Source organism: Dendropsophus ebraccatus, unplaced genomic scaffold (assembly GCF_027789765.1).
Source record: "Dendropsophus ebraccatus isolate aDenEbr1 unplaced genomic scaffold, aDenEbr1.pat pat_scaffold_1044_ctg1, whole genome shotgun sequence".
Classification (NCBI taxonomy): Eukaryota; Metazoa; Chordata; class Amphibia; order Anura; family Hylidae; genus Dendropsophus; species Dendropsophus ebraccatus.
The window spans coordinates 1-59,277 of record NW_027208461.1 but is presented as its reverse complement, the minus strand read 5'-3'; the positions used below and the strand labels follow the sequence as shown (position 1 = coordinate 59,277).

Genomic DNA, 59,277 nt, shown 5'->3' with positions numbered 1-59,277 from the left:
TGTAGATGTTATGGAGGAGATGTAGATGTTATGGAGGAGATGTAGATGTTATGGAGGAGCTGTAGAGTAGATGTTATGGAGGAGATGTAGATGTTATGGAGGAGCTGTAGATGTAGATGTTATGGAGTAGCTGTAGATGTTATTGAGGACGCTGTAGATGTTATGGAGGAGCTGTAGATGTTATTGAGGAGCTGTAGATGTTATGGAGGAGATGTAGATGTTACGGAGGAGATGTAGATGTTATGGAGGAGATGTTGATGTAGATGTTATGGAGGAGCTGTAGATGTTATGGAGGAGCTGTAGATGTTATGGAGGCGCTGTAGATGTTATGGAGGAGATGTAGATGTTATGGAGGAGATGTAGATGTTATGGAGGAGCTGTAGATGTAGATGTTATGGAGGAGATGTAGATGTTATGGAGGAGCTGTAGATGTTATGGAGGAGATGTAGATGTTCTGGAGGAGATGTAGATGTTATGGAGGAGCTGTAGATGTTATGGAGGAGATGTAGATGTTATGGAGGAGATGTAGATGTAGATGTTATGGAGGAGCTGTAGATGTTATGGAGGAGATGTAGATGTTATGGAGGAGATGTAGCTGTAGATGTTATGGAGGAGAAGTAGATGTTATGGAGGAGATGTAGCTGTAGATGTTATGAAGGAGAAGTAGATGTTATGGAGGAGATGTAGATGTTATGGAGGAGATGTAGATGTAGATGTTATGGAGGAGCTGTAGATGTTATGGAGGAGATGTAGATGTTATGGAGGAGCTGTAGCTGTAGATGTTATGGAGGAGATGTAGATGTAGATGTTATGGAGGAGATGTAGATGTTATGGAGGAGATGTAGATTTTATGGAGGAGATGTAGATGTTATGGAGGAGCTCTAGATGTTATGGAGGAGATGTAGATGTAGAAATTATGGAGGAGATGTAGATGTTATGGAGGAGCTGTAGATGTAGATATTATGGAGGAGATGTAGATGTTATGGAGGAGCTGTAGATGTTATGGAGGAGTTGTAGATGTTATGGAGGAGATGTAGATGTTATGGAGGAGATGTAGATGTAGATGTTATGGAGGAGCTGTAGATGTTATGGAGGAGCTGTATATGTTATGGAGGAGATGTAGATGTTATGGAGGAGATGTAGATGTTATGAAGGAGATGTAGATGTAGATGTTATGGAGGAGATGTAGATGTTATGGAGGAGATGTAGATGTTATGGCGGAGATGTAGATGTTATGGAGGAGATGTAGATGTAGATGTTATGGAGGAGCTGTAGATGTTATGGAGGAGCTGTAGATGTTATGGAGGAGATGTAGATGTTATGGAGGAGATGTAGATGTAGATGTTATGGAGGAGATGTAGATGTTAGGGAGGAGCTGTAGATGTTATGGAGGAGATGTAGATGTTATGGAGGAGATGTAGATGTAGATATTATGGAGGAGCTCTAGATGGAGATGTAGATGTTATGGAGGAGATGTAGATGTTATGGAGGAGATGTAGATGTAGATGTTATGGAGAAGCTGTAGATGTTATGGAGGAGCTGTAGCTGTAGATGTTATGGAGGAGCTGTAGCTGTAGATGTTATGGAGGAGATGTAGATGTTATGGAGGAGCTGTAGATGTAGATGTTATGGAGGAGATGTAGATGTTATGGAGGAGCTGTAGATGTAGATGTTATGGAGGAGATGTAGATGTTATGGAGGAGATGTAGATGTTATGGAGGAGATGTAGATGTTATGGAGGAGCTGTAAATGTTATGGAGGAGCTGTAGATGTTATGGAGGAGATGTAGATGTAGATGTTATGGAGGAGATGTAGATGTTATGGAGGAGATGGAGATGTAGATGTTATGGAGGAGATGTAGATGTTATGGAGGAGATGTAGATGTAGATGTTATGGAGGAGATGTAGATGTTATGGAGGAGCTGTAGATGTTATGGAGGAGATGTAAATGTTATGAAGGAGATGTAGATGTTATGGAGGAGATGTAGATGGAGATGTTATGGAGGAGATGTAGATGTTGTGGAGGAGATGTAGATGTTGTAGAGGAGATGTAGATGCTATGGAGGAGATGTAGATGTACATGTTATGGAGGAGATGTAGCTGTAGATGTTATGGAGGAGCTGTAGATGTTATGGAGGAGCTGTAGATGTTATGGAGGAGATGTAGATGTAGATGTTATGCAGGAGCTGTAGATGTAGATGTTATGGAGGAGCTGTAGATGTTATGGAGGAGCTGTAGATGTTATGGAGGAGATGTAGATGTTATGGAGGAGCTGTAGATGTTATGGAGGAGATGTAGATGTTATGGAGGAGCTGTAGATGTTATGGAGGAGCTGTAGATGTTATGGAGGAGATGTAGATGTTATGGAGGAGATGTAGATGTAGATGTTATGGAGGAGCTGTAGATGTTATGGAGGAGATGTAGCTGTTATGGAGGAGCTTTAAATGTTATGTAGGAGCGGTAAATGTTATGGAGGAGATATAGATGTAGATGTTATGGAGGAGCTGTAGATGTAGATGTTATGGAGGAGATGTAGATGTAGATGTTATGGAGGAGATGTAGATGTTATGGAGGAGCTGTAAATGTTATAGAGGAGCTGTAGATGTTATGGAGGAGCTGTAGATGTTATGGAGGAGATGTAGATGTAGATGTTATGGAGGAGCTGTAGGTGTTATGGAGGAGATGTAGATGTTATGGAGGAGCTGTAGATGTTATGGAGGAGCTGTAGGTGTTATGGAGGAGCTGTAGATGTAGATGTTGTGGAGGAGATGTAGATGTTATGGAGGAGATGTAGATGTTGTGGAGGAGATGTAGATGTTATGGAGGAGATGTAGATGTTATGGAGGAGATGGAGATGTTATGGAGGGGATGTAGATGTTATGGAGGAGATGTAGATGTTATGTAGGAGATGTAGCTGTAGATGTTATGGAGGAGATGTAGATGTTATGGAGGAGCTGTAGATGTTATGTAGGAGATGTAGATGTTATGGAGGAGATGTACATGTAGATGTTATGGAGGAGATGTAGATGTTATGGAGGAGATGTAGATGTAGATGGTATGGAGGAGATGTAGATGTTATGGAGGAGATGTAGATGTTATGGGGGAGCTGTAAATGTTATGGAGGAGATGCAGCTGTAGATGTTATGGGGGAGCTGTAGGTGTAGATGTTATGGAGGAGCTGTAGATGTTATGTAGGAGATGTAGATGTTATGGAGGAGCTGTAGATGTTATGGAGGAGCTGTAGATGTTATGGAGGAGATGTAGATGTTATGTAGGAGATGTAGATGTTATGGAGGAGATGTAGATGTTGTGGAGGAGCTGTAGATGTTATGTAGGAGATGTAGATGTTATGGAGGAGCTGTAGATGTTATGGAGGAGCTGTAGATGTTATGGAGGAGATGTAGATGTTATGTAGGAGATGTAGATGTTATGGAGGAGATGTAGATGTTATGGAGGAGATGTAGATGGTATGGAGGAGATGTAGCTGTAGATGTTATGGGGGAGCTGTAGGTGTAGATGTTATGGAGGGGCTGTAGATGTTATGGAGGAGATGTAGATGTTATGGAGGAGATGTAGATGTTATGGAGGAGATGTAGATGTTATGGAGGAGATGTAGATGTAGATGTTATGGAGGATCTGTAGATGTTATGGAGGAGCTGTAGATGTTATGGAGGAGATGTAGATGTTATGGAGCAGCTGTAGATGTTATGGAGGAGATGTAGATGTTATGGAGGAGATGTAGATGTTATGGAGGAGATGTAGGTGTTATGGAGGAGATGTAAATGTTATGGAGGAGCTGTAAATGTTATGGAGGAGATGTAGATGTAGATGTTATGGAGGAGATGTAGATGTTATGGAGGAGCTGTAGATGTTATGGAGGAGATGTAGATGTTATGGAGGAGATGTAGACGTTATGGAGGAGATGTAGATGTTATGGAGGAGCTGTAGATGTTATGGAGGAGATGTAGATGTAGATATTATGGAGGAGCTGTAGATGTTATGGGGGAGCTGTAGGTGTAGATGTTATGGAGGGGCTGTAGATGTTATGGAGGAGATGTAGATGTTATGGAGGAGATGTAGATGTTATGGAGGAGATGTAGATGTAGATGTTATGGAGGAGATGTAGATGTTATGGAGGAGATGTAGATGTAGATGTTATGGAGGAGATGTAGATGTAGATGTTGTGAAGGAGCTGTAGATGTAGATGTTATGAAGGAGCTGTAGATGTTATGGAGGAGATGTAGATGTTATGGAGGAGATGTAGATGTTATGGAGGAGATGTAGATGTAGATGTTATGGAGGATCTGTAGATGTTATGGAGGAGCTGTAGATTTAGATGTTATGGAGGAGATGTAGATGTTATGGAGGAGCTGTAGATGTTATGGAGGAGCTGTAGATGTTATGGAGGAGATGTAGATGTTATGGAGGAGCTGTAGATGTTATGGAGGAGCTGTAGATGTTATGGAGGAGATGTAGATGTAGATGTTATGGAGGAGATGTAGATGTTATGGAGGAGCTGTAGATGTTATGGAGGAGCTGTAGATGTTATGGAGGAGATGTAGATGTTATGGAGGAGATGTAGATGTAGATGTTATGGAGGAGCTGTAGATGTAGATATTATGGAGGAGCTGTAAATGTTATGGAGGAGATGTAGATGTAGATATTATGGAGGAGCTGTAGATGTTATGGAGGAGATGTAGATGTAGATATTATGGAGGAGATGTAGATGTTATGGAGGAGATGTAGATGTTATGGAGGAGATGTAGATGTAGATGTTATGGAGGAGATGTAGATGTAGATGTTATGGAGGAGCTGTAGATGTTATGGAGGAGATGTAGATGTTATGGAGGAGCTGTAGATGTAGATGTTATGGAGGAGATGTAGATGTTATGGAGGAGCTGTAGATGTTATGGAGGAGATGTAGATGTTATGGAGGAGATGTAGATGTTATGGAGGAGATGTAGATGTTATGGAGGAGATGTAGATGTAGATGTTATGGAGGAGATGTATATGTTATGGAGGAGATGTAGATGTAGATGTTATGGAGGAGCTGTAGATGTAGATGTTATGGAGGAGATGTAGATGTTATGGAGGAGCTGTAGATGTAGATGTTATGGAGGAGATGTAGATGTTATGGAGGAGCTGTAGATGTAGATGTTATGGAGGAGATGTAGATGTTATGGAGGAGATTTAGATGTTATGGAGGAGATGTAGATGTTATGGAGGAGATGTAGATGTTATGGAGGAGATGTAGATGTAGATGTTATGGAGGAGCTGTAGATGTTATGGAGGAGATGTAGATGTTATGGAGGAGATGTAGATGTTATGGAGGAGATGTAGATGTTATGGAGGAGATGTAGATGTAGATATTATGGAGGAGCTGTAGATGTTATGGAGGAGCTGTAGATGTTATGGAGGAGATGTAGATGTAGATGTTATGGAGGAGATGTAGATGTTATGGAGGAGATGTAGGTGTAGATGTTATGGAGGAGATGTAGATGTAGATGTTATGGAGGAGATGTAGATGTTATGGAGGAGCTGTAGATGTTATGGAGGAGCTGTAGATGTTATGGAGGAGATGTAGATGTTATGGAGGAGATGTAGATGTTATGGAGGAGATGTAGATGTTATGGAGGAGATGTAGATGTAGATGTTATGGAGGAGATGTAGATGTTATGGAGGAGATGTAGATGTAGATGTTATGGAGGAGATGTAGATGTTATGGAGGAGATGTAGATGTTATGGAGGAGCTGTAGATGTAGATGTTATGGAGGAGATGTAGATGTTATGGAGGAGATGTAGATGTAGATGTTATGGAGGAGCTGTAGATGTAGATATTATGGAGGAGCTGTAGATGTTATGGAGGAGATGTAGATGTTATGGAGGAGATGTAGATGTAGATGTTATGGAGGAGATGTAGATGTTATGGAGGAGATGTAGATTTAGATGTTATGGAGGAGCTGTAGATGTTATGGAGGAGATGTAGATGTTATGGAGGAGATGTAGATGTTATGGAGGAGATGTAGATGTTATGGAGGAGATGTAGGTGTTATGGAGGAGATGTAGATGTTATGGAGGAGATGTAGATGTAGATGTTATGGAGGAGATGTAGATGTTATGGAGGAGATGTAGATGTTATGGAGGAGATGTAGATGTTATGGAGGAGCTGTAGATGTTATGGAGGAGATGTAGGTGTTATGGAGGAGATGTAGATGTTATGGAGGAGCTGTAGATGTAGATGTTATGGAGGAGATGTAGATGTTATGGAGGAGCTGTAGATGTAGATGTTATGGAGGAGATGTACATGTTATGGAGGAGCTGTAGATGTTATGGAGGAGCTGTAGATGTAGATGTTATGGAGGAGATGTAGATGGTATGGAGGAGCTGTAGATGTAGATGTTATGGAGGAGATGTAGATGTTATGGAGGAGATGTAGATGTTATGGAGGAGATGTAGATGTAGATGTTATGGAGGAGCTGTAGATGTAGATATTATGGAGGAGCTGTAGATGTTATGGAGGAGATGTAGATGTTATGGAGGAGATGTAGATGTAGATGTTATGGAGGAGATGTAGATTTAGATGTTATGGAGGAGCTGTAGATGTTATGGAGGAGATGTAGATGTTATGGAGGAGATGTAGATGTTATGGAGGAGATGTAGATGTTATGGAGGAGATGTAGGTGTTATGGAGGAGATGTAGATGTTATGGAGGAGATGTAGATGTAGATGTTATGGAGGAGATGTAGATGTTATAGAGGAGATGTAGATGTAGATGTTATGGAGGAGATGTAGATGTTATGGAGGAGATGTAGATGTTATGGAGGAGCTGTAGATGTAGATGTTATGGAGGAGATGTAGATGTTATGGAGGAGATGTAGATGTTATGGAGGAGCTGTAGATGTAGATGTTATGGAGGAGCTGTAGATGTTATGGAGGAGATGTAGATGTGATGGAGGAGATGTAGATGTTATGGAGGAGATGTAGATGTTATGGAGGAGCTCTAGATGTTATGGAGGAGATGTAGATGTTATGGAGGAGATGTAGATGTAGATGTTATGGAGGAGATGTAGATGTAGATGTTATGGAGGAGATGTAGATGTAGATGTTATGGAGGAGATGTAGATGTTATGGAGGAGATGTAGATGTAGATGTTATGGAGGAGATGTAGATGTAGATGTTATGGAGGAGATGTAGATGTTATGGAGGAGATGTAGATGTTATGGAGAAGCTGTAGATGTTATGGAGGAGATGTAGATGTTATGGAGGAGCTGTAGATGTTATGGAGAAGATGTAGATGTTATGGAGGAGATGTAGATGTTATGGAGGAGCTGTAGATGTAGATGTTATGGAGGAGCTGTAGATGTTATGGAGGAGATGTAGATGTTATGGAGGAGATGTAGATGTTATGGAGGAGCTGTAGATGTAGATGTTATGGAGGAGCTGTAGATGTAGATGTTATGGAGGAGCTGTAGATGTAGATGTAATGGAGGAGCTGTAGATGTTATGGAGGAGATGTAGATGTTATGGAGGAGCTGTAGATGTTATGGAGGAGCTGTAGATGTTATGGAGGAGATGTAGATGTTATGGAGGAGCTGTAGATGTAGATGTTATGGAGGAGATGTAGATGTTATGGAGGAGCTGTAGATGTAGATGTTATGGAGGAGATGTAGATGTAGATGTTATGGAGGAGATGTAGATGTAGATGTTATGGAGGAGCTGTAGATAATATGGAGGAGATGTGGATGTTATGGAGGAGATGTAGATGTAGATGTTATGGAGGAGATGTAGATGTTATGGAGGAGATGTAGATAATATGGAGGAGATGTGGATGTTATGGAGGAGATGTTGATGTAGATGTTATGGAGGAGATGTAGGTGTTATGGAGGAGCTGTAGATGTTATGGAGGAGATGTAGATGTTATGGAGGAGCTGTAGATGTTATGGAGGAGATGTAGATGTTATGGAGGAGATGTTGGTGTAGATGTTATGGAGGAGATGTAGATGTTATGGAGGAGCTGTAGATGTTATGGAGGAGATGTAGATGTTATGGAGGAGCTGTAGATGTTATGGAGGAGATGTAGATGTAGATGTTATGGAGGAGATGTAGATGTTATGGAGGAGCTGTAGATGTAGATGTTATGGAGGAGATGTAGATGTAGATGTTATTGAGGAGCTGTAGATGTAGATGTTATGGAGGAAATGTAGATGTTATGGAGGAGATGTAGATGTAGATGTTATGGAGGAGCTGTAGATAATATGGAGGAGATGTGGATGTTATGGAGGAGATGTAGATGTAGATGTTATGGAGGAGATGTAGATGTTATGGAGGAGATGTAGATGTTATGGAGGAGATGTAGATGTTATGGAGGAGATGTTGGTGTAGATGTTATGGAGGAGATGTAGATGTTATGGAGGAGATGTAGATGTAGATGTTATGGAGGAGATGTAGATGTTATGGAGGAGATGTAGATAATATGGAGGAGATGTTGATGTAGATGTTATGGAGGAGATGTAGGTGTTATGGAGGAGCTGTAGATGTTATGGAGGAGATGTAGATGTTATGGAGGAGCTGTAGATGTTATGGAGGAGATGTAGATGTTATGGAGGAGATGTTGGTGTAGATGTTATGGAGGAGATGTAGATGTTATGGAGGAGCTGTAGATGTTATGGAGGAGATGTAGATGTTATGGAGGAGATGTAGATGTTATGGAGGAGCTGTAGATGTTATGGAGGAGATGTAGATGTTATGATGTAGATGTAGATGTTATGGAGGAGCTTTGAATGACGTCACTGTAATGGAGGCGGTGCGGATGACGTCACTGTAATGGAGGCGGTGCGGATGACGTCACTGTAATGGAGGCGGTGCGGATGACGTCACTGTAATGGAGGAGGTGCGGATGACGTCACTGTAATGGAGGAGGTGCGGATGACGTCACTGTAATGGAGGAGGTGCGGATGACGTCACTGTAATGGAGGAGGTGCGGATGACGTCACTGTAATGGAGGAGGTGCGGATGACGTCACTGTAATGGAGGAGGTGCGGATGACGTCACTGTAATGGAGGCGGTGCGGATGACGTCACTGTAATGGAGGCGGTGCGGATGACGTCACTGTAGTAGAGGAGGTGCGGATGACGTCACAGTTCCGTGTAGCAGCGTCCTATAGAGACTGTTGATCCCGGCGATATTATTACCAGTGCAGTTTACTTCCAGAGCAGCAGGTGGCGCGTCACACACACATGTAATTCATTCTGCTTGGACTTTCTGTGCCCACTGCGCATGCGCTTTACACTTGTACACAAAAAATATTAATCCCAAAATGCATTGCGCTCAGCTTACCGGAAGTTGCGTCACGTCGTAGCGGAGGGCGGGGCTGTAAGTAGAAGTGACGGGGGATAATTAGTGTGTTTTCCCGTCCTGTGGATGGTAGGTGATATTACCCTCTGCATCTCTGTGTATGATGGAGGACTACAAGTCCCAGCGCTGTCTGTATGATGGAGGACTACAAGTCCCAGCGCTGTCTGTATGATGGAGGACTACAAGTCCCAGCGCTGTCTGTCTGTATGATGGAGGACTACAAGTCCCAGCGCTGTCTGTATGATGGAGGACTACAAGTCCCAGCGCTGTCTGTATGATGGAGGAGTACAAGTCCCAGCGCTGTCTGTATGATGGAGGACTACAAGTCCCAGCGCTGTCTGTATGATGGAGGACTACAAGTCCCAGCGCTGTCTGTATGATGGAGGACTACAAGTCCCAGCGCTGTCTGTATGATGGAGGAGTACAAGTCCCAGCGCTGTCTGTATGATGGAGGAGTACAAGTCCCAGCGCTGTCTGTATGATGGAGGACTACAAGTCCCAGCGCTGTCTGTCTGTATGATGGAGGACTACAAGTCCCAGCGCTGTGTCTGTATGATGGAGGACTACAAGTCCCAGCGCTGTCTGTCTGTTTGATGGAGGACTACAAGTCCCAGCGCTGTCTGTATGATGGAGGACTACAAGTCCCAGCGCTGTCTGTATGATGGAGGACTACAAGTCCCAGCGCAGTCTGTCTGTATGATGGAGGACTACAAGTCCCAGCGCTGTCTGTATGATGGAGGACTACAAGTCCCAGCGCTGTCTGTATGATGGAGGACTACAAGTCCCAGCGCTGTCTGTATGATGGAGGACTACAAGTCCCAGCGCTGTCTGTCTGTATGATGGAGGACTACAAGTCCCAGCGCTGTCTGTCTGTATGATGGAGGACTACAAGTCCCAGCGCTGTCTGTCTGTATGATGGAGGACTACAAGTCCCAGCGCTGTCTGTCTATTTGATGGAGGACTACAAGTCCCAGCGCTGTCTGTCTGTATGATGGAGGACTACAAGTCCCAGCGCTGTCTGTATGATGGAGGACTACAAGTCCCAGCGCTGTCTGTATGATGGAGGACTACAAGTCCCAGCGCTGTCTGTATGATGGAGGAGTACAAGTCCCAGCGCTGTCTGTATGATGGAGGACTACAAGTCCCAGCGCTGTCTGTCTGTATGATGGAGGACTACAAGTCCCAGCGCTGTGTCTGTATGATGGAGGACTACAAGTCCCAGCGCTGTCTGTATGATGGAGGACTACAAGTCCCAGCGCTGTCTGTCTGTTTGATGGAGGACTACAAGTCCCAGCGCTGTCTGTCTGTATGATGGAGGACTACAAGTCCCAGCGCTGTGTCTGTATGATGGAGGACTACAAGTCCCAGCGCTGTCTGTATGATGGAGGACTACAAGTCCCAGCGCTGTCTGTCTGTTTGATGGAGGACTACAAGTCCCAGCGCTGTCTGTCTGTATGATGGAGGACTACAAGTCCCAGCGCTGTCTGTATGATGGAGGACTACAAGTCCCAGCGCTGTCTGTATGATGGAGGACTACAAGTCCCAGCGCTGTCTGTCTGTATGATGGAGGACTACAAGTCCCAGCGCTGTGTCTGTATGATGGAGGACTACAAGTCCCAGCGCTGTCTGTATGATGGAGGACTACAAGTCCCAGCGCTGTCTGTCTGTATGATGGAGGACTACAAGTCGCCTCTCCCGCTCGCTCTGTATGATGACGCCTCTCCCGGTCGCTGTGTATGATGACTCCTCTCCCGCTCACTCTCGCTCTGTATGATGACGCCTCTCCCGGTCGCTGTGTATGATGACGCCTCTCCCGCTCGCTCTCGCTCTGTATGATGACGCCTCTCCCGCTCACTCTCGCTCTGTATGATGACACCTCTCCCACTCACTCTCGCTCTGTATGATGACACCTCTCCCGCTCACTCTGTATGATGACGCCTCTCCCGCTCGCTCTGTATGATGACACCTCTCCCGCTCTCTCTAGCTCTGTATGATGACGCCTCTCCCGATCGCTCTCGCTCTGTATGATGACGCCTCTCCCGGTTGCTCTGTATGATGACGCCTCTCCCGCTCTGTATGATGACGCGTCTCCCGGTCGCTGTGTATGATGACGCCTCTCCCGGTCGCTCTGTATAATGACGCCTCTCCCACTCACTCTCGCTCTGTATGATGACGCGTCTCCCGGTCGCTGTGTATGATGACGCCTCTCCCGCTCACTCTCGCTCTGTATGATGACCTCTCCCGCTCGCTCTGTATGATGACGCCTCTCCCGCTCACTCTCGCTCTGTATGATGACTCCTCTCCCGCTCACTCTCGCTCTGTATGATGACTCCTCTGCCGCTCACTCTCGCTCTGTATGATGACGCCTCTCCCGCTCACTCTCGCTCTGTATGATGACACCTCTCCCGCTCACTCTCGCTCTGTATGATGACGCCTCTCCCGCTCACTCTCGCTCTGTATGATGACGCCTCTCCCGCTCACTCTCGCTCTGTATGATGACACCTCTCCCGCTCACTCTCGCTCTGTATGATGACTCCTCTGCCGCTCACTCTCGCTCTGTATGATGACGCCTCTCCCGCTCGCTCTGTATGATGACGCCTCTCCCGCTCACTCTCGCTCTGTATGATGACACCTCTCCCACTCACTCTCGCTCTGTATGATGACACCTCTCCCACTCACTCTCGCTCTGTTTGATGACGCCTCTCCCGCTCACTCTCGCTCTGTATGATGACACCTCTCCCGCTCACTCTGTATGATGACGCCTCTCCCGCTCGCTCTGTATGATGACTCCTCTCCCGCTCACTCTCGCTCTGTATAATGACGCCTCTCCCGCTCTCTCTAGCTCTGTATGATGACGCCTCTCCCGATCGCTCTCGCTCTGTATGATGACGCCTCTCCCGGTTGCTCTGTATGATGACGCCTCTCCCGCTCTGTATGATGACGCGTCTCCCGGTCGCTGTGTATGATGACGCCTCTCCCGGTCGCTCTGTATAATGACGCCTCTCCCACTCACTCTCGCTCTGTATGATGACGCCTCTCCCGCTCGCTCTGTATGATGACGCCTCTCCTGCTCTGTATGATGACGCCTCTCCCGCTCGCTCTGTATGATGACGCGTCTCCCGGTCGCTGTGTATGATGACACCTCTCCCGCTCACTCTCGCTCTGTATGATGACACCTCTCCCGCTCACTCTGTATGATGACGCCTCTCCCGGTCGCTCTGTATAATGACGCCTCTCCCACTCACTCTCGCTCTGTATGATGACGCCTCTCCCGCTCGCTCTGTATGATGACGCCTCTCCCGCTCGCTCTGTATGATGACCTCTCCCGCTCGCTCTGTATGATGACGCCTCTCCCACTCACTCTCGCTCTGTATGATGACGCCTCTCCCACTCACTCTCGCTCTGTATGATGACGCCTCTCCCGCTCACTCTCGCTCTGTATGATGACTCCTCTCCCGCTCACTCTGTATGATGACGCCTCTCCCGCTCGCTCTGTATGATGACTCCTCTCCCGCTCACTCTCGCTCTGTATGATGACGCCTCTCCCGCTCACTCTCGCTCTGTATGATGACACCTCTCCCACTCACTCTCGCTCTGTATGATGACACCTCTCCCGCTCGCTCTGTATGATGACGCCTCTCCCGCTCGCTCTGTATGATGACTCCTCTCCCGCTCACTCTCGCTCTGTATGATGACACCTCTCCCGCTCACTCTGTATGATGACGCCTCTCCCGCTCGCTCTGTATGATGACTCCTCTCCCGCTCACTCTCGCTCTGTATGATGACGCCTCTCCCGCTCACTCTCGCTCTGTATGATGACACCTCTCCCGCTCACTCTCGCTCTGTATGATGACTCCTCTCCCGCTTGCTCTGTATGATGACGCCTCTCCCGCTCGCTCTGTATGATGACGCGTCTCCCGGTCGCTGTGTATGATGACACCTCTCCCGCTCACTCTTGCTCTGTATGATGACGCCTCTCCCGCTCGCTCTGTATGATGACGCCTTTCCCGCTCGCTCTCGCTCTGTATGATGACGCCTCTCCCGCTCGCTCTCGCTCTGTATGATGACCTCTCCCGCTCACTCTCGCTCTGTATGATGACGCCTCTCCCGCTCGCTCTCGCTCTGTATGATGACGCCTCTCCCGCTCGCTCTGTATGATGACGCCTCTCCCGCTCGCTCTCGCTCTGTATGATGACGCCTCTCCCGATCGCTCTCGCTCTGTATGATGACGCCTCTCCCGCTCGCTCTGTATGATGACGCCTCTCCCGATCGCTCTCGCTCTGTATGATGACGCCTCTCCCGCTCGCTCTGTATGATGACGCGTCTCCCGGTCGCTGTGTATGATGACGCCTTTCCCGCTCGCTCTCGCTCTGTATGATGACGCCTCTCCCGCTCGCTCTCGCTCTGTATGATGACGCCTCTCCCGCTCGCTCTCGCTCTGTATGATGACGCCTCTCCCGCTCGCTCTCGCTCTGTATGATGACGCCTCTCCCGATCGCTCTCGCTCTGTATGATGACGCCTCTCCTGCTCTGTATGATGACGCCTCTCCCGCTCGCTCTGTATAATGACGCCTCTCCCGCTCTCTCTAGCTCTGTATGATGACGCCTCTCCTGCTCTGTATGATGACGCCTCTCCCGCTCGCTCTGTATAATGACGCCTCTCCCGCTCTCTCTAGCTCTGTATGATGACGCCTCTCCCGATCGCTCTCGCTCTGTATGATGACGCCTCTCCCGATCGCTCTGTATAATGACGCCTCAGGGATCCCTGAGGAAGCCGCTTGGCGGCGGAACGCGTGGGGTGACTCTTGCCTATCTGACCCGTTTTCTATATTGTAGGACTACATATGGTGATCGTTTTTATTTCTCTGTCCAATACCTAAACCACAGTGTGTGTGATGTGACTTGCTACAGGGACTCGGACAGTTTTTGTTATATCCCAATATTATTCATATGGTCCGGGGTCAGTGTGGTTTTATAGATCTGGCTGGTACGCCGGCAGGTCTTATGTTGACATTTTAAGTGTTTTTAACCCCTTAAGGACCGGGCCTGAAATGGCCTTAATGACAGAGACAAATTTTATGAATATGACCAGTGTCACTTTAGTCATTAATAACTTCGGGATGCTTTTACCTATCCGGCTGATTCTGAGATTGTTTTCTCGTGACATATTGTACTTTACATTTCTGGTAAATTGGAGTCGATACTTATAACAAATCTTTATGAAAAAAACCCAAATAATGTGAAAAAATGTGAAAAAATGCATTTTTCCAACTTTGAAACTTCTTTGCGTATACAGAAAGTGGTTATACCACATAAATGATATATTAAATAGCATTAGCAACATGTCTACTTTATGTTGGTGGCATTTATTAAACTATCTTTCATTTTTTTTAGACAATAGGAAGCTTAAAACATTAGCAGCAAATTTCCAAATTTTCAGTAAAATTTCAAAATCAGATATTTTTAGGGACCTGTTCAGATTTAAAGTGTATTTGAGGGGCCTGTATGTTAGAAAGCCCCACAAAGCACCCCATTTCAGAAACTGCACCCCCCACACTCTGCAAAAGCACATCCAGAAAGTGTTTTAACCCTTTAGGGGAGTCACAGAAATAAAAGCTAAGTGTGTAAGGAATTTGAAAATTTTAATTTTCTGTGCAGAGATTTTATTGTAATCCAATATTTTTCATAATTATAAACCTATTACCAGAGAAATGCACCCCAATAATTATTGCCCCGTTTCTGCAGTTTATAGAAATACCCCATATGTGGCCCTATTGCGCTACTTGACGCAACCACAAGCCTCAGATATAAGGGAGCGCCTAGTGAATTTCAACGCCTCCGTTATATTTGGTCATTTCTGACTGTACCACTTCAGGTTGGCAGAGGCTCTGGGGTGCCAAAACCTAAAAAACACCCCTAAAGGGACACCATTTAGAAAACTGCACCCCTCAAGGAATGTAACAAGGGGTGCGGTGAGCATCTGGACCCCACAGGTGCTTCACAGATTTTCCGAACAATATGGCGTGAAAAAAGAAAAATTTATTTTTTACACTAAAACGTTGTTCTAGCCTTCAATTTTTCATTTTCTTAAAGGGATAAGAGGCAAAAAAAGACAAAAAATGTGTAGAGCAGTTTCTCCCGAGTACAGAAATACCCCACATGTGGACATAAAGTGCCAAGGGGGCGCAGGACGAGCCTCCAAAGGGAAGGAGCGCCAATTGGCTTTTGGAAGCTGAATTTCACTGAAAAGGATTTCAAGGGCCATGTCGCATTTACAGAGCCCTCGTGCTGCCAAGACACTGGAAACCCCCCACAAGTGACCCCATTCTGGAAACTACACCCCTCAAGGAATCTAACAAGGGGTGCAGTGAGCATATGGACCCCACTGGTGATGGGCACAAATGTGGAACAATGTGACGTGAAAGGGAAAAATTTAATTTTTTCACTTTCATGGCACAAATGTGCCCGTCATCAAGGGGTCCATATCCTCACTGCACCCCTTGTTAGATTCCCTGAGGGGTGCAGTTTCCAGAATGGGGTCACTTGTGGGGGGTTTCCAGTGTTTTGGCAGCACGAGGGCTCTGTAAATGCGACATGGCGTTCATCAACCATTCTAGCCAAATCCAACCTCCAAAATCCGAATGGCGCTCCTTCCCTTTGGAGGCTTGCCCTGCGCCCACATGGCGCTTTATGTCCACATGTGGGGTATGTACGGACTCGGGGGAAATTGCTCTACACATATTGTGTGTTTTTTTCTCTTTTAACCCCTTGTGAAAATGATAAATTCAAGGCTAAACCAACATTATAGTGTAAAAAATGTAATATTTCATTTTCACGCCACATTGTTCCACATTTCTGCCCGTCACCAGTGGGGTCCATATGCTCACTACACCCCTTGTTACATTCCTTGAGGGGTGCAGTTTCCATAATGGGGTCACTTGTGGGGGGTTTCAACTGTCTTGGCAACACAGGGGCCTTTTGAATGCAACATGGCCCCTCGAAATCCATTCCATCCAAATCCAGCCTTCAAAAACCAAATGGCGCTTCTTCCCTTCGGAGGCTTTCCCTGCACCCGCATGGCGCTTTATGTCCACATGTGGGGTATTTCCGTACTCAGGGGAAATTGCTCTACACATTAAATGTTTTTTTTATCTTTTAACCCCTTGTGAAAATGAAAAAACATGACAAGATTAATGATTTAGAGTAAAAATTTTACAAAAATTACACTAAATGTTGGTCTAGCCTTGATTTTTTTCCATTTCCACAAGGGGTAAAAAAGAAAATGAACACAAAACGTGTAGGGTAAATACCCCTACACGAAAATACCCCACATGTGGGCATAATGTGCCATATGGGCACAGGGCAAGTCACCAAAGGGACAGAGCGCCATTTAGAGGCTGGAATGGAGGATGGAGGCCATGTCGCAATTACAAAGCTCCTGTGCTGCCAGGACAGTAGAAACCCCCGACAAGTGACCCCATTCTGGAAACTACACCCCAAAAGGAATCTAACAAGGGGTGCAGTGAGGATATGGACCCCACTGGTGACGGGCACTTACGTAGAACATGTGCCGAGAAAATAAAAAATACAATTTTTTTTCATTTTCACGTCCCAAATGTGGCCGTCACCAGGGGGCCATATCCCCGCTGCCCCCCTTCTTAGATTCCTTATGGGGTGTAGTTTCCAGAATGGGGTCACTTGTGGGGGGTTTCTACTGTCCTGGCCGCACAGAGGCTTTGTAATTGCATCATGGCATCCTCTAATGGGAATGGCGGCCATACCTACTTAGCTGGGGAAAAGGGACAATTCTAATTTATTTGGGGGTATTAGGCCAATTATTAGTTTATAAGGTTGAAAATGACAGGTGTCCATCAAACTCAACCTGTGTTGATCCAGAGGAAGGCAAAAAAAAACCCTCGTAAGGCAGACGACAGTAGCCTCATCACAGGGGAAAATTCCTTCCCGACTCCATAATGGCGATCAGAATAATCCTTGGATCAACGTGACCCCTGAAATAGGAATAAGGGACAGAATTTAGATAATGTAGAACCCCAGTGACGTGTGGTGCGCCTTGGAGCGATCCAGTATGCAGAGGCCGGGGGGATCAGGACAGGTGTCACACTGGAAAATGTTGTCCTTCCTGATCCCCCTGTTACCCCACACTCTGCACTTCTTCTGGGGTCTCCCTTTCTCCAGTGTGGGGGACGTCACCTGGAAAATGTTGTCCTGGTGCGATACGGGGTCCTTCATATCCAGAAGTGCTGGGTCCGCTCCATGGCTGCTAAATATTAGGGCTCTATTACTGCTTCTGATATTTACGGATCGTGCCGCAAGCTACAGGGCAGCGAGGGACCGGAAGAGGGGGTGCTGGTATAAAAGTTATCCCCGTACAGGTGGTGACCTTTATCCAGCAGTGGGAAGATCAGTTCCCGGACGATCTCCCCACTAACTCCGAGGATGGGGGGGGAGGGGGCATCTGGGGGCTGCATTCGGGTGTCCCTTCCTACATACACTCTAAGGGTACATGCACACTGCGGAATCGCGACAGATAACCCTTCGTGCATTCCGCAGTTGGCACCCGCCGGCGGACTGATGCAGGCGCACGTCTCCACCCGTGTCATAGACTCCATTCTATGCACGGGCGGATTCCGCTCTCCGTCCAACGTGTTCATTCTTTGGATGGACGATGGAATCCGCCCGTGCATAGAATGGAGTCTATGACACGGGTGGAGACGCGCGCCCGCATCAGTCCGCCGGCGGGTGCCAGCTGCGGAATGCACGAAGAGTTATCCTTTGCCATTCCGCAGTGTGCACGTACCCTGGATCTGTAAGTGTACCCTGAGGTACTGTCACAGAGTTTGTAGAATTTCACACCATACCGTCATCTCTTATTGGGACGGTACTGGCGGAAAAGACGTGTCTGGGGGGCAGCGTACGCTACGCTACCCCCAGATACGTCACTGGATGATGAGGATGAATGGAGGAAAGAAGGATCCCCCCCATTCATCCTCACTGGCTGTTTCGGTGTCGGAGGCAATAATAACGTATCCCTCTGACGCCGAAAACACCCTGGGGGCCATTTGTATACGGGGACTAGTATATGGGGTATGTAGTGGTGTAGTGTCAAACTTTATTCAATGTAGTGTGGTGTAATGTAGTGTTTTTTACGTGTTTTTTTTACAGTGAGTATAAAAAAAAAACCTACGCCAACAAAGGAGTTGCTGATAAATGCCGCACTTATGTGCGGAACTTATCAGCAGACCGTGGCAGTAGAATATAGAAAAAAAAACACCCTACGCCAAAAAGGAGGAGTTGCTGATTAGCAGCGCACTTTCGTGCGATGCTGATCAACACTCAGCGGCGATAGGGTGCGGAAAATAGAAAAAAAAAATTAAAAAAAAAAAAAAATTTCTACATTCTGAACATCCCTGTAGCTGCTGATAAGTGTATTACACATATCAGCCGCTAGAGGGCAGCAGAGCGCAAAATACGGAAAGAGCCGACGCTGGAGCCGAAAATAGCCGAGAGAAGCCGAACGTGACGTCACGGAAGAAGCCGAAGACCCGAACGAAGACGAGGATGCCGCGAACCCGGAAGACGCCGATCAGGAGCCCGGGACAGGTGAGTAATGTACAAATACCTGCTCTGGACCCCTCGGCTACCTAGCTGAGGGGTCCAGGGCAGGTATTTACTATTTTGTGGGACTCTGATCGCCGTGCCACCGGCCCGATCGCCGTGAACGGCCGGCCGTTCACGGCGATCGGGCCGGTGGCACGGCGATCACCATTACTTTTTACAGTCATCGGACAGCACCGACCGCCATTTTTTTCCGGGTCATCGGGTCGCCGATGACCCGGAAAGGTTCCGATCGCCGCTATTGGCTGATCTGAATTGATCAGCCTATAGCGGCGATCGTAAGCACGGGGGGTGTTAACCACCCCCCGTGCCGAGAAGCTATGATGGCCTGCTATGATTTATAGCAGGCCATCTTCCCCGACCGCTGTGTGTGAACACGCAGCGATCGGGGAAACATCGGGCGTAAATTTACGCCCTGATGCGCCAAGTACCAGGGCGCGAGGGCGTAAGTTTACGCCCGATGTCGTTAAGGGGTTAATGTAGGGTAATGTTTGGGGTTTGTCTCCCTTATTGCTTTACTCCTGCATAGTCTTTTTGTTATGATATTTTCTATAATGTTATAAATAAAGTATTTTTTGTGATGTGCTACCTCTTTGTGCATATGCTTTTTTCTTCTTGGGGAGCTAGCTCTGTATGATGACGCCTCTCCCGCTCCCTCTGTATGATGACCTCTTCCGCTTTGTATGATGACGCCTCTCCCGCTCGTTCGCTCTGTATGATGATGCCTCTCCCTCTGTATGATGACCTCTCCCGCTCGATCTCTATGTTGACTCCTCTCGCTCTCGTTCTGTATGATGACCCCTCTCCCGCTCGCTCTGTATGATGACGCCTCTCCCGCTTGCTCTCGCCCTGTATGATGACCTCTTCCGCTTTGTATGATGACCCCTCTCCTGCTCGCTCTCGCTCTGTATGATGACCCCTCCCGCTCGCTCTCGCTCTGTATGATGACGCCTCTGCCGCTCGCTCTCGCTCTGTATGACGCCTCTCCCGCTTGCTCCCACTCTGTATGATGACCTCTTCCGCTTTGTATGATGACGCCTCTCCCGCTCGTTCGCTCTGTAAGATGACGCCTCTGCCGCTCGCTCTGTATGATGACTCCGCTCGCTCTGTATGATGATGCCGCTCCCGCTCGCTCTGTATGATGACGCCTCTCCCGCTCGCTCTGTGATAACGCCTCTCCCGCTTGCTCCCACTCTGTATGATGACGCCTCTCCTGCTCTGTATGATGACCTCTCCCGCTCGCTCTGTATGATGACGCCTCTCCCGCTCGCTCTGTGATAACGCCTCTCCCGCTTGCTCCCACTCTGTATGATGACGCCTCTCCTGCTCTGTATGATGACCTCTCCCGCTCGCTCTGTATGATAACGCCTCTCCCGCTTGCTCTCGCTCTGTATGATGACACCTCTCCCGCTCGCTCTGGCTCTGTATGATGACCTCTCCCGCTCGCTCTGTATGATAACGCCTCTCCCACTTGCTCTCTACAGATGCCCCCTCAGGCTCGTTGACCGGGACGTAGCTACCATGGATAACCGCTTTGCCACGGCGCTGGTGATTGGCAGCGTCCTGTCCCTGCTGTCGGTGATTTACCTGTCGGCAGCGGTGGGCACCGTCTCCTGGTATCACTACTTTACCTCCCCTGTTCTCGCCAATGTCAGTGAGACCGCCGCTAGTGAGTTTGTAAATGAACTGGAGAAGGCGAATGAGAAGGCGTATGCGGACGCACTGTACCACTGTAACGGCAGCTTGGGGCTGTGGCAGCAATGCATCACCACGCAGCACTACAACACCGATGGTGAGTACCTGGAGGGGCGCTCACATACAGGGACCCCCAGGGGTAACAGACGTGCTGGAGCCTCTCCGTACACCTGAGGGGTGTCTTGTAGGTGTAATGGGCGGGGATTGTAGGTGCTCAGTCAGTGTGGTAGGTGGGGTTTGTCTGTGTAGGGGGTGGGGATTGTACTATACAGGGCAAGGACTGTCGGGTGGTAGGTGGAGCACAGATCCTGTAGGTGTAGTGGGTGGGTCCTGTAGGTGTAGTGGGCGGGTCCTGTAAGGGCAGGACTGTAGGTGTAGTGGGCCGGTCCTGTAGGGGCAGGACTGTAGGTGTAGTGGGCCGGTCCTGTAGGGGCAGGACTGTAGATGCAGTGGGCCGGTCCTGTAGGGGCAGGACTGTAGGTGCAGTGGGCCGGTCCTGTAGGGGCAGGACTGTAGGTGTAGTGGGCCGGTCCTGTAGGGGCAGGACTGTAGGTGTAGTGGGCCGGTCCTGTAGGGGCAGGACTGTAGGTGTAGTGGGCCGGTCCTGTAGGGGCAGGACTGTAGGTGTAGTGGGCCGGTCCTGTAGGGGCAGGACTGTAGGTGTAGTGGGCCGGTCCTGTAGGGGCAGGACTGTAGGTGTAGTGGGCCGGTCCTGTAGGGGCAGGACTGTAAGTGTAGTGGGCGGGTCCTGTAGGTGTAGTGGGCAGGTTCTGTAGCCACATGGAAGTATGGGAGCTGTAGTTTGGCGCTTACGGTTTCTCTCGTCTCACAGAACCCTCCCCCGGCTTCCACTGCGTTTCGCTGTCGTTTTCGGATCAGTTCTTAGAAAAATATTCACAGCCAGGAAACCACAACAATGGCATTGACCTGCTGCGCACATGTAAGTAACCCGGCAACTGCCATAATACATGGACTGCTCCATCCCCAGTAATGGGGACTCCCACATAGGGCAGAGCCACGCTGTGCTGATCTGAGGGGGGTGGGAAGCCTGGTAGGCCCTGATGGAGGGGGATGGGGAGCTTGGTGGGCCCCGATGGAAGGGGATTGGGGAGCCCGGTGGGCGGGGATTGGGGAGCCCGGTGGGCCCCCGATGGAAGGGGATTGGGGAGCCCATTGGGCTGGGATTGGGGAGCCCGTTGGGCTGGGATTGGGGAGCCTGGTGGGCCCCGGTGGAAGGGGATTGGGGAGTCCGGTGGGCCCCGGTGGAAGGGGATTGGGGAGCCCGGTGGGCGGGGATTGGGGAGCCCGGTGGGCCCCCGATGGAAGGGGATTGGGGAGCCCGTTGGGCTGGGATTGGGGAGCCTGGTGGGCCCCGGTGGAAGGGGATTGGGGAGTCCGGTGGGCCCCGGTGGAAGGGGATTGGGGAGTCCGGTGGGTCCCAGTAGTCGGATGGATTGGCCTTGTGTGACCCGTCTCTGCATGTGTTTTCAGATCTTTGGCGCTGTCAGTTCCTGCTCCCGTTGGTGGCCCTTGGACTGATATTTTTCGGAGCAGTGGTGGGTCTGGCAGGCTGTGTGTGCCGCAGTCTGTATCCAGCACTGGGGACTGGGGCTCTACATCTCCTGGCAGGTATGTAGTTATCAGTGTGGCCCCTCTGTATGGTCTCCTCTGTGGGGGTCTCACTGCCTCTCTTCTCTCCTCGCAGGTGTCTGCACATTGGGAGCCGTCCTGTGTTTCGCCAGCGGGGTGTACTTGTTGCAGCGGAGTCTGCCCCCACCTGCAGGGGTCCGGGGGGAGTATGGCTGGTCCTTCTGCTTGGCTTGTGTCTCCTCCCCTCTTCAGATCATGGCGGGGGCCCTGTTTCTTTGGGCGTCTCGCGCCAGTCGGAAGGAGTATTCGTTAATGAAGGCATATCGCGTGGCGTGAAGGGAACAGCAGGGGGCGGACTGCTCACACTGACCTGCAGGGGGGTGGACTGCTCACACTGGCCTGCAGGGGGTAGAGGGCCAGGATTCAATGCAGGTCATACGAGTCCTCTCAATCTTTTACTGAATTTTTTTTTTTTATCTTAGTTTTTATTAGAAACCCCCCACTAACCCTTTTGGATCTTCTTGGTTTGATATCATTCTCCACCTAATTTTTACCAGGAATTACACCTCCGCCTACTGCAGGGACCACTGAGGTCAGCAGGGTCACACAGCCTTCAGTGACCCACCTTCACACAGCAATCAATCCAAAGACGCACTGTGTAGCCGGCGGTCCTGGTGGGCTGCGTCTCATCATTGCTTATGTCATGTAGTTTGTACCTGTGTAGTCGTCAGTCCTGGTCGGCTGCGTCTCATCACTACTTATGTCATGTAGTTTGGATGTGTAGCCAGTGGTCCTGGTGGGCTGCGTCTCATCATCATTTATGTCATGTAGCTAGCGGTTCTGGTGGGTTGCATCTCATCATCATTTATGTCATGTAGCTGAGATCTGTGTAGCCAGCGGTCCTGGTTGGCTCCGTCTTATCATTTGTCATGTAGCTAGCGGTTCTAATGGGCTGCATCTCATCATCGCTTATGTTATGTATTTTACCTCTGTGTACCTCATGCTGAAGGGGGTGGAGCTTTTATCTGTAGTGTTGTCATGCTCTGCCCCTCAGAACCTTTGCTAGGTATTCTGGACTGTTCCTCCTGCTGTTACATGCTGGGTGTTGTAGTTCTGCAGCAGGTGGGGATTGGTAAGTCTCGAGTAGAACCAGTGACGGTATAATATGGGAGATAAGGAGGTGGTGGCGTCCAGGCTGGGGGATTTTTTCTGCCTCACGGGATTCTGAACATTTCTATCTGTCCTGATGACATTACTAAGCCACAGTGACCTCACACAGCTGCTGTTATCCATTATGACATCACGTAGCAGGTCCCTCATGATCAGTTCTCCATTGTATGACATCACACAGCAGGAACACCAGGTTACTATATACTTCCTGTGTCCGTAGACCCCGGAGTTTATTTCCCGATTATTTAGGTGGTCGGCTAGCTTTCCCAGACGCTTCCTAAGCAGTCGCTCCTGGATCCCGTCACAGCAGGGGTTGCGGCAGCCATATTGGTTGACACTCTTTGGGGATTCCTGGGGCTGCCTCACATCAGGGACTTGTTTTTAATGTTTTATGTTGGTTTTACCTTGTGTATGAGGATGGGCTCCAGTGACGGCAGCACCCACTGCATCCCGGGGCTGACCAGTGTATGTATTCTCTCACATAGAAAGAAGCTGTAATACCAGGCACCATGCAGAGGGGGCAGTGTTCACCTCAGTCATCAGTGGGGGTGCAGAGTCCCTGTAGCACATGACTGTAACCAGACGGAGGTGTGCTGTGAAGAAGCTGCAGTTCTGACTATATACCATCTATTACATCGGAGGTCACATTGTAAGGGAATCCTATAAAGCAGCTGTGCAACTAGTCAATAGAAAGGGACCTGTTGCTTTGTGTCTCCATGGTGACAGCTTGCAGAAGGGAACATGACTGCCTGGTCTGACTACACAGGGACTGTTTGTTGTCTGTCACCACGGCGACACAACGCTCTGCACTGAAGCTGTTGACACTAAACTTTTTTTATTTATTTTAGTTGCATTTTATTTTTTTATGCTTTGGAGCTATGGGACAATAGACCAGTCAGACGTATAAACCATTTAGTCGTGACACGTCCGGGTGACTAAAGTGAGTGGAGGTGCGTGGCTATGACACTTACCACAGCTTCACTTCATGATCACACTGACCTCTCGGTCATCTCCAGCCTCTGCATCATCCGGGTTTCTGCAGCCCACTAGGTCCGTGTCTGACAACGTTGTCATCACGTCAGTCTGTCCATGTGCAGAAGCAATAGCCGGCCCCTCTGTTAGTTCCTGTCTGTATATAGTGTATGCCGGTGGCTGCCATGCCAGCAGTGTTCTCGTGTTCCCGTCTTTACACTCCGGACTACTGTGATAAACGCCTTTAGTATTCAGCAGTAATAGAACATTTATTATACCCACTGTGTATTTATATTTATTGGTACAGAATAAAAGAGTCTGTAAATGTGTGGCCTCCTTATTGTGAGCCGAGGATCGGCCACCCGGCCCTCCCGAGTCACTTGTTGGCCTTCAGGAAAGGTTCATGTAGAGCATCAAACAGTCTCTTGGCCTGCAAGAAAACAAATCGGTGTCATGAAGGATCCCGGGACTACGGACAATGAGCCGGCCGCTGCAGAACTACAACTCCCCGCATGAGGCTCCGCCGCTGCAGAACTACAACTCCCTGCATGAGGCTCCGCCGCTGCAGAACTACAACTTCCCGCATGAGGCTCCGCTGCTGCAGAACTACAACTCCCAGCATGAGACTCCGCCGCTGCAGAACCACAACTCCCCGAATAAGGCTCCGCCGCTGCAGAACTACAACTCCCTGCATGAGGCTCTACTGCTCACCTTTTGGGGTCCGAGTCCAGGACATAGAGACAGATCTTCTCGAGAGGCGTTTGCAAGATCAGCGAGTGTCTGCGGGGGAGAAAATCAATCCATACTGTAGACGTGGTGAACAACAAAGTGACAGGACGAGAGATCAGACAACCAAAGCTCCAGGTGGAAAGTCACTCTGTAGCATTGGAGCATTTGGAAAGTAGAACTTTTTGTCTAGACAGAATGGATTAGCGATACCTGAGCTTTGCTGATCTGCAGATCTGTCAACTTCTGTATGATCAGTATGAAAGGTTATGCTAGTTTGTGTGTGTGTGTGTGTGTGTATATATATATAATATATACACATACATACACTATATCTCTACACTATAGCTGTGTACAGTGGCTTTTGGAAGCATACTGTATACACCATGTTAGTGTGAATTGTCTGCGATGTGTCGGCACAAAAACGTCAAAGAAGTGAGAAGAAAAAATATTTATTTTTTTAAAAAAAAAAGGAAAATAACTTTTTACATCTTGCTCCCATATAAGAAAATATAAAGTGACCTCTGTGCTCCCCCGGTGTCCCCTGCCATCTGTAGCCGCCGTTACTTCTGAGACCAGCTAATTTCGGGAGTGACAGCCTGCTCAGCCAATCACTGACTGAGGCCGGACAGCGGCGTGGCCAGTAACAGGCGGACACTTCCAGAGTGAGCTAGTCTGGGAAGTAACGGCGGCTACAGATGGCACGGGACACCGGGGGAGCACAAAGGTCACTTAATAATGTTTTCTTATATGGCAGCAAGCTGTAAGAAATGTGCAAGCGCCACGTAACCCCTTTAAGCCAGCAGCATCACTAACCAAACACCACAGAGATCTCCAAACAAGTCCAAGGGTTAGTTTATGAAAAAAATATCCATATCTCTACTAAACCCCTGGACCCCATCACATCTATGATGAAAGAACATGGCACCACAACAACCCTGCCAGGAGAGGGCACCAACAAAACTCACACCGGCCAGGAGAGGGTGCAACCACAACAACCCTACCAGGAGAGGGCACCAACAAAACTCACACCGGCCAGGAGAGGGTGCAACCACAACAACCCTACCAGGAGAGGGCACCAACAAAAGTCACACCGGCCAGGAGAGGGCGCCACCAAAACTCTCCGGGCAAGAAGGAAACTAATAAGTGAGGTAGCACAAACAACAAAGGTAACCCTGGAGGATCTGTATATACCACCACAATAACCTGTGTACTCCATACTCTCTATGGAGTGTCCAGCCTATATCGGTTTTTATGACATCCTCACTTTCCCTCCTTCCCCCAGACTATATATCCTTAAAGTGTCACTGTCATTTAATTTTTTTTTTTTTTTGCAGAAATCAATAGTACAGGCGATTTTTAGAAACTTTGTAATTGGGTTTATTAGCCGAAAAATGCATTTTTATCATGAAAAAGCAGTGTGAAGCTCTTCCCCCTGTTTTCATGGTTTTCTAAGGAGAGGGGAGAGATGAGGCATCAAAACAGGACAACAAAGAGTTAATTTACAGCTACATCCTATCTATCTCCTCTGAAGTCAGCACTGAGCTTTGAATACCGGCTACAGCTCCCACTGTGTAATCCTTTGTTCTCTGCTGGTGACTAATCTCCCCCCTCCCCTTTCCATAGGTTACACAGGGCTCGATGTAAAAGAGTCGAGATTTCCTGATAATGAGCAGTGGATGAGAGGGGGGGGCCTAGGAAAAGGCTTTTTTAATGCAGATAATGGCAGATTTGCCTAATAAACCCAATTCCAAAGTTTATTAAAATCGCCTGGACTATTGATTCCTGCAAAAAAATTAAAAAAACGATAGTGACGCTTTAAGTCTTTCCTGGTTTTATGCTTTTGTAGTGCCCGGCCTATGCTACAGATGCCAGGTATGCCTCCTATAGGATGATATATATCCTCCTTTCTGTCAGCTACCCCCCAGTCTCTGTATACCTATAGGATGATATGTCTCCTTCTGTATAATATGTGTGTGTGTGTGTGTATATATATATATATATATATATCCTTTCTTACAGCTACCCCCCCCCCCTCTGTATACTTCTTATAGGATGATATGTCTCCCTCTGTATATAATATATATATACACTCACCGGCCACTTTATTAGGTACACCTGTCCAACTGCACGTTACCACTTAATTTCTAATCAGCCAATCACATGGCGGCAACTCAGTGCATTTAGGCATGTAGACATGGTCAAGACAATCTCCTGCAGTTCAAACCGAGCATCAGTATGGGGAAGAAAGGTGATTTGAGTGCCTTTGAACGTGGCATGGTTGTTGGTGCCAGAAGGGCTGGTCTGAGTATTTCAGAAACTGCTGATCTACTGGGATTTTCACGCACAACCATCTCTAGGGTTTACAGAGAATGGTCCGAAAAAGAAAAACCATCCAGTGAGCGGCAGTTCTGTGGGCGGAAATGCCTTGTTGATGCCAGAGGTCAGAGGAGAATGGGCAGACTGGTTCCAGCTGATAGAAAGGCAACAGTGACTCAAATAGCCAACTGTTACATCCAAGGTAGGCAGAAGAGCATCTCTGAACGCACAGTACGGCCAACTCTGAGGCAGATGGGCTACAGCAGCAGAAGACCACACCGGGTGCCACTCCGCTCAGCTAAGAACAGGAAACTGAGGCTACAATTTGCACAAGCTCATCGAAATTGGACAGTAGAAGATTGGAAAAACGTTGCCTGGTCTGATGAGTCTCGATTTCTGCTGCGACATTCGGATGGTAGGGTCAGAATTTGGCGTCAACAACATGAAAGCATGGATCCATCCTGCCTTGTATCAACGGTTCAGGCTGGTGGTGGTGGTGTCATGGTGTGGGGAATATTTTCTTGGCACTCTTTGGGCCCCTTGGTACCAATTGAGCATCGTTGCAACGCCACAGCCTACCTGAGTATTGTTGCTGACCATGTCCATCCCTTTATGACCACAATGGACCCAACATCTGATGGCTACTTTCAGCAGGATAATGCGCCATGTCATAAAGCTAGAATCATCTCACTGGTTTCTTGAACATGACAATGAGGTCACTGTACTCCAATGGCCTCCACAGTCACCAGATCTCAATCCAATAGAGCATCTTTGGGATGTGGTGGAACGGGAGATTGGCATCATGGATGTGCAGCCGACAAATCTGCGGCAACTGTGTGATGTCATCATGTCACTATGGACCAAAATCTCTGAGGAAGCTTCCAGCACCTTGTTGTATCTATGCCACCAAGAATTGGGGCAGTTCTGAGGGCAAAAGGGGGTCCAACCCGTTACTAGCATGGTGTACCTAATAAAGTAACCGGTGAGTGTATATATATAATTTTATATCCTCCTCTCTGTCAGCTACCCCCCGCCCTAGTCTCTGTATACCTCCTATAGAATGATAGGTTTCCTTCTGTATAATGTTATATATATATACTGATTGCCATATGGTCCGTCACCCGTCACTGATTTCCATATGGTCCGTCACTCGTCACTGATTGCCATATGATCCGTCACTGATTGCCATATGGTCCGTCACCCGTCAGTGATTGCCATATCACCCGTCACAGATTGCTATATGGTCCGTCACCTGTCACTGATTGCCATATGGTCTGTCATCCGTTACTGATTACCTTATGATCCGTCACTGATTGCCATATGGTCCGTCACTGATTGCCATATAATTCAGGAGTCGGCGACCTACTTTTTAGATCAACAAGATGGAATCGTAAAAGAATACTGACCCCGAATGTAGTGAGCAGAGTGCCGCTGTCTGTTTTGTTGACGGACTTTACGGTGGTGAGACAGTCAGTGATCTGTAATAAACAAGAGATAAAGGTGTGAGCATGATCCATGGGTAGAGACACAGCGTAAGACCCCTGGACCAACTCTCCACTCACCCTGGACATGAAGTCGCCCTCCGTCCGCTCTTTGAGGGCATCGGCCGGCTTCTGTTCGTAGCATTTATAGGTTTCTAAGTATCGCGCTGCTTCCTCTGGACTAGAAGAGATGCTGAGTTACCAGACTATACACTACACCCACACACAGGGGGCGCTCTGTAGTGTGATCTACCCTAATAACACAGACTATGAGGCACTCACCTCCAGCTCAGGATCAGCGTGCAGTCAGACAGGATACAGATCTTCGCCAGCTCCTTCAATGTACAATGAGGGTCTTTCTGCAAAGTGTATGTGTAAGAAAGTGAATGAGAATGAAGCAACGTGCCCCATCCTGTGAGTGATGCTCAATCCTCACACTCACCACGTCCACCAGCACCAGCAGGACGCGCAGCGCGTAGCACTGGCCCAGAGAGCGCAACCGCGTGTGTATATACTCCGGGTTTAGGTTGTGATATCGCAGACTAAAGAGAGAAGATAGTTAGAAACTGCAGAGTACAGATACAGTCTACATATAGGGGGCGCCATGGTGCAATCTGATCTGTGGAAGCTAAGGGCATCTATAGAAAGCTAAAGCTGCCTGCAGTGGTGAAAAGAGGTACTGCAAGTGATGGAAGGCTCCAGGATGACCTCACATGCTCCAGACGTGGCCCTGAGGTGGTAATAGGGTGACTCACCTGAGGAATAGGGCACAGCACGTCTCCCCCAGAAGGTAATCCGGCACTATTTCTCCAAACTCCCACGGGATATTCCGAATATGCTTAAGAAGTGGGTTCCCCCTCTGCAGTGAGATTAGAAGAGTACAACATGAGAGGGGCTCAAAAACCTTCACCAAATGCCCAGGAGACCCCACAGGGGAACAGGGGAGTAGGCAGGGATAAAGACAGCACCATACATCTTGCAGTGGTTGTATTGGTTCTTTGATGCTCTATCCTATTCCAGTGTATGAAATGAGTTGCAATACCAGATGCAACCATTACAAAGTGGCTGGCACTGTGACAACAAAGGAGGTGCAGCGCCCTGATGGACACTTCAGTCACCTGATCAGTGCAGGTGCTGGGATTCGGACCCCATGAGTCTGATATCAGTCAACAGTCCTATAAATAGGCCATCGATATCAAAGCCCCCGTGACCCTTTAATTTACATAAATCTGCATGAATCTGTAAACATGAGCTCCATCTAGTGGTGGCTGCATAAATCCACAATTCTGCCATTTATGTTCTGAAGGGAAGCAGAGGGTTTGGGGCTCTGTATCAGAAGCCTTAGCTTGGACTCTATGATGATACACCCTGTCACACAATAATATATGCACCCAGAAGAAATCGAGCCACAATCCTTAAACTCTGCATGAATGGAGTCTGCTTAGAGATATGCAAATTTCGACGCCGATGAGACAAGGTTAAGCTTTCTATGAGATGTGCAGCTGGCAGAGTGTAAAAGTGTGAGTGCTCACACCGTGGGGCTAGTCAAACCAATCTGTAGACTTTGATGGACGGTATTGTGACTAGAGACGCCTCTGAGACGTAACTGGCAGGACCTGCAGGGAAGGCAACTGCAGCCGTCCCAGAATACAGGGGAATTATCTGCCCAATTGCATAGATTAAGGCCTGATCTTCAGCAGGGGTCATAGGTCACTTCACTGATTTGATGCCACGCAGTGTTTCAGCTTGTATAGCTGCCAGAGGTGGCCTTACTACTTACTGACCTGTAACCTTTCTCATGCTGTAAATTCTTAACAGAACGATCTTTTGTTCTGAATTTGCTTATCTCTTCATACTCTACATACAGGTTACGTTTCGTGATGATAGCTCGCTTCCTTCTGGGTCCATATAATGACATTCACTGGAGTGATTGATCCAGCGTGTATGGAGTAACCACCCACCATTGACAGCCGCTGTTACCTGTCTGGGGCTGACCACAATGCAGCTCCTCCCACCTCCGGGTTTCAGGGCAGAGGCTGTTCCTGTGGATAAGCTGGTCTCAGTCCTGGGAGCTTCCTTTAGATCCAGGGGCGAGTTCCTGCTGTAAAGTTTGGATTCCGGACCCGATTCTCTCCTCTCATGGTGGACGCCCAGCACCGGTTCTCTCCTCTCATGGTGGACGCCCGGCTCCGGTTCTCTCCTTTCACACTGGACGCTTAGCTCTGGTTCTCTCCTCTCACGCTGGAAGCCCGGCTTCGTTTCTCTCTTATCGTGCTGGATGCCTAGCTCCGGCCATTTCTCACCCAGAGGTTTCCGTTCAGGCATCTTGGACTCTTTCTGAAAGATGTAATCAGCGTAACTTCCAGCGGACACCACACGGGAGGGCTGCACTGCCGGTGGGGCCTGAAACAGGGAGCGCACCTGCATGGAAAACACAGTGGAGATCCCGAGTGACAACAGACACCGCCATGGATTCCAACTCCTTAAAATCCATCTCTTCCCCAATGCTTCCCACTAATCCCAAAAGGAGACCTAGCACTATGGGTGTGACCACGGTGACCATGCTGCAGGATGTGGAGCACTATGGCTGACTGTGGGGGCCGCCTACCTGGCTACAGCTTTATGGGCAGATACGTCAGGGGGGTTCGCACCTAGAATCTATCTATACCCCATGTGCTGTGATCTCACCGATGCAGCCTGTGGCTCCTGGGACGGGATGATGAAGCGTCTGCCCTCCTCTTCCCCTGGTTTCAGCTCTTCTCTCGTGGTCTCCATCTTGTGCTTAATAACTGACGGTCAGGACCTAGAAAGGTGACAGTGCTGGATGAGTATGGGGGGGAGCACGGGGACCAGGACGGTCTACGAGACCCCTGCACAATCAGACAATCTACTGAAAGAACTGACAGGGGGCTGTGACCAGACCCCCAAATATTCCGCCCCATATTCTGTCTATAAAAGTTGTTGCTGATGTTACTGATATGTACATCAGTTGTCTGTGATTTTGGGCTGGGTTCACACTACGTATATTTCAGTCAGTATTGTGGTCCTCATATTGCAACCAAAACCAGGAGTAGATTGAAAACACAGAAAGGCTCTGTTCACACAATGTTGTAATTGAGTGGATGGCCGCCATTTAATGGCAAATATTTGCTGTTCTTTTAAAACAACGGCCGTTATATTGAAATAATGGCAGTTATTTACTGTTATATGGCCGCCATCCACTCAATTTCACCATTGTGTGATCATAGCCTTTCTGTGTTTTTAATCCACTCCTGGTTTTGGTTGCAATATGAGGACCACAATACTGACTGAAATATACGTAGTGTGAACCCAGCCTTAAGTTGTAAGCAGAACTGTAGCTGCTAAATCTCTAATTTGGAACCATCCTATCCTGGGAAGTGTCTGGCTTCATAAAGTCAGGCAAATTAAAAGATAACCTTATCAGTTGGTGCCCGAAACAGGGACCTGACCACTTGCAATTAGAACACAGAGAGACGGGACGTGGTGAATTATCTGTCATCGGACCCACACATATATATGGCCAGGTAAAAAAAACTTTCTGTGCCCCAGAGTAGCGGGTCTATCTAGACCTGTCCTCCTGTGTTCTCTATATGTTTGCAATGTCGGGTCTAATTTGTTAGACAAAGAACTCTGTAACCCAGGATAGGACAAGGTTAAAGTGTTGCATTGCCATCACAAACTGTTGTGCGATTGGGGAGTGTGAGGTATTTAGTTTAGGACTTTACTTCCTACTACTAGTGTTAACATAGTCTTTTTTGGAATTTGTATGTTTCTTATATGTTGTGTGATTGAGATAAGCTGTTGCTAGATTTATGCTGAATTAAGGAAAGGGATTGCCGAACATGATCACTTCTACGTCCTTTCGGGGAGGCTGTGATTATTGCTTAACCCTTGTACTACAGCATAACATAGAGAACAGTTGAATGTTGCGAACTGGAGAAGCGTCGGTCACATAAGATCCCGTGAGTGGAACGTGTGTGCTTCTCCCTTGAATCCCCAGTGGACAGGAGCGAGTAGTGTGTCTGAGGGGAATAATGGGATCTATTGGAAAGTAAAAGTATTTGGAAATAAGGCACGGTAAAAGTGTCCTAGTCATCACAAGAAGGTATAGACTGCACAGACAGTAGGTACATAAAATCTCTGTATGAGAGGGTTCCTGAACCTGAGAATAATCTGTCTGGAGGAAAATAGTACTTGTATTAGTTTTACTCCCTGCTTGTTCACTGTCAGTTGGGTACAAAGCATATACGAGACGGTTCAGTGGACCCGTGGCTGATTCTTGGCTCCTAGGAGGACAGCAAAGAGGGAAGGCGTCCCGCCGCAAGCAGGAGCCTATTATAAGACCTAGATAGGTCTGGAGACTCCCCAGTAAGCTACCTAGGGCTGGGTGAAAATGGGAAAGGCGTTCGCTAAAAGAGGAACCCATCATCATTAAGGAAGAATTATGGGAAATTAAATAGGCAAGATATGGTTAGCGATGGGCATGAAAAGATGCTGTACAAGATCTAAAACAGATCTTGAGGAAATTTGATATGAAACCTCTGGCTCTCTGACCAATACCTGGGAAACTCTTCACACTCCTGTGCACACTTATTATGCCTTGTGGGTAGGTAACCAGACCTACATATAACAGACGCGGGGCAAATGGGTCCTTGGAATTTCCGGGAACCTTAGGGTCAATCTAATTACTATTCCTAGTTGGGTAGAAGACGCTTGGGGTCCATTTATATAGAAAGATTATCTGACAGATTATCTGCCAAAGATTTGAAGCCAAAGCCAGGAATGGATTTGAAGAGGAGAAATCTCAGGCTTTCCTTTATGACCTGATCTATGTTTATAGTCTGTTTCTGGCTTTGGCTTCAAATCTTTGGCAGATAATCTGTCAGATAATCTTTCTGTGTAAATGGACCCTTAGACAACTAAGGGGGAATCTAAGAGGGGAGGGTGTGGAGTAGACGGAGGAGAGATGAGAGCCAGGGGGGCAGACAGAAGCAGAGTAGTAGAGCTCATTACTAGATATAGTAAAGAGGGAGCTAAAGAGGTTAATGAATATGCTGGAAGAGTTTCAGCAGCATACAATGATTTGGCTCATGAGGTATATAATCAGCCTCACAAAAGTTTTTTGTTATTTGTTTTCTATTTTTGTACAAGGTCTAAACTGGTTTGCATCCTTTAGATTAAAGGATCTAAACTGGTTTGCATTTGTTCAGATCACACGCAAGTAGAGTTAGAAAAAATTATATATATCAAAGCTATTATATAATTGTCTCAAAACACAGGCTTTGTTATGTCTGAATCAGTTGTTTAACTTATTTTGTTTTACTTCTAGTCCGGTGGCCATCTTAGCATTTCTGCCCTTCCCATGTGCCCATACTAATTAGTGTCATTGAGGAGGCGGGCACAGGACTCTCCAATAGAGATTAACAACCCAATGGTATGAGAGCCTGGAGTAACATATTATTACTGTAACTAGTGATGAGCGAGTATGCTCGTCCGAGCTTGGTACTCGTTCGAGTATTAAGGTACTCGAAGGAACTCAATGCTCGAAAGAGCATCTCGCGATACTCGAGAAAATGGCATCATCCTTTTCCTGCAAGTTTGGGCGCAATTTCTCAGCCAATGCAGGAGACTCTTTGGTACACCGTGCGATGACGTGGGACCCATACATGTCCATAGCAGCGATTGGTTGGCCAGATCAGATGACCCGGGCATATAAGAATCTGGGCCAGCGGTGGTCGCCTCACATGGATGCTGAAAGAGATTAGGGACAGAGCTGCTGATTGTCAGGGAGGGAATAAGTGTTCCTGTAGGCAGGGATACTAGACAAAGAACCCAACAGCCCTTGTAAGGGCTTAAAATTTTTATTTTGTTTGGATTACTCCAGGCTGCTGTCTGGGACCTGCAGTGCAGCTACCACTATCTTAGCTGACACTGTGGTGATCGGCTGCTGGCAGAAACGGGACAGCAGGTGGTGCATACAGAAAGAAGTCCTCAGTACTATTATTTTTTTTGTGGCTGGTGCTGCTGCTGTTGTACATTGTGTTGCTGTGGTTTATACTACAGCTGCATAGACCCTCAATGCTCATTGTCCTGATTAAGAGGTGGCACCACTTACACAGAGACTCTATACGACAACTTCCAAAAACTAGTCTGACCAGTATCTTTTGTCATCTGCAGCCAGTCTGCAGAGTTGCTTTCTTCTTTAGTGCAGCCATATCCAACCTCACTGCTCATTGTCCTGTGTAAGGGACATCCATACATGCTGCCCCTGCAGTTTCCTGTCCATTTCCGTGGTGTTTCCATCATTTTCTGAGGTTGACAGGTTTTCGCGCAACCTTCCCTGGGCCGAGCTTGGGTCCCCTGCAAAAATGCTCGAGTTTCCCATCAACTTCAATGGGGTTAGTTACTCAAAACGAGCACCCGAGCATAGGGAAATATTTGTCTCGAGTAACGAGCATTTTAGTACTCGCTAATCACTAACTGTAACATAAACATTTCTGTATAAAAAGTTTTTATTTGAGATGTCTATCCCAACATATTGTAAGAAAATTCTCTTTATGTATGTGTCACTGTCTGGTATTTTCATTACACAAGATTTTCTAAGAAGTTTTTGTTCTTATAATCTGTAATTTACTAATTTAAGGTTACCTGAGAGATGAGACTGTGGGGGCTACAGCGGCTGCCTACTTTGCGATTGGGCATTTTGCCAAAGCTTACTCCTAAGAGAGCAGCACTGATTGCTTGTGTGACTTCAAGGATAAATAATATTACAAACTACAAATAAGGCTGAAGCTGCTGACACTTAAAAAAAAAAAAAAAAAAATTCTATATATGTTTTACATTACATTTTCAAGCTGTCTTTTATTTGATTTATAGCAAAAGAAGGTTAATATGATACTAACCAGAGATAAAGTAATATAATAAAATAACATGTTATTTTTTTTTTTAACAGTTTTGTGAGGATTATAGAAAACTAGTATAATGCACTAAGCCAAACTCGGGCCCAATCATGACTTTATACTGTTTTATCCCTAGTAAAGCCAAAGCCATATCCATGGCTCCAGTCTGCACTCTTTATGCCCCCCAATATTACTTTTGTTAGGTGCACTCTATATTGAATCCAGCCTCTCTGTGGCCTCTTGATGTACATTCAAATGGGGGATAGAGGTGAATAGAAATGGGAGCAGACCATTTTTTTTTTTTTAAGACACTGTACAAACTTTTTTATTTTTGATGACTAAAGATGTTTATTGTGTTTTTGTTACTTATTGTGCACAAGGCAAAAAGACAGAAATGGCTGCACATCGCACCCATGGCTGACACGAAAGCTTATTCAGCTACATTTAAAACCAACATCAGAAGTTAGTATATAATTTGGCCAAACCATATTGCCTCATGTACCACGTGCAGGTCTTCTGATACACATGAGTCCCTAACCAAAAAACATCACTGTGTCGGTCAGCGACCACAATCCCCGCAAAGCGTGCGCAAGCAGAGAAGGGGGGCCACGGAATGGCCCTGCAACCCCATTGTCACAGGACCAGACCCTAAAGGGCCCCCCCGAACCCCGCAGGTGCCACCGGCGGAAAAAGTGGACGCCAAGCAACACAAGTGTCAACAAGCTCTTACCTCTCTCCATTCCTCTGCAGGTAGCCACTGACTGGCACGGTGTGGACTTAGTGAAGGGACCCATGTGTATCAGATACCTGCACGATGGTACATGGGGCAGTATGGCTTGATCAATTCATACACAAAATTCTGATGTGTTTTTTATTTAGCCTAGGGGCACTAGTATCAGCCATAGGTGTGAGGTGCAGCACTCTGTTTCTTCCCTGAACCGCATTTTGTTTCTCTCTTTTCTCCGTGTTTTGCACTCCTCCTGGTGAGACCCACATGACCGCAATTAGCAGGAGACACCTGAGTGCACATGGTTTTAATCCCTCCTGTCTTTTCCCATTCTGTCTGCAGCAGCTATGGTGAGCGCAATACCTCATCCAGACTTGTGCTGTTTGGGGGCGACCTTCTCCGCCGGCGGTGCTGGCCGGGTTCTGGTGTGGTGTTTTTAGGTCTGGTCCTGTGGCATGGGGGTCGCAGGGCCGTCCCATGGCCCCCGTTCCCTGACTGTGCGAGCCTGCGGGGTTGGTGGCCACTGACTGGCACGGTGTGGACTTAGTGTAGGGACCCATGTGTATCAGATACCTGCACGATGGTACATGGGGCAGTATGGCTTGATCAATTCATACACAAAATTCTGATGTTTTTTATTTAGCCTAGGGGCACTAGTATCAGCCATAGGTGTGAGGTGCAGCACTCTGTTTCTTCCCTGAACCGCATTTTGTAACTTATTGTGTTTGATATTTTAAATCTGAAAGATGAAACTGTAATTGAAAGCCCAAATATTAATGAAAGTTTTAGGTTTTCATTGTAGATAATGCCTGATTTCAAAGATGGATGACACAAGACACAAGGATATATGGTGACCACGCAGCATGACGTACCACTAAAAAGAAACCACCCTGTCCGAGGTGTGAGGACAATCACAGAGACATGTAAGATGGTTGGAGGTGACTGTGCAGAGGTCTATATGAAGCCCACCATTATGGATTAATTGGCAAATTAGAGATTTTGTTGGGTCCCCGGGCAAACCAATGAGTAAAAACTTTCCAAGAAGAAGAAAAGCTGCCATAGAGTATACATAGTGTACAGGTGGATGGGGAGATGTTTCCGGTCTCTTCCTGAGGTAACCGTACATAGTGTACAGGTGGATGGGGAGATGTTTCCAGTCTCTTCCTGAGGTAACCGTACATAGCATACAGGTGGAGGGGGAGATGTTTCCGGTCTCTTCCTGAGGTAACCGTACATAGTATACAGGTGGAGGGGGAGATGTTTCCGGTCTCTTCCTGAGGTAACCGTACATAGTGTACATGTGGATGGGGAGATGTTTCCGGTCTCTTCCTGAGGTAACCGTACATAGTATACAGGTGGATGGGGAGATGTTTCCGGTCTCTTCCTGAGGTAACCGTACATAGTGTACAGGTGGATGGGGAGATGTTTCCAGTCTCTTCCTGAGGTAACCGTACATAGTATACAGGTGGATGGGGAGATGTTTCCTGTCTCTTCCTGAGGTAACCGTACATAGTATACAGGTGGATGGGGAGATGTTTCCGGTCTCTTCCTGAGGTAACCGTACATAGTGTACAGATGGATGGGGAGATGTTTCCGGTCTCTTCCTGAGGTAACCGTACATAGTGTACAGGGGGATGGGGAGATGTTTCCGGTCTCTTCCTGAGGTAACCGTACATAGTATACAGGTGGATGGGGAGATGTTTCCTGTCTCTTCCTGAGGTAACCGTACATAGTGTACAGGTGGATGGGGAGATGTTTCCGGTCTCTTCCTGAGGTAACCGTACATAGTGTACAGGTGGATGGGGAGATGTTTCCGGTCTCTTCCTGAGGTAACCGTACATAGTATACAGGTGGATGGGGAGATGTTTCCGGTCTCTTCCTGAGGTAACCATACATAGTATACAGGTGGAGGGGGAGATGTTTCCGGTCTCTTCCTGAGGTAACCGTACATAGTGTACAGGTGGATGGGGAGATGTTTCCGGTCTCTTCCTGAGGTAACCGTACATAGTATACAGATGTATGGGGAGATGTTTCCGGTCTCTTCCTGAGGTAACCGTACATAGTGTACAGGGGGATGGGGAGATGTTTCCGGTCTCTTCCTGAGGTAACCGTACATAGTATACAGATGTATGGGGAGATGTTTCCGGTCTCTTCCTGAGGTAACCGTACATAGTGTACAGGTGGATGGGGAGATGTTTCCGGTCTCTTCCTGAGGTAACCGTACATAGTATACAGGTGGATGGGGAGATGTTTCCGGTCTCTTCCTGAGGTAACCGTACATAGTGTACAGGTGGATGGGGAGATGTTTCCGGTCTCTTCCTGAGGTAACCGTACATAGTGTACAGGTGGATGGGGAGATGTTTCCGGTCTCTTCCTGAGGTAACCGTACATAGTATACAGGTGGGGGGGAGATGTTTCCGGTCTCTTCCTGAGGTAACCGTACATAGTGTACAGGGGGATGGGGAGATGTTTCCGGTCTCTTCCTGAGGTAACCGTACATAGTATACAGGTGGGGGGGAGATGTTTCCGGTCTCTTCCTGAGGTAACCGTACATAGTATACAGGGGGATGGGGAGATGTTTCCGGTCTCTTCCTGAGGTAACCGTACATAGTGTACAGGTGGATGGGGAGATGTTTCCGGTCTCTTCCTGAGGTAACCGTACATAGTATACAGGTGGATGGGGAGATGTTTCCGGTCTCTTCCTGAGGTAACCGTACATAGTGTACAGGTGGAGGGGGAGATGTTTCCGGTCTCTTCCTGAGGTAACCGTACATAGTATACAGGTGGGGGGGAGATGTTTCCGGTCTCTTCCTGAGGTAACCGTACATAGTGTACAGGGGGATGGGGAGATGTTTCCGGTCTCTTCCTGAGGTAACCGTACATAGTATACAGGTGGGGGGGAGATGTTTCCGGTCTCTTCCTGAGGTAACCGTACATAGTATACAGGGGGATGGGGAGATGTTTCCGGTCTCTTCTTGAGGTACCCTTCTCTTAAGAGTGTTCAAGATAAATTGATTTCTTGTAACTTTCTCCCAGCTGTTGGTAAAAAAAGAAAGTCTTCCCCCCACCCGGACACAGACACTTGTCTTTATTTTTGGAGGAGGGGTTGAGGAGAAAACCTCTTCTCTTGCCTCCCTTGGGGTATGACCATCTGCCACCTTTGCCTTTTCCCTTATAATCCTGTTTTTTCTGGGAGAAGGGACGGAAAGGTTTCTTACCCCTCTGTGGTTTTGTATATGGGAAGTCTTTCTTTTTGTTTGCTGCTTTCTCCAAGATGTCTTCCAGGACTGACCCAAAAAGGAAATTCCCCTGAAACGGAATTTGGCAGACTTTATTTTTACAGGCAATATTAAGGCCCTATTCCACGGGTCGTTTAGAGGATCAATATCGTTCGTATTCGGCCGATAACGGCCGCTACGAACGATATTCGTCCCGTGGAATAGAGTGCAACGATCAGCCGACATCGCTCATGTCGGCTGATCGTTGCAGTCGCTTGTTTTTCAACATGTTGAAAAACAAGCGACTGATATAGCAGCGATCTGCTGCCGTCGCTCCGTTGAATAGAACCGTCGGCAGCAGGCACTGCTATATCCTATGGGCTGCCCGGACGATCAGCGATCCCCCGGGCAGCCCCCCCAGCAGCTCCCCGCCGCCCCTCCCGCACTCACCCGCTCGCTGACGCCGCGTTGAATAGCGGCGGCAGCGAGCGGGGAACGAGGAGCAAACGAGCACTAATATCGCTCGTTTGCTCCTCCAAACGACTCGTGGAATAGGGGCATTACCCTGCCAGTGTTTAACCCATAAGGCCCTTCTGGTGGCATTGGATGAAGCTGCTGCTTTTGCTGCCATCCTCACTGATTCTGCTGAGGCGTCAGCCTTGAATCCAGCAGCCATTTTTGAGCAGAGCAATGGTAGATAACAGCTCCTCCTTAGAGGTTTTCCCTGCCATATGATTTTCTAGTTGCTCCAGCCAAATAGTGATCTGGCTACGCTAGTAGCAGCGATGTTTGGATTTAGTATAGCAGTGGAGGCTTCCCAGGACTTACGAAGAAGGCCCTTTCTATCCATAGAGTCTTTTAATTGTGTAGTGTCCTCAAAGGGCAGAGCAGGTTTTTTTTTATAATTTTGGCAATCTGCACATCTATTTTTGGGATATTAGTCCAGGTCTCAGAATCAGTTTCTTCAAAAACAAATCTTGATTTAAATTCTTTAGGGATTTGTAGTCGTTTCTCCGGTTCCTTCCACTCAGAAAATATTAAATCTTTAATGTTTGGGTGTATTGGAAAAACCCTTTTCTTTTTAGGTTTTAAACCAGCAAACATTGTATCCTGCAGAAAGGGGCTGTTATATCATCCAATTCCATTACTGATCTGACCGCCTTTATTAAAGTGTCACTCTCCTCAGAGGAAAAACAGAATTTCCCTGGATCTTTCTGCGAAGTACCCGGAGAAGACTCCATAACAACATCATCATCATCATTATTGTCATCATCATCAAGTTTGTTTTCTGTTCCCAATTCCGATTCTGAGTCAGAAATAACCCACGCCTTACGTTTTTTAGCAGGGGGAGGTCTAAAAGAAGTAGCAGGAGAGCCAGGCTGAGCCAAGGGAGTGACGGTTGGATTATTAGGAACTAATTAGGGCTGGACGATATTGGCCTAAATCAATATCGCGGTTTATCGCACATGTAGCCGCGGTAACGATAATTCAACGATAATTATGACACGCCCTTTTAGCAAACCACACCCACTTGCCATGCCAAACTGGCGATATTTTGATTATAAAAAGTAAAAAAGAACTGAAAAGCAACCCATGGTTAGTCTATTATCATTATTACTATTTGTCATTATTAGGGGTCTCAGTAGAGACCTGGATGTATATACAGGTATACAGCCTCTACAGCATGTGTATACACAGGGGGTCATATAGGAATACATGTGTATAACTATATGGGGGGGTGGATAGGTGTATATGACTATATGGGGGGGATGGATTGGGGTGCATTACTATATAGGAGGTACATAGGGATAGAAGTGTATGACTATATGGGGGTGGGGGGTGGATCGGGGTGTATTACTATACAGGAGGTACATAGGGATGGGGGTACAGAATTATACATGGGAGTACATAGGGATAGGGGTGTATGACTATACAGGGGGCACATAGGGATAGGGGTGTATGACTGAACAGGGGGCACATAGGGATAGGGGTGTATGACTATACAGGGGGCACATAGGGGGAGGGGCAGATAGGGGTGTATGACTATACAGGGGGAACATAGGGGGAGGGGCAGATAGGGGTGTATGACTATACAGGGGTGCGGACAGGGGTGTATGACTATACAGGGGGCACAAAGGGGGAGGGGCAGATAGGGGTGTATGACTATACAGGGGGGCGGTCAGGGGTGTATGACTATACAGGGGAGGGTGTATGACTATTCGGGGGGATAGGGGTGTATGACTATACAGGGACGGCGGACAGGGGGGCAAGATAGGGGTGTGTTACTATACAGGGGTGTATGACTATACGGGGGGACAGGGGTGTATGACTATACAGGGGGGGGGGACAGGGGTGTATGACTATACCAGGGGGGGGGCAAGATAGGGGTGTGTTACTATACAGGGGTGTATGACTATACGGGGGGACAGGGGTGTATGACTATACAGGGGGGGCGGACAGGGGTGTATGACTATACCAGGGGGGGGCAAGATAGGGGTGTGTTACTATACAGGGGTGTATGACTATACGGGGGGACAGGGGTGTATGACTATACGGGGGGGGGGGGACAGGGGTGTATGACTATACAGGGGGGCGGACAGGGGTGTATGACTATACAGGAGGACAGGGGTGTATGACTATACGGGCGGACAGGGGTGTATGACTATACGGGGGTACAGGGGTGTATGACTATACGGGGGGACAGGGGTGTAAGACTATACGGGGGGATAGGGGTGTAAGACTATACGGGGGGATAGGGGTGTATGACTATACGGGGGGACAGGGGTGTATGACTATACGGGGGGACAGGGGTGTAAGACTATACGGGGGGATAGGGGTGTATGACTATACGGGGGGGATAGGGGTGTATGACTATACAGGGGAGGGTGTATGACTATACGGGGGGGGGATAGGGGTGTATGACTATACAAGGGGCACATAGGGGTAGGGGCGGATAGGGGTGTATGACTATACAGGGGGCACATAGGGGTAGGGGCAGATAGGGGTGTATGACTGTATGGGGAGGAGGACAGGGGTGTATGACTATACGGGGGGGGGGGAGAGACGGGTGTATGACTGTACAGGGGGGGCGGACAGGGGTGAATGACTATGGGGGGGGGGGGGGAGACAGGACTGGTCCGGGAGGGGGGACCAGCACAGTCCCGTCCGAGCGCCCCTCCACACCCGGCCGGCGAGCGCTGCACACGTTGTACTGTGTGTGCAGGGGCGGGGGCATGTCAGAGCTGGAGGAGCAGCAGCACGTGAGGGCAGCTGTCCTGTACTTCCCTCAGTGTGCAGGGACTCCGGACCGGACAGGTGGTGGGCTCATGGACGGTGCGGCAGGACGGGGCCTCGGAGAGGGCGGACAGGTGCGCGCACGGTGGGTGGGGGGAGGGCGGCATTGTCACCTGGGCCCTGCTGCTCCCCCAGCTCCCGCACCGATAACGGCGTCCCTGCACATGACGTGCAGCGCTCGTGCCTGGCCGCTTGTGTGTGTGCGTGGGGCTCTGACAGGTTGGGCGCGGGGACATAAAAATACCACAATTACCGTCCTGGCTAAGTTGAAGTCGCCAGCCCTAGAACTAATCCTGCCATAGAAGCTTGGATTTCCTGGCGTATTATGGCCCTTAGTTCCTCAGAGACGGACACCTGAGCTGGAGGAGGGTTCAGACAGATCTTGCATAACATTTTAGTGTAAACTTCAGATAAGCTAGCAGCACATCCTATACATCTTTGTCCCTTGATTTCCTTGGAGTCTCCATATCTCCCTAGGAAGAGAGGAGAAACCACCATGATGACACAGGAGGACTATCATAAATCCCCATTAGGACATTACTCCCAGAGCCAGCCGATGGGTTTCTCTCTGCAGCCTCCCCACCATCCATGATAGCAGACAGTAAGACACGCAGGGAGAGACTTACCGGCTCTTTTGTAGCTGCAGAGGATTGAATTTGCCCCTAATCGTGCGTTGCGCTGCTTTTCCCCACTTCCGGGTAGTTGGGGATCTCCCTCCGGCGGCTATGTGACGTCATCAATGCGCACGCGTGCCACCACGCTGGCACGTACAGACGCCGGCGGAGAACGCCACAGGGGAACCGCAATGGAACCCGAGGGCCTGCAGCTCCCCAGCATAAACTCAGAGAGCGCCGCAGGGGGAGCAGGGACCAGAGGCCCCACCGAGGATGCGACCAACACAGGCTGACTTTCCAGGAAGGACCCGCAGGCCGTTTCCAAGCCCCGTCCCAGGACCTGTGACCACACAGGATCACAGGTAACCTCTATGTTCCTTGATCCTGTCAGGAACAGGAAAAACACTGAGGGGATTATGGGAAGCGCCCTTTTAACCTCTTTGTGTTTCCTGTTCCTGATAGGGTCAAGGATGTCATCCTCCATGTGTAGGTGCTGTCATGAGGACGTGGTGAAAATAGGTATGTCCTTACAGGTGGTATATATAGGTATGTCCTTACAGGTGGTATATATAGGTGTGTCCTCACAGGTGGCCCATATAGGTATGTCCTTACAGGTGGTATATATAGGTGTGTCCTTACAGGTGGCATATATAGGTATGTCCTTACAGGTGGCCTATATAGGTATGTCCTTACAGGTGGTATATACAGGTATGTCCTTACAGGAGGTATATATTGGTGTGTCCTTACAGGGGGCCTATATAGGTATGTCCTTACAGGTGGTATATATAGGTATGTCCTTACAGGTGGTATATATAGGTGTGTCCTTACAGGTGGCCTATATAGGTGTGTCCTTACAGGTGGCCTATATAGGTATGTCCTTACAGGTGGCCTATATAGGTATGTCCTTACAGGTGGTATATATATATAGGTATGTCCTTACAGGTGGTATATATAGGTATGTCCTTACAGGTGGTATATATATATAGGTGTGTCCTTACAGGTGGTATATATAGGTGTGTCCTTACAGGTGGTATATATATAGGTATATCCTTACAGGTGGTATATATAGGTGTGTCCTTACAGGTGGTATATATAGGTATGTCCTTACAGGTGGTATATATAGGTGTGTCCTTACAGGTGGCCCATATAGGTATGTCCTTACAGGTGGCCTATATAGGTGTGTCCTTACAGGTGGCCTATATAGGTATGTCCTTACAGGTGGCATATATAGGTGTGTCCTTACAGGTGGCCTATATAGGTATGTCCTTACAGGTGGTATATATAGGTATGTCCTTACAGGGGGCCTATATAGGTATGTCCTTACAGGTGGTATATATAGGTGTGTCCTTACAGGGGGTATATATAGGTATGTCCTTACAGGTGGTATATATAGGTATGTCCTTACAGGGGGCCTATATAGGTATGTCCTTACAGGTGGTATATATAGGTATGTCCTTACAGGGGGCCTATATAGGTATGTCCTTACAGGTGGCATATATAGGTGTGTCCTTACAGGTGGCCTATATAGGTATGTCCTTACAGGTGGTATATATAGGTATGTCCTTACAGGGGGCCTATATAGGTATGTCCTTACAGGTGTTATATATAGGTGTGTCCTTACAGGGGGTATATATAGGTATGTCCTTACAGGTGGTATATATAGGTATGTCCTTACAGGGGGCCTATATAGGTATGTCCTTACAGGTGGTATATATAGGTATGTCCTTACAGGTGGCCTATATAGGTATGTCCTTACAGGTGGCATATATAGGTATGTCCTTACAGGTGGTATATATATATATATATATAGGTATGTCCTTACAGGTGGTATATATAGGTATGTCCTTACAGGTGGTATATATAGGTATGTCCTTACAGGTGGTATATATATATAGGTGTGTCCTTACAGGTGGTATATATAGGTATGTCCTTACAGGTGGGCTATATAGGTATGTCCTTACAGGTGGTATATATATAGGTATGTCCTTACAGGTGGTATATATAGGTATGTCCTTACAGGTGGTATTTATATAGGTATGTCCTTACAGGTGGTATATATAGGTATGTCCTTACAGGTGGCCCATATAGGTATGTCCTTACAGGTGGTATATATATAGGTATGTCCTTACAGGTGGTATATATAGGTGTGTCCTTACAGGTGGCCTATATAGGTATGTCCTTACAGGTGGTATATATATAGGTATGTCCTTACAGGTGGTATATATATATATATATATAGGTATGTCCTTACAGGTGGTATATATATATATATATATATATATATATATAGGTATGTCCTTACAGGTGGCCCATATAGGTATGTCCTTACAGGAGGTATATATTGGTGTGTCCTTACAGGGGGCCTATATAGGTATGTCCTTACAGGTGGTATATATAGGTATGTCCTTACAGGAGGTATATATTGGTGTGTCCTTACAGGGGGCCTATATAGGTATGTCCTTACAGGTGGCCTATATAGGTATGTCCTTACAGGTGGTATATATAGGTATGTCCTTACAGGTGGTATATATAGGTGTGTCCTTACAGGTGGCCTATATAGGTATATGTCCTTACAGGTGGCCTATATAGGTATGTCCTTACAGGTGGTATATATATAGGTATGTCCTTACAGGTGGTATATATAGGTATGTCCTTACAGGTGGTATATATAGGTGTGTCCTTACAGGTGGCCTATATAGGTGTGTCCTTACAGGTGGCCCATATAGGTATGTCCTTACAGGTGGCCTATATAGGTGTGTCCTTACAGGTGGCCTATATAGGTATGTCCTTACAGGTGGCCTATATAGGTGTGTCCTTACAGGTGGCCTATATAGGTATGTCCTTACAGGTGGTATATATAGGTATGTCCTTACAGGGGGCCTATATAGGTATGTCCTTACAGGTGGTATATATAGGTGTGTCCTTACAGGGGGTATATATAGGTATGTCCTTACAGGTGGTATATATAGGTATGTCCTTACAGGGGGCCTATATAGGTATGTCCTTACAGGTGGTATATATAGGTATGTCCTTACAGGTGGCCTATATAGGTATGTCCTTACAGGTGGCATATATAGGTATGTCCTTACAGGTGGTATATATATATATATATATATATAGGTATGTCCTTACAGGTGGTATATATAGGTATGTCCTTACAGGTGGTATATATATATAGGTGTGTCCTTACAGGTGGTATATATAGGTATGTCCTTACAGGTGGGCTATATAGGTATGTCCTTACAGGTGGTATATATATAGGTATGTCCTTACAGGTGGTATATATAGGTATGTCCTTACAGGTGGTATATATATAGGTATGTCCTTACAGGTGGTATATATAGGTATGTCCTTACAGGTGGCCCATATAGGTATGTCCTTACAGGTGGTATATATATAGGTATGTCCTTACAGGTGGTATATATAGGTGTGTCCTTACAGGTGGTATATATAGGTGTGTCCTTACAGGTGGCCTATATAGGTATGTCCTTACAGGTGGTATATATATAGGTATGTCCTTACAGGTGGTATATATATATATATATATAGGTATGTCCTTACAGGTGGTATATATATATATATATATATATATATATATATAGGTATGTCCTTACAGGTGGCCCATATAGGTATGTCCTTACAGGAGGTATATATTGGTGTGTCCTTACAGGGGGCCTATATAGGTATGTCCTTACAGGTGGTATATATAGGTATGTCCTTACAGGAGGTATATATTGGTGTGTCCTTACAGGGGGCCTATATAGGTATGTCCTTACAGGTGGCCTATATAGGTATGTCCTTACAGGTGGTATATATAGGTATGTCCTTACAGGTGGTATATATAGGTGTGTCCTTACAGGTGGCCTATATAGGTATATGTCCTTACAGGTGGCCTATATAGGTGTGTCCTTACAGGTGGTATATATATAGGTATGTCCTTACAGGTGGTATATATAGGTATATCCTTACAGGTGGTATATATAGGTGTGTCCTTACAGGTGGTATATATAGGTGTGTCCTTACAGGTGGTATATATAGGTATGTCCTTACAGGTGGCCTATATAGGTATATGTCCTTACAGGTGGTATATATAGGTATGTCCTTACAGGTGGCCTATATAGGTGTGTCCTTACAGGTGGTATATATAGGTGTGTCCTTACAGGTGGCATATATAGGTATGTCCTTACAGGTGGCCCATATAGGTGTGTCCTTACAGGTGGCCCATATAGGTATGTCCTTACAGGTGGTATATATAGGTATGTCCTTACAGGTGGCCTATATAGGTATGTCCTTACAGGTGGTATATATAGCTATGTCCTTACAGGTGGTATATATAGGTGTGTCCTTACAGGTGGCCTATATAGGTATATGTCCTTACAGGTGGCCTATATAGGTGTGTCCTTACAGGTGGTATATATAGGTGTGTCCTTACAGGTGGTATATATAGGTGTGTCCTTACAGGTGGTATATATAGGTGTGTCCTTACAGGTGGTATATACAGGTATGTCCTTACAGGGGGTATATACAGGTGTGTCCTTACAGGTGGTATATATAGGTGTGTCCTTACAGGTGGTATATATAGGTGTGTCCTTACAGGTGGCCCATATAGGTATGTCCTTACAGGTGGTCTATATAGGTATGTCCTTACAGGTGGTCTATATAGGTATGTCCTTACAGGTGGCCTATATAGGTGTGTCCTTACAGGTGGCCTATATAGGTATGTCCTTACAGGTGGTATATATAGGTGTGTCCTTACAGGTGGTATATATAGGTATGTCCTTACAGGTGGTATATATAGGTATGTCCTTACAGGAGGTATATATTGGTGTGTCCTTACAGGAGGTATATATTGGTGTGTCCTTACAGGTGGTATATATAGGTATGTCCTTACAGGTGGTATATATAGGTATGTCCTTACAGGTGGTATATATAGGTGTGTCCTTACAGGTGGCCTATATAGGTATATGTCCTTACAGGTGGCCTATATAGGTATGTCCTTACAGGTGGTATATATAGGTATGTCCTTACAGGTGGTATATATAGGTGTGTCCTTACAGGTGGCCTATATAGGTATATGTCCTTACAGGTGGCCTATATAGGTGTGTCCTTACAGGTGGTATATATAGGTGTGTCCTTACAGGTGGTATATATAGGTATGTCCTTACAGGTGGCCTATATAGGTATGTCCTTACAGGTGGTATATATAGGTGTGTCCTTACAGGTGGTATATATATATAGGTATGTCCTTACAGGTGGCCTATATAGGTATGTCCTTACAGGTGGTATATATAGGTGTGTCCTTACAGGTGGTATATACAGGTATGTCCTTACAGGGGGTATATATAGGTGTGTCCTTACAGGTGGTATATATAGGTGTGTCCTCACAGGTGGCCCATATAGGTATGTCCTTACAGGTGGTATATATAGGTATGTCCTTACAGGTGGCCTATATAGGTATGTCCTTACAGGTGGTATATATAGGTATGTCCTTACAGGTGGTATATATAGGTATGTCCTTACAGGTGGCCTATATAGGTATGTCCTTACAGGTGGTGTATATATAGGTATGTCCTTACAGGTGGTATATATAGGTGTGTCCTTACAGGTGGCCTATATAGGTATATGTCCTTACAGGTGGCCTATATAGGTATGTCCTTACAGGAGGTATATACAGGTATATCCTTACAGGTGATATATATAGGTATGTCCTTACAGGTGGTATATATAGGTATGTCCTTACAGGTGGTATATATAGTTATGTCCTTACAGGTGGCCTATATAGGTATGTCCTTACAGGTGGTATATATAGGTATGTCCTTACAGGTGGCCTATATAGGTATATGTCCTTACAGGTGGCCTATATAGGTATGTCCTTACAGGAGGTATATACAGGTATATCCTTACAGATGGTATATATAGGTATGTCCTTACAGGGGGTATATACAGGTATGTCCTTGTCTGTACTGGTGTCTTCTTTACAGGTTAGCTGAAGCTATGGGAGAGAACAAAGCCAATGTCTGAGGTGATACTAGTGGCCTATATATAACTGAGACCAAGAGTCCAAGCGTCTGTAAAGAGTCCTGTCAGTCAGAAGATGGGTGTAAGGATCCACAATAATGTTCCTAACCATTACAGAAAGAATCATGTGATATATTATTCTCATAAAAAGTGTGAAACCTTAGATGATTATTTCTATGGTGGTTATCTTATGTGTAATATGTGATGATCTCAGTGAGACAAGAGACAATTCAGATGCAAATATTATATCGGTAATAAGCGCCCAGTTACTTCATATTATTGGTCTATGTATTATACTATATGATTATGTACAGGAAGAGATGTGACCATGTGACCAGTCATTAGACCTGTGGGATCTGATCATAAAGACGTTTTCTAGGTACAAAATGAAGTAAAAAGACTGAAAAGAAGTGGAAATTCTGAGAATCCGGTACTGACGAGTGTGAATTCACTATCTGGTTATTATAAGTGAATCTAGTGGTCACATAGTAGGTCACATTGTGGAGATGTTATTGCATTTACCTGTTGTGCTGTTTTTGGTTTATGTATCAATCAACTTTTTGTTTTGCTTTTGCCATGAGATAAGATTTGCTCACATCTAAAGTTTTCCTTTTCAGAAACTTTTTTTTTAGAGTTAGTTCTTGTGACTTTCCAATCCCCACCCGAAGTGGTAGAGTCCTTGTGATAGAGTCAGGTCTGTTATATACAGTGAAGAACTTATTGTCCGATCACTCAGTGTCACAGGGAGATGGAGGAGGAGTGACAGGCGACTAGGTACGAGACGGAGGGTGTCCTACCTCTGAGGCCATCCTACAGTAAAGGGACCTAGAGCAGGTTGGCTACATCTGTAGTCAGGATTAGGGACAGGAGTGATGAGACAATAAGGTTTGGTTACGTTGGTATCTATCAGGTGATTGGATGGATATGCTGCCACTATGTAAATGCAAATAAGAATTGTATTTGTATCAGCACCGGCGGATTATTGGTTATTATTGTCATAATTAGACTCTGTAATTTTACATCTGATTGAACTATGTGTATATGTATATATATATATATATATACATATGCATGCGTATTAGGTTTTGTTTTGGTTTGGGTATTGATAATAGCTTTTATTTGTTTTGTCGTAACTAATTGTACAGACTTACATATTGTTTTTCTTTAGAAGAAACGCAGAAAACGACCTCTTGGTCTAACAGTATTTCCTTTCGGTTATTGCAGATCCACCTATCACATCTGCAGAAAGTTTGTTCCGCCATCTAGAACTTTCAATAAAACGTATAGTACTATTTTTGTCTATCCTATGGTAATGCCCATAAACTAATGGGAGTCCTTCAGGGTCTCTTCCAGGTGGTCTTATGCAGAATACTGATCTGTTTGCCAGTAAAAGTGTTTATGTGTATTTTCTCTCGTATAAAACCTCGACGAACAGGAAGAAGCTTCACCCTCATATAAGTGACTAACGTTACTATCTTTTCTTTCTCTTATCGGTTCTCTTGAATCTGTGCCGCCTGGACATTTCTGGAGGCTGGATGCTGGACTAGTACTCGGAGTTCGCCCGTGTTCCCTTGATCAACCTGCGGCTGAGGATGGAAACCTTGAAACTTCTGGCTACGACCCAACCACCAGTGATGATCCACATCCATGCTTCACAGATGTAAAACAGGGGACTGATAAGGCCAGGGGATGTGATTCTACCTACTTACACTGTACCTGTGGGACCTATATATACAGGTCTCTGAATCAGAGCGTGACAGAGAAAGCGACCTAATGCGAAATGTGCGTCGGGGTTACGGACGCCAGATACCACGATGGGTAAGCGGTCTCTATGATCTGGCTAGATACTTTATGGATTATGCAGTTTTGCATGTAGTAAGCCTAGGAGGCCTTGTGGATACACTGCATGGATATACATAATGATTGAGACGCTTACATAATATATGGTGGGATGGTTATGTGATCTCTACATTATGGTTTCCTGGCTGTCATTAATTACTGGATACTTTTTGCACTACAAAATATTTTTTATGAGGTTTTTTAAAACCAGAAAGATGGTCTGGAAGACCGTGTTTTTGGGTCTTTGGCCAACCTAATATGTTTCTATGAAGAGGTAAGTAGAAGCCTGGATGGCGGCGCGGCTGTGGATATCGTGTACCTGGATGGGGGCGGCTGTGGATATCGTGTACCTGGATGGGGGGCGGCTGTGGATATCGTGTACCTGGATGGGGGACGGCTGTGGATATCATGTACCTGGATGGGGGGCGGCTGTGGATATCGTGTACCTGGATGGGGGGGGCGGCTGTGGATACTGTGTACCTGGATGGCGGGGGGACGGCTGTGGATATTGTGTACCTGGATGGGGGGCGGCTGTGGATATCGTGTACCTGGATGGGGGACGGCTGTGGATATCGTGTACCTGGATGGGGGGCGGCTGTGGATATCGTGTACCTGGATGGGGGGGCGGCTGTGGATATCGTGTACCTGGATGGCGGGGGGGGCGGCTGTGGATATTGTGTACCTGGATGGGGGGCGGCTGTGGATATCGTGTACCTGGATGGCGGGGGGGGCGGCTGTGGATATTGTGTACCTGGATGGGGGGCGGCTGTGGATATCGTGTACCTGGATGGGGGGCGGCTGTGGATATCGTGTACCTGGATGGGGGGCGGCTGTGGATATCGTGTACCTGGATGGGGGGGCGGCTGTGGAAATCATGTACCTGGATGGGGGGCGGCTGTGGATATCGTGTACCTGGATGGGGGGCGGCTGTGGATATCGTGTACCTGGATGGGGGGGGGGCGGCTGTGGATATAGTGTACCTGGATGGGGGGGCAGCTGTGGATATCGTGTACCTGGATGGGGGGGCGGCTGTGGATATCGTGTACCTGGATGGGGGGCGGCTGTGGATATCGTGTACCTGGATGGGGGGCGGCTGTGGATATCGTGTACCTGGATGGGGGGGGGGGCGGCTGTGGATATCGTGTACCTGGATGGGGGGCGGCTGTGGATATCATGTACCTGGATGGCGGGGGGGCGGCTGTGGATATTGTGTACCTGGATGGGGGGCGGCTGTGGATATAGTGTACCTGGATGGGGGGCGGCTGTGGATATCGTGTACCTGGATGGGGGGGCGGCTGTGGATATCGTGTACCTGGATGGCAGCGCGGCTGTGGATATCGTGTACCTGGATGGGGGGGGGGGGGGTGTGGATATTGTGTACCTGGATGGGGGGGCGGCTGTGGATATCGTGTACCTGGATGGGGGGGGGGCGGCTGTGGATACTGTGTACCTGGATGGGGGGGGGGCGGCTGTGGATATCGTGTACCTGGATGGGGGGCGGCTGTGGATATCGTGTACCTGGATGGGGGTGCGGCTGTGGATATCGTGTACCTGGATGGGGGGGGGGGACGGCTGTGGATATCGTGTACCTGGATAGGGGGGCGGCTGTGGATATCGTGTACCTGGATGGGGGGCGGCTGTGGATATTGTGTACCTGGATGGGGGACGGCTGTGGATATCGTGTACCTGGATGGGGGGCGGCTGTGGATATCGTGTACCTGGATGGGGGGGCGGCTGTGGATATCGTGTACCTGGATGGGGGGCGGCTGTGGATATTGTGTACCTGGATGGGGGGCGGCTGTGGATATCGTGTACCTGGATGGGGGGGCGGCTGTGGATATCGTGTACCTGGATGGGGGGCGGCTGTGGATATCGTGTACCTGGATGGGGGGCGGCTGTGGATATCGTGTACCTGGATGGGGGGCGGCTGTGGATATCGTGTACCTGGATGCGGGCAGCTGTGGATATCGTGTACCTGGATGGGGGGCGGCTGTGGATATCGTGTACCTGGATGGCGGGGGGGCGGCTGTGGATATCGTGTACCTGGATGGGGGGCGGCTGTGGATATCGTGTACCTGGATGGGGGGGGGGCTGTGGATATCGTGTACCTGGATGGGGGGGCGGCTGTGGATATCGTGTACCTGGATGGGGGGGGGCTGTGGATATCGTGTACCTGGATGGGGGGAGGGCGGCTGTGGATATCATGTACCTGGATGGCGGGGGGGCGGCTGTGGATATCGTGTACCTGGATGTGGGGGGGGGCGGCTGTGGATATCGTGTACCTGGATGGGGGGCGGCTGTGGATATCGTGTACCTGGATGGGGGGGCGGCTGTGGATATCGTGTACCTGGATGGCAGCGCGGCTGTGGATATCGTGTACCTGGATGGGGGGGGGGCGGCTGTGGATATCGTGTACCTGGATGGGGGGGCGGCTGTGGATATCGTGTACCTGGATGGGGGGGCGGCTGTGGATATCGTGTACCTGGATGGGGGGGCGGCTGTGGATATCGTGTACCTGGATGGGGGGGCGGCTGTGGATATCGTGTACCTGGATGGGGGGGCGGCTGTGGATATCGTGTACCTGGATGGGGGGGCGGCTGTGGATATCGTGTACCTGGATGGGGGGGGGGACGGCTGTGGATATCGTGTACCTGGATGGGGGGCGGCTGTGGATATCGTGTACCTGGATGGGGGGCGGCTGTGGATATCGTGTACCTGGATGGGGGGGCGGCTGTGGATATCGTGTACCTGGATGGCGGGGGGGCGGCTGTGGATATCGTGTACCTGGATGGCGGGGGGACGGCTGTGGATATTGTGTACCTGGATGGGGGGCGGCTGTGGATATCGTGTACCTGGATGGGGGGGCGGCTGTGGATATCGTGTACCTGGATGGGGGGGCGGCTGTGGATATCGTGTACCTGGATGGGGGGGGCGGCTGTGGATATTGTGTACCTGGATGGGGGGGGGCGGCTGTGGATATCGTGTACCTGGATGGGGGGCGGCTGTGGATATCGTGTACCTGGATGGGGGGCGGCTGTGGATATCGTGTACCTGGATGGCGGGGGGATGGCTGTGGATATTGTGTACCTGGATGGGGGGGGCGGCTGTGGATATCGTGTACCTGGATGGGGGGGGCGGCTGTGGATATCGTGTACCTGGATTTTGCTAAAGCGTTTGACACAGTCCCTCATGGACGTCTGATGGGTAAGTTAAAGAGAACCAATCACCAAAAAATCACTGTCCCTATTATCAAAGGTAACCTCTCCCTATGTCTATCTATGAAGATACAGACTGCCTTTGCAGTCTGTATCTTATCCCTTTACCCAATTCTCTTGTTTGATGAACGAAGGCCGGGCGCCGCCATCTTGATTACGTCACTTTGCGTTTCACCGCTGGAACGCAAGTGACGTATTAAAGATGGCGGCGCCCGGCCTTCGTGCACCGAACAAGAGAATCAGGTAAAGTATAAGATACAGACTGCAAAGGCAGTCTGTATCTTCATAAATAGAGTGCTTTTGCAGTATGTTTCTTATACTTTACCTAATCCTCTTGTTTGGTGCAGCAAGTCCGGCGCCGCCATCTTGATTACAGTACTTGCGTTCCAGCGGTGGAACGCAAGTGACGTAATCAAGATGGCGGCACCCAGCCCTGCTGCCTCTATGCATGACGGGAGCTTCCTGTCTCGAGCCGGCTCTTTTGAAAAGAGCCGGCGCGAGGCAGGAAAGTAAAACGTCTGTAATTAGAAAACGCGGCAATAAAAATGATTGATTATATTTACAAATATTCTTAAAGTTACAATATACATCCAATAAGGAAAAAAAATTTTTTTGATTTTCGGCCGTGATTGGTTCTCTTTAAAGTCTATCGGTTTGGAAAATTTAATGTGTAACTGGATTGAAAACTGGCTTAATAATGGTACCCAGAGAGTGGTGGTCAATGATTCCTACTCCGAATGGTCCCCGGTAATAAGTGGTGTACCCCAAGGGTCAGTACTGGGCCCTCTTCTGTTTAAAGGACAACTCCGGCGAAAAATTTTTTTGGCTTATTTAACACACATTACAAAGTTATATACACATTACAAAGTCTCTGTTGTCGGGTGATGTCAGAGCTGGGGGCGGTCCCGGTCTTCTTCCTCCTCGGCGTCTTCATTGAGAGTGAATGGGAGAGAAAAGGCTGCTGGTGCACATGCGCACCAGCAGCCTTTTCATTGGCTGGAGCGCATCACATGGCTTCCAGCTTGCTCAGCCCTGATTGGCTGAGCTTGCTGGAAGCCATGTGATGCGCTCCAGCCAATGAAAAGGCTGCCGGTGCGCAAGCGCGCTGGCAGCCTTTTCTCTCTCATGGACCCGGAAGAAGGAGACATCGCTGGACGGCGGACGCAGGTGACGGTGCGGCGGACGGCGGGCAAATGAAGTGGCGATCGTCACCGGAGGGATGGTGAGTATGGTGTCTGTGTGTGTCTGTGTTTTTTTTTTGGGGGGGGGGGGGTCCCGCCGGAGTTGTCCTTTAACTTGTTTATTAATGATATTGAGAATGGAATTAACAGCAATGTTTCTATCTTTGCAGATGTTACAGGCTTTGTAGTACAGTACAGTCTATGAAGGATGTGCAGATGTTACAGGCTTTGTAGTACAGTCTATGGAGGATGTGCAGATGTTACAGGCTTTGTAGTACAGTACAGTCTATGGAGGATGTGCAGATGTTACAGGCTTTGTAGTACAGTACAGTCTATAGAGGATGTGCAGATGTTGCAGGCTGTGTAGTACAGTACAGTCTATGGAGGATGGGCAGATGTTACAAGCTTTGTAGTACCAATAGTGGTAAACAGAAGAGGTTGGTGGGATTTGTCTGGCGCAACCACCCCTATTGGAACACCGGCCACGTTCCCCTGTAACTTCTCTGAATGAGGAGAACTCCTGGCACTGGTGTGAAGTCAAATTCAGGCTTTTATTTGATGCAACGCGTTTCGAGGGTGCAATCCCCTCTTCATCAGGCATAATACAGGTAACAAACAACAATCTTTTATAGTAAAACAGTAATGGATGACCCGGAAGTGCTTTCTGCTCTCTAGTGACCTCTGACATCATCATCCCACATTACACTGATACTAACAAACATTTGGCTAAAAACACATATCTTTCAACCGGAGATTGAATAAAATAAAATAAAAATACACATCCTCATAAAAAGCGTTCTTTACATTTAGTGGAAATGCTTCTCTGCTGTTTTCCAGACTTATAAGATCACTATCTCTATCCCATATGGCTTTATAGTGCTGAACATAGATCATTACCAATATCAGCTGCAGGAGGCAGAATGTCTAAATGGTCTAGTGGTAAGTGTCTGGCCTATGACCAATGAGCCTAGCTGGAGTCATGGCTTCAAGCCCCTTGGGAGGTTAATAAATAGAATAAGAGTATAATAAATTTCATTTTACATATATCTATATTGATACTACATAGTACAAGGTAAATCCACCCTACAGTGAGTGATTATGAATTTATATTGTGTGATTGATTATAACCTTAAAACATACATCAGATCTCTGCTACTTGGAAATCATTATAATATAGAATATAATATAAAAAGATATATAAAAAAATTGTATAAAAACGGCATTTGCTAAATACCTCTATAATATGTACTATTTGTGATCGTCGAACACTACCCATAGGTATAAGTATATGTGAATCTTCACTTGATAGACCTCAGAGTCTGTGGCTCACCTTCCAGCACAATATAAACATAGTTCTGTACTCCTGGGTTCAAATCCTCCATCCATCCAAAGTTTTCCATTATTGTGATCACTCGGTGTAAATCTAGGTCTAATAACATACAGACAATTGCCGCTGGCCAATAGTGCCCATATTACTTCCAATTAAAACTAGGAATACAGCTGTATAACCTATCTTGCATACAGGCCAACATTAATTTATGGTAAACTTCATGTACTCATATACACTAGTCTACAATGCACAAAAAAAAAAAAAAAAAAAAAAAAAAAACAACACTTCCTACAACCCTCAGCAGTAAAGAGTGACTATCATCTTTGATATGGCGACCAAATAAATGCGTCTGGTGTGCACAAAAGCCAAAATCAATACAGTAGTGTAGTCCCATAGGTCTCAATATGACATGAAATACATTTGGAAGTGATGTCGAACCCCTCCCATCTGACATTCTTAATAGGGATCTGGGACCATGTTGTTCTACTGTATGTTCCTTTACTCGATTGGATCGCATGGTTGAACCAGTTGATTCAGACAATTAGTTCTGTTACTTCATTCAACCCTAAGGGCTGTAGTGTTTGCAAACGGTAGATCCAGTACATTTCTCGTTTGACCAACTGGTCAAACCGGTTACTGGCACTGGAATTAATCTGATCAATAGGGCAAACGGTCAAACCTTTGGGGTCAGAATCATGCATTTCATAGAAATGCCTAGAGACCCCATGTTTTAAAAAACCCTTTTTTACATTGAGTCTATGTCCATTGAGACGACAGTGCAAAGGTTGTGTGGTCCGACCCACGTATTGGAGTCCACACGGGCACTCCAACACGTAGATTACATAGCAAGATTTACAATTTAAGCTTTGCTTGATGGTATAGTTCTGCCCTGTTGCCCTGCTTGTGATGGTGGTAAAACCGTCCCTGATGGAAGTACAACACATACATCTCGGATGGTTGCATTTCGCCACTCCTACACATGATTTATTATTTGTTGTACCCTTCCTGTGTCTGCGTAGGCAACTGGGAGCTATTAGGTTCTTTAAAGTGGGTGCTCTCCTGTATGTTACCAACGGTTTTTTTAGGAAGTAAGGGGCCTAAAAAGGGGTCTAGTTTCAACAGGTGCCAGTGTTTCTGCAATACTTTTTGTATGTCTTTGTGTGATCTGCTATACCGAGTGATGAAATTAATCCTGTTGGGCTCTTGTTGTACAAGATCTTTAGTGTTGCTAGTTAGACATGACCCCTGTGTCAGTTGACATGTTCTCTGGTAGGCATTATGTAGCAATTGTTTGGGATATCCCTTTGCTTTGAAACGTCTTTTCAAGATCGCTGCTTGTTTCTTGAAAGTAGTGTCTTCTGTACAGTTCTTTCTAATTCTTTTGTATTGACTATAGGGGACATTGGTCTTCCATTTTTTCAAATGGCCACTCTTGAAGGATAAATAACTGTTAGAGTCAACCTCCTTGAAGAAGGTTTCTGTAATGATTTCACTTCCTTTGTGACTAATTAAAGGTCCAAAAATTCAATCTGGACTTCAGAATGGTTGGGAGTTAATTTAATCCCCCATGTATTCTCATTGATGTACTGTACAAATTCACTGATGGTATTTGCGTCACCTTTCCACAGGAAAAAAAGATCGTCTATATAACGTTTGTAAATAAGGACATGATCTTTAAACAGAGGGCAGGACCTGATGTGTGTGTTTTCAAAGACCCCCATAAAGAGATTAGCATACGACGGCGCCACCCGCGTCCCCATGGCTGTCCCACGGGTTTGGTGGTAGGTGGCACCGTCGTACATGAAAAAATTATTCTTCAATATAAATCCTAGGGCTTCAATGAGAAACTCTGTTTGTCCCACTGGAATGTGTTCATCTTGGACCAAGAATTCCCTGACACATTGGATACCAATGTCATGATGAATATTGGTGTATAGGGCCGAGACGTCCATGGTGACAAATGACATCCCTGATTCCCA

General features: G+C 47.3%; 2 protein-coding genes across 3 annotated transcripts; one reads left to right on the top strand and one right to left on the bottom strand.

Moving 5' to 3' along the window:
* The first annotated feature begins 9,335 nt into the window (after nt 1–9,335).
* On the top strand, nt 9,336–24,741 carry CLDND1 (claudin domain containing 1). The gene is made up of 5 exons (XM_069955669.1): nt 9,336–9,422; nt 20,474–20,781; nt 21,517–21,624; nt 22,176–22,313; nt 22,390–24,741. The coding sequence occupies exons 2-5, from the start codon at nt 20,511–20,513 to the stop codon at nt 22,608–22,610; spliced, it is 738 nt and encodes a 245-aa protein (XP_069811770.1). The 5' UTR covers nt 9,336–9,422; nt 20,474–20,510; the 3' UTR covers nt 22,611–24,741.
* ERCC1 (ERCC excision repair 1, endonuclease non-catalytic subunit) lies at nt 24,685–31,767 on the bottom strand. Of its 2 annotated transcripts, none has more exons than XM_069955667.1 (9): nt 31,631–31,767; nt 30,923–31,363; nt 29,698–29,801; nt 29,385–29,484; nt 29,225–29,301; nt 29,024–29,123; nt 28,868–28,939; nt 25,128–25,196; nt 24,685–24,846 (listed from the first exon to the last, which is right to left on the bottom strand). In XM_069955667.1, the coding sequence occupies exons 1-9, from the start codon at nt 31,715–31,717 to the stop codon at nt 24,793–24,795; spliced, it is 1,104 nt and encodes a 367-aa protein (XP_069811768.1). In that variant the 5' UTR covers nt 31,718–31,767; the 3' UTR covers nt 24,685–24,792. The 2 variants fall into 2 exon arrangements, with proteins under 2 accessions (XP_069811768.1, XP_069811769.1); XM_069955668.1 differs by having other exon boundaries at nt 30,923–31,345.
* Between the last annotated feature and the right edge of the window lie 27,510 nt (nt 31,768–59,277).

Bases quoted from the DNA above. Each gene is read 5' to 3' on its own strand.
- ERCC1 (XM_069955667.1), bottom strand. From the start codon at position 31,717: ATGGAGACCACGAGAGAAGAGCTGAAACCAGGGGAAGAGGAGGGCAGA. The intron at 29,802-30,922 runs GTAACAGCGGCT...ATCTCACTGCAG, and splicing joins TTGTGGTCAGCCCCAGACAG to AGGGGGAACCCACTTCTTAA. The intron at 28,940-29,023 runs GTGAGTGGAGAG...TGTTTATTACAG, and splicing joins AGGGCGACTTCATGTCCAGG to ATCACTGACTGTCTCACCAC.
- CLDND1 (XM_069955669.1), top strand. From the start codon at position 20,511: ATGGATAACCGCTTTGCCACGGCGCTGGTGATTGGCAGCGTCCTGTCC. The intron at 20,782-21,516 runs GTGAGTACCTGG...CTCGTCTCACAG, and splicing joins GCAGCACTACAACACCGATG to AACCCTCCCCCGGCTTCCAC. The intron at 21,625-22,175 runs GTAAGTAACCCG...ATGTGTTTTCAG, and splicing joins CATTGACCTGCTGCGCACAT to ATCTTTGGCGCTGTCAGTTC.